The sequence below is a fragment of the Oryctolagus cuniculus genome, chromosome 3 (assembly GCF_964237555.1).
Source record: "Oryctolagus cuniculus chromosome 3, mOryCun1.1, whole genome shotgun sequence".
Classification (NCBI taxonomy): Eukaryota; Metazoa; Chordata; class Mammalia; order Lagomorpha; family Leporidae; genus Oryctolagus; species Oryctolagus cuniculus.
Window position 1 is genome coordinate 47,473,546 of NC_091434.1, and position 60,948 is coordinate 47,534,493.

Sequence of the window (60,948 nt, forward strand, 5' to 3'; positions counted from 1 at the left end):
GATTATCGATAGATTATTACATGTGCTAGAAAATATAATGCTTCCTACAAAAATTATTTTGTTAGCAATTTTGATTGTTTTCACTAGTAGAATCTAGCAGTAGGCCTGAAACACTCCTATGAAGATATTACCACATCCAACACAACTTTTCATTATAATTTTTGTTAATTTTCTTTATCTTATTTTTATTTTCATGTGCTTAGTGAGTTCAATTAGGCTTACCTTACATATATGTTATCTTTTGATAATATAATAAATTCACTTTCTGGAAACACTGTAATTCACATTGCACCAATCAAAATGGCATCTATTAAATTAGATTGTCTGATTTTTCAAACTATTCTTACACATCAATGAAAACTATTTCGTATTTTATTGAGGTGCTAGGAAGAAAGACAACTTAATTTTACCTGAGGATTTTACAAAGTCTTTGTCTCCTATCCATTTGTTTTTTAGTATCACTAAAATTTATATTAGAAATGTTTTTTGACTCTTTATTAAAAGGAAATCTTGGCCAGCGCCGCAGCTCACTAGGCTAATCCTCTGCCTTGCGGCGCTGGCACACCGGGTTCTAGTCCTGATCGGGGCACTGGATTCTGTCCCAGATGCCCCTCTTCCAGGCCAACTCTCTGCTGTGGCCCGGGAGTGTAGTGGAGGATGGCCCACGTGCTTGGGCCCTGCACCCCATGGGAGACCACGATAAGTACCTGGCTCTTGCCATTGGAGAGTGAACCAACGGCAAGGAAGACCTTTCTCTGTCTCTCTCTCTCTCACTGTCCACTCTGCCTGTCAAAAAAAAAAAAAAAAAAGGAAATCTTGCATATTATATAACATGCAATTATTAAATATAATATAAAATTATTATATAATATTCCCATATTAATAAATAGCAAAGAAATTTAGCTATGTTAATCTTACTTGAAAGAAAAACACACAATTAGAGATGGGTAAGACCAATACATGGCCATTCAAGCTCATTAGATAATGGAAAGGAATGCTTCAGGACATCTTTGGGCTATTTTCCTTCCATTTCATTAAAGATTATGTACTTTTTGAAGGCAAGGACAATTGCTTATAACTGCCCTATGGTAGTGTGCACTTATTTAAGAAATAAGATACAATATATACAGTGAAAATGCTTTCAGTGTTCAACGTTAGACACAATAGGAAAGTCGAGGATAAAATTGTATATCATATTGCATGATTACGACAACATTGTTTGACAAAGCCCTTTGCAATCTTGTATTATTTTCTGCCAAACATATTACCTATTTCAGATATTTTCTTATAACCACTGACAACAAGTTTGTGTTGTATTTTCAATACAGTCTTGAATGAGTTTTTACACTAAAAAACGAATCCTTGTAACAGGTTTTCAAGAACCTGCATCACCCATTACCAATGTCTGCTAAAACATAAATCTTGCAATAGAGTGAGATGTAAGTTTTTCCTATATTAGTAGGAAATTAAATATTTTAATGTATTAATAAATATTGATTATTAATGATTTAATGATTCCAATGTGGCAATCTTTTAGCATGGAGAAAAAAGAAAGATTCAAAATGCCAAGGATTTTTATAGGACATCAAGCTGTTTTTCTGAGTATGAAATAAAAGATTAATTGCTTTCAGAGATCTCAGAATTGAAACGAGTTAAAATTTCAATGAGGAACATGTATCATTTCTTAATGCTCTTCAGAGAGGAAATAATATAGTCTTATTCAAGTTTCATTTGGTAAGACATTTAAAAAGGAATCTGTGAAATACTAAGTAGAAAAATATTCATGCTTCAGAAGCGGCTTCTGCATTACTGTTTGAGAAAAGAATGAGTCCTTTACCCCTGAGCAGTGGGTACCTGGGGAACTGCAGAATAAAGAGTTGGCAAAGGTTATCTAGAATGAAATTCTCATGAGGATATGTTTATCAGATTAACTAGAATTCTGTGAAATGAATAAAAATAAAAACATTAAATAAGTAATTTCATTTAATATCCAGAAGGGAAGCAGAAAGATTCAGTTGAGGGAAACAGACATTATATAGAGAATACCAGAACTTTTTGGTGGACATGTGAGCATTCATTGATAAATGGAAAAATAGACGTAAGACTTTGCAAAGTATATTTGCTTTTTTTTAAATAAATCCAACTACATGAATATAATTTTGTATATATTTAAAATGATAAATCTGATATTTATGTGTCATTCACTTTGGATAAACTTCCTAAGTCTAATATAGGTCCACAATCCCTGAAAATTAAATAACTAATAATAATCAGTCAAAATTAAAATTCTAAGGAAGACTATATTTAGCAAATATAGAAATAATATAATTCTGGAGAGGAGAATCTTTAATTTTGACTGTTATCATCATTCAGTTAATCATTGTATATTTAAAGACATTTCAATTTTTTTTTTAATTGCTGCACTAGCTTATCTTTGGAAAGTGCTTTTTTCTTGATCAATGCTTACATACTACTGAGATTGAAATTGCACTTTTAATATTTCTCACTGCATTAATCTTGTGACAGTCAATCACAAACAGTGTACATCCAAAATATCACTTAGAATTAAAGGATAAAATAATTGAGCACAGTAAACCTGATCTTTCAGTAGATATTAAAAAGCTCATAAATCTGTAGATTCTCTATTTCTTCCAAATGTCCATGTTTTATTGTTCATTAGTTGTGGTCTTTGGCATTTATATTAGCAAATTTTCATAGATGTACAAAAAATCGTTACTATCTCTTGTATTTAAGAAATGAGCACTGAAAAGTAAAGTGTCTGTACCCATAATAAACCTTATTAACTATGGGGTTCCCCATGAAGCCTGTAGCTGACATTTGTCATTGCAGATGAAGCAATCTAACAAGTTTTAGGTATTTCTTTTTTGGCTACTCATATTCTGCAAAGAAAATACTCTTCCACTGTGCTACCTAAAGAATAGTAACTCTGGCTGCCCAAATTGCATAAATCTAAGGCGAAAAAGATGAGGAACAGTGACTCTTAAATGTACACTCTCACTCAGCTCCCTGAGTACAATACTGTATCATTTATACACAGTTGCTTGGTTTTTCCTAGACTTGTATTAGGATCCTACCTTTTAACATTTTTTATCAGTGGTTCTCCACTTTCCAAAATATAAATGAGTGAAGAGTCATATCTATCAAGCTATAAAATTTATAATTAAAGGATGCAATAAGCAAAATGTTAACTACAAGAGATATATTCAATTCAAAGACAGTTTGGAAGTTTAAAAAAATGTTGGCAAATAAAAGAGCTGTCTGCACCTCAATGTTTATTGCAGCTCAATTCACAATAACTAAGACCTGGAATCAACCTAAATGCCCATCAGCAGAAGACTGGAGAAAGAAATTATGGGATATGTACTCTATAGAATACTATACAGCAGTAAAAACTAATATCTGGTCATTTGCAAGAAAATTGCACAAAATGGAGGGATCTGGAAAACATCATGCTGACTAAAATAAGCCAGTCCCAAAGGGACAAATATCATAAGTTCTCCCTGATCGGTGACAACTAACTGAGCACCTAAAAGGAAACCTGTTGTGAAATGGACACTATGAGAAACGGTGACTTGATCAGCCCTTGTCCTGACTGTCGAGGAACAACTTACTATTTTATTCCTTTTAGTATTTTTTCTACTTAATACCATTGAATAATTAACACACAATTATTCTTATGCATTTAAAACTACCTGAAAAGCGATCCCTGTTAAATATAAGAGTGGGAATAAGAGAGGGAGGAGATGTACAGTTCAGCACATGCTCAATCGGACTTGCCTCTAATGGTAGAGTTAGAAACGTGCCAGGGGATTCCATTTCAGTTCCATCAAGGTGGCATCTACCAATGCCACCTTACTTGTTAAAGTGGTCAGTTTAAGTTCACAATTGAAAAAAAATAACATTGCAGTTATGTTGAAAAAAAATTTATATTAAGAGTAAATATGGGAGGCACCTCCATTAAAATGAAGAAGAAATAAATGTTCACTATCATACTTACTAGTAAATATTATCACGAGGTGCTAGTCATTACAACAAAATGTAAAATATTTGTTGTCTGTTAAAAAATATGTTGCCTAGTCATAGCAACATAGGAAATAAAGTAAAAAAAAAAAAAAAAAACTAGTGAAATGAACGTATATCCAAGCACTGTTTGGGATAAAGAATGTATTTATGTTTTATGTGAATGTAATTTACTCTTAGTCCATCTTTGAATACTGGTTACCACAGGTGTTGGCAGCAGTTGACCTGTTTGACTTCCAAAAGACCCCAAATCTAGTCAGGATTTCTTTGTATTTCCAAATGCAACTCAGATAACAATCATTACTACAACTGAAAGTATGCTTCCTTATATGTACTTTCTCCTAACATTCCAATATATAAAACTAAAAACTTCACTGACTTCTAATTTCTCACAGAGTCAGAATATTTTCCTCAGAGCGTGACAGCATAATACATTACTTATCACATAATTTATGATATCTTCAAGGAATTATTTCATGTTTAGCGAGTATGTACATATTCACCCTGTGCTGAAGGGTTATAAAAAAACTCATTATAGAAGAGTATCTTTTTCAACAAATGAAAATTATATTAGGAAATATAATTTTATTATATATAAGTCAAATAGAGAGTTGTTATATAATACCACAACACTCACTTTGCTACATATTTGAAATTCACTGTTTTAAAATTGTACTCTTCTTAGCATGTCTCTTGCTTCTCATTTTACATATTTTCTCATTCCCATTTGTTGGCATTATTGTTCATTATCTCAGTTTGATATCCTATTTAATATTTTATACTTGATATTCTACTTAGAGTTTTGAATTTAGTTATTCTTGATATTTCTAGATCTCGTTTGCGACAATATTTTCCTCCATTCCCTATGACTAAGCCAGGCATCTGCAACTCCAATGCCATCCTTTCAGGAAGCCTTCTTCTTCAAATCAGACTCATCAGTAGAGGAATTGTCAAATCAAATTCCCTGAAAAGAGACATCAATTATCTGGATCCAAGTTAATACAGAAATCATCCTAAGAAAGATCATGTCTGTTGAATTCTGAAATATCAGTAGTGAGGTAATTTCAGTGATTATAAATATTTGGGATGGTGTACAGGATAAAAGCTAATCTTTTTAAAAATAGCAATTATGTCATTTAAAAAGAAAGCATAATTTACTCAGGAAAAATTTCTCATAGTAAGTATATATGTTGCCAAACATAACACCCTAAAATAAATTAACTTAGTGAAAAAAGTTTTACTACTCCTTAAGAAGTTCCTGAGGCTCTCAGCCATAAATCCGGAACACAGATGGCTCATCTCCAGGACTGAGTGGAATATGCGTGGTGCTGGACTCGATGCTTCTGAGCTTTCAGGGATAGGCACACTTCGACAGCACACTCGTCATCCGTATCCTTAGTTTTTTAAGAGCAGGTATTATTTCTCTTTTAGAAACAATACTTTTACAATAGAGGCAAATGCTTCCATTAGAAAAACATTTATCAAGTTAACAGACTCATCCCACTTTATTGTATACATTTGTAAAATTGTAATTTCTCCCCATTAGACTGTAATGATATCAATGCTAGTTTACAGTTTCATAGCAGTTTCCATGTGACAAGCACTCTCCTAAATGCTTTATATACATTAAATAAGGTAATAAACAATTTGAAGAAAGTAGATGCTACTATTACTCTTTTCCGGAGGAAAACACTGAGTGAGATTAACCAAGTCCAAAGGCAAACAGTGACTAGTTATTGGAATAGAAATGTCCCCGGCAGTCTGACTTTCAAGTTTCTTAATCAGCATACTAGCATTTGAGTGTCAAGATACATAGGTTTGGTCTCTGCTTAGCACCTAAAACCATGCCTGGCCCAAGCTAAACACCCAGTAAATTTTCACTGAATAAATGTAATAACAAAGAACATAAATCATTTTATTAATCTTTCTGAATCTTCATTATTGATATTATCATTAAATAATAGATTTTTTTAAGTGTAGATAGATAATAGAAAATTATTAAATGGAAAGTTAAGTACATCTAGGAAATTTTTATGCGACTTGGCAGAAATAGTAACTGTTAACGAAGTTTTTTTTTAAGAGATTTTTATTTATTTTATTTGAGTGGCAGAAGCAGAGAGAGAGAGAGAGAGAGAGAGTTCTTTTACCCGCTGGTTCACTCTCCAAATGGCTGCAATGGCCGGAGCTGAACCGATCTGAAGCCAGGAGCCAGGAGCTTCTTTTGGGTCTCCCAAGTAGGTGCATGGGCTCAAGGACCTGGGAAATCCTCTACTGCTTTCCCAGGCAATAGCAGAGAGCTGGATCGAAAGTGAAGCTGCCAGGACTCAAACTGGCACCTATGTGGAATGCCAGTGCAGCAGGCAGCAGCCTTACAGCTCCAGCCCCAGGAATTCATTTTCTTATATATACTTTTGGATTAGTCTCCTTCAATTTAGAGAAAACACTGAAGACTTACTTTTCTTTATCACCTCAAGAATTTACAGAAGTATTATCTGTATTACACTGTATATAATCATCATTATTACCTGTATTAACTGGTATATAATCATCACCTTAAAGAATGTATATTTGTGTGCAAGTGGTATATATAGTTCCCTCTTGTATGGCATCCATAGTTTCCATGTTTGTATTTTCATCCTAATATTGACAGAAGATTTTTACACACCAAGAACAAAGCTGAATCCAATGAATGGAATAATATATAGGCACACAGTAATATAACCATCCATCATTGCATGGAGTTGCAATTTCTCTTCCACTTGTTTGAACATCATTCACTTCACATCGTATTCTTATATTATGCTGTTAGGCCCACAATAGATTAACCTGTATTGAACATACAGACTATTCTTATTATTCCCTAAATAAGATAACTATAAGATAACAGCAATTATATACATAACATTTACATTATACTAGCAGTTGTAAGTAATCTACAGAAGACATAAAGTATATGAGAGGATATATGTAGGTTATATGTGAATATTATGCCATTTTGTGGAATACAAGGTACCTGAACGTTTCAGAGTTCCTAGACCTATCCCCTGTAGATACTGAAAAAAGACCATATGTGCTCATATGTGTGTAAATTAAACATATATTTAGTCTTTACTTAAAATTCCTTTGACTTTATCTTCTAGGCTTTCAGCTTAAATAATTCTTTACTCTTACATATAAATCTAGATGGCGCATAACTTTGACTTCCTATAATATTTTAACTGTTTCCTTTTGCTTAGTAACACTTTCTTTTAATTACCTTCTCAAATGATAATAATGTATGTCATATATATATATATATATATATATATAAAATTTTCAGTTGTATCAACAAGGTCCTGAGATATGATGTGGCATCGGAAAGGAAAGAGAAAATATTTGTATTTTCCTCAGTGTTTAGTATTTAAAAACACTATCTTCCTTTCCAGAATTCTATCTCTCGTTTAGGATAAGAAAATTGGACTCAAAGACATTAACTATGAAACCTGTGGCATCATACATAGATGTTGAGCAATATGTGGCATGACTTGGATCAAAAGTCAATTATACTTTATATTCCATCACAAGCATACATATGAAATAAGGACTGAATTATCTTAATATTTAAATACATGTGACTATCAACATTTGTTTTCAAAGATTAAGGAGACAAAGAAATGTAGCAATGTTACAGTAGCTTGAAGCTGTGCAATGCAGTGAGTATAAACTTTAGAGGTCATTTGCAGTATCTGACTCTGTGATCTATGCATTCAATAAGGAAGAGCATTTAATGTAGTTTCACAAATTAAAGGAAATAAAATAATGGATGTTAACAGCAGGCAATTTGCATACATATAGCAATTATAAACCAAATATGTAGAAAAGAATTGACTCAAGAACAGATTTTTATGCCTGAAGTCTCAAAGAAAAAGAAAACAAAAAATAATAATAATTAAGATTCTAGGAAAATCATCTTTTGGCTGAAGATAGATTCTCAGCCTACTTACAAAAAACAAACTCGATTTCCATTATTGGTAGTTTAAAATATCAGTGCAGGGGGTGGCAGAAAGGAGATTTTCTAATATTACTAAAAATAAAATAGCCATGAAAAATAATTAGCTTTCCAAAGTGTGGTGTGCATACACATTTAATGACACAAAATAAATTTAGAGTTTAAAATACTCAGAACTGAAGAATAAATATATATGTTTTGTATTGAGAGCATGTGAAAGAACGCTGATTCATTTATCCTAAATAAAAAAAGAATGTTTTCTTTTTTTTTTCTTTTTTTTTTTAATTTTTTGACAGGCAGAGTGGACAGTGAGAGAGAGAGACAGAGAGAAAGGTCTTCCTTTTGCCGTTGGTTCACCTTCCAATGGCCACCACGGCCGGCGCATTGCGCTGATCCTAAAGCAGGAGCCAGGTGCTTCTCCTGGTCTCCCATGGGGTGCAGGGCCCAAGGACTTGGGCCATCCTCCACTGCACTCCCTGGCCACAGCAGAGAGCTGGCCTGGAAGAGGGGCAACCGGGACAGAATCCGGCGCCCCGACCGGGACTAGAACCCGGTGTGCTGGCGCTGCAAGGTGGAGGATTAGCCTAGTGACCCGTGGCGCCAGCCAGAATGTTTTCTAATAGTCTCATATTAAACAATCTTGAAGTCACTATAAAGTTGTATTTAATAACATATATTTCACTCATTGTTTGAAGACCATTGTCTCAGCCAATCTGAATTTATATTGCAAGAATACCTAAACTGGGTGACTTACACAACAGAAATATATTTCTCATAGTTATCGATAGAACGTATTTGTACACAGAAACTCAGAATACCTATAATGCATTGCTTCTCCATACGTGGAAGTTCAGACCTCATGGAAACCCACTAAAACTGGAATATTAATTGGATAATGGCTCTGCTCCTTTATCTGAGTTACTTCACTGTCTCCTTAGCATCTAAGTTGTTCAGGACTACTAAAGCACTATGCTTTCAGCAGGACTCAGATAGGACTATAACCTCATTTTTCCTTTTTTTTTTTTTTTTTTTTTTTTTTTTTTTTTTTTTTTTTTTTGACAGGCAGAGTGGACAGTGAGAGAGAGAGAGAGACAGAGAGAAAGGTCTTCCTTTTGCTGTTGGTTCACCCTCCAATGGCCGCCGCAGCTGGCGCGCTGCAGCCGGCGCACCGCGCTGATCCGATGGCAGGAGCCAGGTGCTTTTCCTGGTCTCCCATGGGGTGCAGGGCCCTAGCACCTGGGCCATCCTCCACTGCACTCCCGGGCCACAGCAGAGAACTGGCCTGGAAGAGGGGCAACTGGGACAGAATCCAGAGCCCCGACCGGGACTAGAACCCGGTGTGCCGGCGCCGCAAGGCTGAGGATTAGCCTAGTGAGCCGCGGCGCTGGCCTACCTCATTTTCCTTTGCTTCACTTTCCTTTTCTAACCAGTTGGCCAGTTCTGTGGTTAACTGGTACAAAAGCATAGAAAATCTGAATGGATCAGTAAATTCATAGTATCTTCCTTGATGCACACACTTATGATCGCCTTCATTTGTTTTATGTGATTTTTCCTGGTCCGTTAAGCTGTAGCCAGTATGTCAGAATCCTCCAGCAATAATTTATTGGTGGAAAGTTCCTTAGCATCATAATGAAAAATGAAGAATTAATGGCCTCAGCTTCTCCAGGACCCTGTGAGAAGAGACTACATCTTTCTGAGGTACTGTCTACCCCGTGTTTTTGAGAATTAAATATATCTATGTAAAATGGTTAAACTTACAATTCCTTAGCAATTAACTTTGATTCTTCTATGTCTCCTCAAAGCATAGATCTGTCTTCTTCACATGTATGACAGCCAAAACATATCACTGACGTTTAGAAGATGACTGTTTTACAAGTCAAGTATTCAGTAAGTATTCTAAAAAACTTTCTAGTAATTTTCTTTTTTTTTTTTTTTTTTTTTTGTGGGGGTGCTCAATAAATTTTATTTTATTTTTTTTTTCTTTTATTTAATGAATATAATGAATATAAATTTCCAAAGTACGACTCATGGGTTACAATGGCTTCCCCCCCCATACCGTCCCTCCCACCAACAACCCTCCCCTTTCCCACTCCCTCTCCCCTTCCATTCACATCAAGATTCATTTTCGATTATCTTAATATACAGAAGATCAGCTTAGTATACCTTAAGTAAGTATTTCAACAGTTTGCTCCCACACAGAAACATAAAGTGAAAAATAATAGATGATTTTTTTAAAATGATGATGAAATCAGATCAGACCTATTGTCATGTTTAATCCCAGTGAGAGTCAAGTTGGGAATTGAAAATTTCTTTTTTTTTTTTTTTTTTTTTTTTACAGAAGATCAGTTTAGTGTACATTAAGTAAAGATTTCAGTCGTTTGCACCCCCATAGAAACACAAAGTGAAATATACTGTTTGAGTACTCGTTATAGCATTAAGCCTCAGTGTACAGCACGTTAAGGACTGAGATCCTACATGAGGAGTAAGTGCACAGTGACTCCTGTTGTTGACTTTACCAATTGACACTCCTGTTTATGGCATCAGTAATCTCCCTATGCACCAGTTATGAGTTTCCAAGGCTATGGAAGCCCCTTGAGTTCTCCGACTCTTATCTTGTTTAGACACGGTCATAGTCAAAGTGGAGGTTCTCTCCTCCCTTCAGAGAAAGGCACCTCACTCTTTGAAGACCTGTTCTTTCCACTGGGATCTCACTCACAGAGATCTTTTTGCCAGAGTGTCTTGGCTTTCCATGCCTGAAATACTCTCATGGGCTTTTCAGCCAGATCCGAGTGCCTTTAGGGCTGATTCTGAGGCCAGAGTGCTATTTAGGACATCCGCCATTCTATGAGTCTGCTGAGTATCTCACTTCCCATGTTGGATCACTCTCCCCTTTATTTATTCTATCGGTTGGTGTTAGCAGATACTAGACTTGTTTATGTGCTCCCTTTGACTCTTAGTCCTTTCATTATGATCAATTGTGAACTGAAATTGATCACTTGGAGTAGTGAGATGGCATTGGCACATGCCACCTTGATGGGATTGAATTGGAATCCCCTGGTATGTTTCCAACTCTACCAATTGGGGCAAGTCAGCCCGAGCATGTCCCAAATTATACATCTCTTCCCTCTCTTATTCCCACTCTTATGTTTAACAGGGATCACATTTCGGTTAATTTTCAACACTTAAGAATAACTGTGTGATAATTACAGAATTAAACCAGTCATATTAAGTAGAACAGACAAAAAAAATACTATGAGGGATAATGTATTAAGTTGTCCATTAGCAGTCAGAGCTATGCTGATCAAGTCACCATTTCTCATAGTGTCCATTTCACTTCAGGAGGTTTCCTTTTTGGTGTTGAGTCAGTTGTCACCGATCAGGGAGAACATATGGTATTTGTCCCTTTGGGACTGGCTTACTTCACTCAGCATGATGTGTTCCAGATTCCTCCATTTTGTTGCAAATGACTGGATTTCGTTGTTTCTTACTGCGGTATAGTACTCTAAAGAATACATATCCCATAATTTCTTTATCCAGTCTACCGTTGATGGGCATTTAGGTTGGTTCCAGGTCTTGGCTATTGTGAATTGTGCTGCAATAAACATTAGGGTGCAGACCGCTTTTTTGTTTATCAATTTAAACTCCTTTGGGTAAATTCCAAGGAGTGGGATGGCTGGGTCGAATGGTAGGGTTATATTCAGGTTTCTGAGGAATCTCCAGACTGATTTCCATAGTGGCTTGACCAGTTTGCATTCCCACCAACAGTGGGTTAGTGTCCCTTTTTCCCCACATCCTCGCCAGCATCTGTTGTTGGTAGATTTCTGTATGTGAGCCATTCTAACCGGGGTGAGGTGAAACCTCATTGTGGTTTTGATTTGCATTTCCCTGATTGCTAGTGACCTTGAACATTTTTTCATGTGCCTGTTGGCCATTTGGATTTCCTCTTTTGAAAAATGTCTATTGAAGTCCTTGGCCCATCTCTTAAGTGGGTTGTTGGTTTTGTTTTTGTGGAGTTTCTTGATCTCTTTGTAGATTCTGGTTATTAACCCTTTATCTGTTGCATAGTTTGCAAATATTTTTTCCCATTCTGTCGGTTGTCTCTTCACTCTCCTGACTGTTTCTTTTGCAGTACAGAAACTTCTCAATTTGATGCAATCCCAATAGTTGATTTTGGCTTTGACTGTCTGTGCCTCCCGGGTCTTTTCCAGAAATTCTTTGCCTGTGCCAATATCTTGAAGGGTTTCTCCAATGTTCTCTAATAACTTAATGGTGTCAGGACGAAGATTTAGGTCTTTAATCCACGTTGAGTGGATTTTTGTGTAAGGTGTAAGGTAGGGGTCTTGCTTCATGCTTCTGCACGTGGAAATCCAGTTTTCCCAGCACCATTTATTGAATAGACTGTCCTTGCTCCAGGAATTAGTTTTAGATCCTTGATCAAATATAAGTTGGCTGTAGATGTTTGGGTTGATTTCTGGTGTTTCAATTCTGTTCCATTGGTCTATCCTTCTGTTTCTGTACCAGTACCATGCTGTTTTGATTACAACTGCCCTGTAGTATGTCCTGAAGTCTGGTATTGTGATGCCTCCGGCTTTGTTTTTGTTGTACAAGATTGCTTTAGCTATTCGAGGTCTCTTGTGCCTCCATATGAATTTCAGCATCATTTTTTCTAGATCTGCGAAGAATGTCTTTGGTATCTTGATTGGGATTGCATTGAATCTATAAATTGCTTTTGGGAGAATGGACATTTTGATGATGTTGATTCTTCCAATCCATGAGCATGGAAGATTTTTCCATTTTTTGGTATCCTCTTCTATTTCTTTCTTTAAGGTTTTGTAATTTTCATCGTAGAGATCTTTAACGTCCTTGGTTAAGTTTATTCCAAGGTATTTGATTGTTTTTGTAGCTATTGTGAATGGGATTGACCTTAGCAGCTCTTTCTCAGTCATGGCATTGCTTGTGTATACAAAGGCTGTTGATTTTTGTGCATTGATTTTATATCCTGCCACTTTGCCAAACTCCTCTATGAGTTCCAATAGTCTCTTAGTAGAGTTCTTTGGATCCTCTAAGTACAGAATCATATCGTCTGCAAAGAGGGATAGTTTGACTTCTTCCTTTTTGATTTGTATTCCTTTGATTTCTTTTTCTTGTCTGATGGCTCTGGCTAAAACTTCCAGAACTATGTTAAATAGCAGTGGTGAGAGTGGGCATCCCTGCCTGGTGCCAGATTTCAGTGGAAATGCTTCCAACTTTTCCCCATTCAATAGGATGCTGGCTGTGGGTTTTTTATAAATTGCTTTGATTATATTGAGGAATGTTCCTTCTATACCCAATTTGCTTAGAGTTTTCATCATGAAAGGGTGTTGAATTTTATCAAATGCTTTCTCTGCATCAATTGAGATAATCATATGGTTTTTCTTCTGCAGTCTGTTAATGTGGTGAATCACATTGATTGATTTGCGAATGTTGAACCATCCCTGCATACCAGGGATGAATCCCACTTGGTCTGGGTGGATGATTTTCCTGATGTGTTGTTGTATTCTATTGGCCAGAATTTTATTGAGGATTTTTGCGTCTATGTTCATCAGGGATATTGGTCTGTAATTTTCTTTTAGTGCTGCATCTTTCTCTGGCTTAGGGATTAAGGTGATGCTGGCTTCATAGAAAGAATTTGGGAGGATTCCCTCTTTTTCGATTGTTCTGAATAGTTTGAGAAGAAATGGGATTAGTTCTTCTTTAAATGTCTGGTAGAATTCAGCGGTGAATCCATCTGGTCCTGGGCTTTTCTTTGTTGGGAGGGCCTTTATTACTGTTTCAATTTCTGTTTCAGTTATGGGTCTATTTAGGTTTTCGATGTCTTCATGGTTCAATTTAGGTAGGTTGCATGTGTCCAGGAATCTATCCATTTCTGATAGGTTTTCCTGTTTGCTGGCGTACAGGTCCTTGTAGTAATTTCTGATGATTCTTTTTATTTCTGTGGTGTCTGTTGTTACGTTTCCTTTTTCATCTCTGATTTTATTGATTTGGGTCTTTTCTCTTCTTTTTTTAGTTAGTTGGGCCAATGGGGTGTCAATTTTGTTTATTTTTTCAAAAAACCAGCTTCTCGCTTGGCTGATTTTTTGTAATGTTTTTTTGGATTCAATCCTATTAATTTCTTCTCTGGTTTTAATTATTTCTCTTCTCCTACTAGATTTGGGTTTGGTTTGCTGCAGTTTTTCTAGGTCCTTGAGGTGCGCTGAAAGCTCATTTATTTGGTACCTTTCCAATTTCTTGGTATAGGCACCTATTGCTATAAATTTGCCTCTCAATACTGCTTTTGCTGTATCCCATAAGTTTTGATATGTTGTGTTGTTGTCTTCATTTACTTCCAGAAAGTTTTTGATTTCTCTTTTGATTTCTTGAATGACCCAGTGTTCATTCAGGAGCATGTTGTTCAGTCTCCATGTGTTTGCATACTTTCTGGGGTTTCCTGAGTTGCTAATTTCCAGCTTCATCCCGCTGTGGTCTGAGAAGCTGCATGGTATGATTCTAATTCTTTTAAATTTGCTGAGACTTGCTTTATGGCCTAGTATGTGGTCAATCCTAGAGAAGGTTCCATGCGCTGCTGAGAAGAATGTGAAGTCTGTAGATGTAGGGTTGAAAGTTCTGTATATATCTGTTAGATCCATTTGGGCTATAGTGTCATTTAAATCTGCTGTTTCCTTGTTGATCTTCTGTCCGGATGATCTGTCTATTTCTGAGAGTGGAGTATTGAAGTCCCCCAGTACTATTGTATTGGAATCTAAATCTCCCTTTAAGTCCCTTAACATATCTTTTAAATAGACCGGTGCCCTGTAATTAGGTGCATATACATTTATAATAGTTACATCTTCCTGTTGAATTGAACCCTTAATCATTATATAGTGTCCCTCTTTGTCTCTCTTAACAGTTTTTGTATTAAAGTTTATTTTGTCTGATATTAATATGGCTACACCTGCTTTTTTTTGGTTTCTGTTGGCATGGAATATCTTTTTCCAACCTTTCACTTTCAGTCTGCATGCCTCTTTGTTAGAGAGATGTGTTTCTTGTAGGCAACAAATAGTTGGGTTGTGTTCTGTGAGCCAGTCAGCTAAACAGTGTCTTTTAACTGAAGAATTCAGACCATTAATGTTCAATGTGACTATTGATACGTAGTGACTTTGCCCTGCCATTTTCCCGGAAATATTTTCTAGTATATGCTTTGAGCTTCCCATGCTCTTTTACTGGTAGGTGTTCTTCCCTTCCCTTCTTTCATATTGATGGCCGTGTTTCTGTGTTTCTGAGTGTAGCACATCTTTAAGTATCTTTTGCAGGTCCGGACGAGTGGCCACAAAGTCTTTCAATTTCTGTTTGCTATGAAAGGTCTTTATTTCACCTTCATTCACAAATGAGAGCTTGGCAGGATATAATATTCTGGGCTGGCAATTTTTCTCTCTTAGCACCTGTGCTATGTCTCGCCATTCCCTCCTAGCTTGTAGGGTTTCTGATGAGAAGTCAGCTGTGAGTCTGATTGGAGATCCTCTGAGAGTAATCTGACGTTTCTCTCTTGCACATTTTAGGATCTTTTCTTTATGTTTCACTGTGGTAAGTTTAATTACGACGTGTCGTGGTGAGGATCTCTTTTGGTCATGTTTATTGGGGGTTCTATGAGCTTCCTGTACTAGGATATCTCTGTCCTTCTCCAAACCTGGAAAGTTCTCTGCTAGTATCTCACTAAAAAGGCCTTCCAATCCTTTCTCTCTCTCCATGCCTTCAGGAACTCCTAGAACTCGAATGTTGGTTTTTTTGATAGTATCCTGTAGATTCCCAACAATATTTTTTAGGTTTCTAATTTCCTCTTCTTTTCTTTGGTTTGACTGTATGTTTTCCTGTGCTCTATCTTCTAAGTCCGATATTCTCTCTTCTGCTTCACCCATTCTGTTTTTAAGGCTTTCTAATGTGTTTGTCATTTGATCTATTGAGCTCTTCATTTCATTTTGATTTCTCTTCACTATAACACTTTCCTGTTCTACTAGTTTCTGAGTTTCATTTTGACTCTTCCTTAAAATTTCGTTTTCACGAGAGAGATTTTCAATCTTGTCCATTAAGGATTTCTGTAGTTCAAGGATTTGCTTTTGAAAACTTCTAAATGTTCTTATCATAAATTTTTTGAAATCCGTATCTTGCATTTCTTCTATCTCATCATCTTCATACTCTTGGCTTGGGGTGTTTTGCTTATTTGGAGGCATCATAGTGTCATCGTTGATCTTGCTCCCTCTATTTCTGTGTTTGTTACTCGGCATAGTTAATTCTTCTTGCGTCACTGTGCGTTTTTTTTTTTTCTTTTCTTTTTTTTTTTTTTTTTTTTATTTATACTGTGTCCGTGTTAAGTGGACTGCCTGCTGTTGGAGGAGCCTTGGAGGCTTGAGATGGGTGCGGCCTGAGAGCTCTGCCTGGTTCTTCCAGGTTAAGGGTGTGCAAAGGTGACACCCTCAGGTTATGCGTGGTAAATCTCTCTCTTTTTATTTATTTATTTATTTTATTTATTCAGGGGGTAAGTAACACCGCAGGGCAAGGCTGTGCAGAATTGATGGTATTTAGCTTCCAGTCTTTGGCTCCTCTGGACTCCCACTGGGTTGCCTAGGCTACTGAATTGTAGTGACTCAGTTCCTTAGCTCTCCCCCATTGATATGTAAATCCAGAGCGCAGGCCTGCTCTTTGTCTCTTGGGAATTCTAGCCTTCCAGCCTTGTAACCTTTGCAAGGTTAGGGGGAAGAGAAACCCCGAAGCTTTTTTTTTTCCTTCTTTCAGGTAGTGAGTTTGCTGCACTTTCCGGCCCCCCTCTAGATTCTGACCCCCGTTTCCCCACCAATGTCTCGGGTTATTGAGCTCACCTCCCCTTCCAGCGCCGATGTGTGGAGCGTCCCAAGTCTCCCCGCTGTTGTCTGTGTGGCATGCACTCCCCTTGGAGCACTGGGGCTTCTCACTTTCTAGTAATTTTCATTCATTAGTTTCCACAATACATTTATAAGGTCTTAGAAATGGGGCGACAAGAAAGCAGACTGCAATCTGCCCTACTCACCCAGGATAATCAACTTTGGGTGGCTGCCTTGTGCATCACATTACAAATATTGTGATAGAGATGTAATTGTGTCCTTTGAAAAAGTGTACTCTAAAAAACTTTACTTTAACAAAAAGGAATTGCTTAGTAATTTGTTATTTGAATGTGGGTAGCATTTGTAACACAATCTGTTATGAACTAAAGGACAAACTGGTTACTGTTTTGTTTTTCTGCTTCAAAGTGCAGTTTTTTACTGTTAAATATGTCTAGATTCTTTGGTTAAAAATCCTTTGTCTTATGCCAGAAAGTAGATACAGTGAAAAAGCCACAAAGAAAACCATAATATAATATTCCAATACTAGAATGTATTAAACAAAATTAAGCTATTCAGTGACTGAAACCTTTACCAAGATGCCCAAGAAAACTAAAATATTACAATGCCAGTTGGCATATTTATTTTGTGTCAATTATTATGACATAAATCATTTATGCATAAAATAAAGCATATCAGCAATAATCATGAAGCCACTTTTTTTAGTTTTACAAAATGCTTTAGAGAAAGATTAAATTTGTCCCAGAAAAGATTATGATATATCAGACTTCTCAATTTGATCTCTAATTTGTTGCTGTATCAAAAAATTGTATACGTCTCTGTCAAGAGCTAGTGGTAAATATGTCAACCCAACTACAGGTGTCAGTGCAATCTTAATCTTAAAGGATAATTGATCTGAAGTCAATTAAGTTTGAATATCTTATATCTCAAAATGAAACCATCTTTTATAGATCTCACTTTGAATTTCCACTAAACCTGACAGGATGGTATTGAAATTTAATATTTTTGAAAGTGCATTTCATTAATTCTGTAGACATAAATAGGCATTTTATGATGAACACCCTATTATGTGTTCTAATTTAATACCTTCTTTATTTAACTTCCTTTCAAAATTATACACATAGATTTGTTTGAGATGGTGAAGAAAATGTCAGTCCCTTACCCATCCTTCTGCAGATAAGAAGAAATGCAAATAAGCATGCCCTCTCATGTTTTTACATAAAATTTGGGAGAAGGGATATGTGGTTGGTCATTAAAATAATGGGTCATGGATGCTAGGTTAAACATTTCTGTCCTGGTAATTAATAATTAAAGATATAGCTCTGCAGATCCGAGGGCAAATTGTTTCCTTCATTCTTTTCAATATTCAACACAAACTTACTGTCACTCTAGTGAAGCTTCTAAAGGCAGAAAATCCAACTCAGACTGACTTAAGAAAAAAGATAATGTAGCTGAGAAGTCTGGGAGTAGGGCAGATTTTATACACAGTCAGATACAGGACTTTTAACTTTGATATTAACATCCACTCTCTCTACATCCAAATTTCGTTTTCACAATATAGAATTTAAATTTAAAAACAAATTTTCTCCCCTCTATAAAAACTGGCCTTAGTAACTCCATATGCAATGTATTCTCTGGTAAAAGAGGGAAAATATATTCGCCACAACTTACAGCAACCCTCTATGCACTTCATTGACTGTAACTATACAACCAGTTGTTTCAGCTGTCCTCTGATTTCTCCAAGGATCTGTAGTCATACACATTGCTACATATCTTCAGGATTGGGGACGGAGCCAACTTATGAGGAACAGTAGACACAGTCATGCGTACAACCACAGGTAATCTGGGATATAAATTTCAGAGGGAAAAGGTAAATCAATGTGAAGAGTTAAAACATAAGCAGATGTCTTTATAGCTGTTCTGTTCCATCACTGCCCTATTACAATGAGAACAAATCTCAGACCTGTGGGGAGCAACTCGGACTAGACTAAGTTACTGGAATTAAGACTTATTCTATGCATCTGCTCTCCCACAACATGGCGCTGAGAAGGGAGAAACAGCTTCTACACAGCTGCCTCCAGTTCAACCAATAAACTGTAGGACCTGCTCCTGATTGGAGGAGAGCAGCGTACTCGGCGTGTGGGTAGCAGAGTTGGGATTGGTGGAAGAGGACTATAAAGGAGGAGAGAGACAACATGCATCAGGAACATCTAAGAGGAACATCTATCTGAAGGAACACTTGTGCAGCCCCCGAGAGAGCCGGCTGGCGGTGTGCTGCTCCCCCGCGGAAGTGGGGAAAGTGGCCAGGGGGAACCGCACTTCCACGGAGGTGGAAGGGACGGTAGCCAACCCAGGAAGAACCAGCAGCAAACCTGGGGAGGGCCGAGCAGACCAAAGAACAGCGCAGGGTCCTGTGTCGTTCCTCCACGAAGAGGGGGAGCGACAAGACCCTTTGATGATCTCTGGCTTATGTATTGAGATATTTACAATTCATAAAAAGTACCAAAAACTATTTAGGATACAGGTAAGTTAATTTTCATATCACTACATTCCTTTGTTAATTTTATTTAATGTATACAGGTTCATGTGTTTCATATATACAGATTTAGGAACATAGTGACACTTCTCCCCCTTACCCTCCCTCCTGCCTATGCCCCAACCCTTCCTCCTCTCCTCTCACATTCCCTACTTTTAATTTTTACCAAGATCTATTTTCAGTTTAAATTTCTGAACCTACCCTACTGATGACCTGCATTCCAGCCCAAACTCTCTGTAAACATTATTTGTATTGTCAAATCTTCATTATCAAAGTCAATTCAGTCATACCATTTAAAAATAGAACTGTTTGGGGGCCAAAGTTGAAGCACAGGTGATTCAACCACTGCTTAAATGGGGGCATCCCCTGTTGAAAGGCAGGTTCTAGATGAGGCTGCTCTGCTTCCCATCTAGCTCTCTTCTAATTTGCCTGGGAAAGCAGCCGATGATGGTCCAAATGCTTGATCCCCTATCATCCACCTGGAAGACCTGGATGGAGATATAGGTTCCTGGCTTTGGCCTGGAACCATCTTAGCCATTGTGGCACTTCAGTGAGTAAACCAGTAGATGGAAGACTTTTCTTTGTGTCTGTCCTTCTCTCTATTCATTCTTCTGGTGTTCTGGCTTTAAAATAAACAAATAAGATAAATCTTCTAAAAATAAAAATAAATGTCTTCCAATCCTCATAAACTACTTACATTAGCATATTTTATTGGCAGGGGTGGGGAACCCACTTAAGTCTTTGAGACACTCCCCTCTCCTCTCCTTTTAGTATGAGTAGCTCTATCACAGGTAATCATTCTAAAACTGCCAAGGTGGATCACTGCAGAGGATTCTGTGCTCACATTGAGGACCTCACAGATCATTTATACAGTTCATGCACCTGCATGTTGGGATATGTAGCCACTGTGGGCTCTCCATGGACATTGATCAACTTGGCAGGAAGAAGGCGAGGCAATGATCATACCAATAACATGATCATACTCACCCTATTGGTATATTTATAGGAGATCTATAACACCCAACTTGGTTGTCAACTCTAGACTCTTGTGCCACTGCCAGCACTGACCAGAGCTCCTTGGTCCCACCCAGGACATGCTCCAGGTATTCATTGAAGGAACAGACACTCTACTAAGTCACAAAGGCATATTTCAAAGATAAAAACCATCAGGGGAGAAAACCAACAAGTGGTTACACAAATGCCTAAAATAAACATATAAGTTTGAGAAACATGAGCAAGAAACACCATGTGACTTATCTGAAGGAACACAAATACACTTCAATATTAGAATGTGAATACAAAGACATGGACAAAATGCCCAAAAAGGAATTCAAAACAATGATTATAGATTTCATATATTACCCAAAAACAATAGGAAGAAAATTCATTAGTTAAAGAAATCCATAATGATATCAAAGAAAAATTTTGCTGAGAGAGATATTAAAAAGAACTCAATTTAAATATTAGAAATGAAGAATTAAATATGTCAAATAAAATACAGTAGAAAGTCTTATCAAAGGACTTGCTGAGGCAGAAGAAAGAATATCTGACGTAGAAGACAAATCTTTGGAAATATCACAGACAAAAAAGACCCAAAAGAAGGAAGCTGAGGAGGAGGAGGGGGAGGAGAAGGTGGAGGAGGAGGAGGAGAAGGAAAAGGAGAGGAAGAGAAGAGGAAGAGGAAGAGGAAGGGGGGAAAGAGGAGGAGAAAGAGAAAGAAAAGAAGAAATAATCAGAAAAACTGAAAATATTGTTTGAGATTTATGGGATACTATCAAACAACCTATCACAAGAGTCTGAAGAGTTCCTGAAAGTATGAAAAGAGAGAATGGATTAGAAGGCCTATTCAGTGAAATAATAGCAGAAAACTTGCCCTAATTTGGTGAAAGAAAGGTACATCTAATTACAGGAAGCACATAAAATTCCTAATCAACTTGAACAAAACAGATCTTTACCACAACACATTACAGTCAGACTTTTAACAGTAAAATATAAACAAAAGATTCTAAAATGTGCATGACAGAAAGGCCAGATTAATTCAAAGGATTTCCAATTAGGCTGGCAGCTGATTTTACATCAGAAATCAAACATGCTAGGATAAAATGGAGATACATAGTCCAAGTCCTCAAATAAAAATGAAAAAAATGTCAAAGCAGATTACTTTACCATGCAAAACTCTTATTTATAAATGGAGAAATAAAGACCTTCCAAAACAAACAGAAATTGGAAAAATTTTTCACCATTTGTCCAGCCTTACAATTAAATTTAAAGGATATACTGCACACAAAAACAGAAAAAAAATAGTTATTATTATGAAATAATGTGAAGACAAAAAAAAAAACTCCTAATAAAAGTATGAAGAGCATCCAAAGCAAACAATATTTATGAAAAATGACAAGACCAAGTCATTGCTTATCAATAATAACCTTGACTGGCTGCTGAATGGATTAAAAAACAAGACCCACCATTGTTAAATATAAGAGTGGGAATAAGAGAGGGAAGAGATGTGCAATTCGGGACATGCTCAAGCTGACTTACCTCAAACGGTAGAGTTAGAAACATACCAGGGGATTCCAATTCAATCCCATCAAGGTGGCATGTACCAATGCCATCTCACTAGTCCCAGTGATCAATTTCTGTTCACAATATATCACAATGATAGGACTAAGAACCAAAGGGATCACATAAACAAGAATAGTGTCTGCAAATACTAGCTGATAGAATCAAAAAGGGAGAGAATGATCCAACATGGGAAGTGAGATACACAGCAGACCCATAGAATGGCAGATGTCCTAAACAGCACTCTGGCCTCAGAATCAGCCCTTAAGGCATTCAGATCTGGCTGAAGAGCCCATGGGAGTATTTCAGGCATGGAAAGCCAAGACACTCTGGGGAAAAGAAAAAAAAAAAAAAATGAAAGATCTCCACGAGTGAGATCCCAGTGGAAAAGAATGGGTCATCAAAGAAGGAGGTACCTTTCTCTGAAGAGAGGAGAGAACTTCCACTTTGACCATGGCCTTGTCTAAATATGATCAGAGTCGGTGAACTCAGGGGGCTTCCATAGCCTTGGCAGCTCATGACAAGAGCCTAGGGTGATTACTGATGCCATAAACAAGAGTGTCAATTTGTTAAGTCAACAACAGGAATCACTGTGCACTTACTCCTCATGTAGGATCTTTGCCCTTAGTGTGCTGTACATTGAGATTTAATGCTATGACTAGTATTCAAACAGTATTTTTCACTTTATGTTCCTGTGTGGGAGCAAACTGTTGAAATCTTTACTTAATGTATGCTAAACTGATCTTCTGTATATAAAGAGAATCGAAAATGAATCTTGGCCGGCGCCGCGGCTCACTAGGCTAATCCTCCGCCTAGCGGCGCCGGCACACCGGGTTCTAGTCCCGGTCGGGGCGCCGGATTCTGTCCCGGTTGCCCCTCTTCCAGGCCAGCCCTCTGCTGTGGCCAGGGAGTGCAGTGGAGGATGGCCCAGGTGCTTGGGCCCTGCACCCCATGGGAGACCAGGAAAAGCACCTGGCTCCTGGCTCCTGCCATCGGATCAGCGCGGTGTGCCGGCCGCAGCGCGCCAGCCGCGGCGGCCATTGGAGGGTGAACCAACGGCAAAGGAAGACCTTTCTCTCTGTCTCTCTCTCTCACTGTCCACTCTGCCTGTCAAAAAAAAAAAAAAAAAAAAAAAAAAAATGAATCTTGATGTGAATGGAAGGGGAAAGAGAGTGGGCAAGGGGAGGGTTGCGGGTGGGAGGGACGTTATGGGGGGGAAGCCATTGTAATCCATAAGCTGTACTTTGGAAATTTATATTCATTAAATAAAAGTTAAAAAAAAAGGAAAATGAACTGAAAGTAAGAAAAAAAAAAAAAACAAGACCCACATATTTCCTGCCTGAAAGAAATATACCTCATCATCAAAGATACACACAAACTGAAAGTGAAAGGATGGAAAAAATATATTTAAGTGCTGCAGAAGAAAAAAAAGAGTAGGAGTCCCCATCCAAATATCAGATAAAATGTATTTTAATACAAACAATGTTAAAAGAGAAAAGAGAAATAATAAATAAGGGGTCAATTTGACAGGAAGATACGACTATAAATGCATGCATACCAATGCCAGGGCACGTGGTGATTTAAAACAACGTTAATGGATCTAAAGGGAGACATAGATTTCAATACATTAATAACGGGTGACTTCAACACCCCACTTTCACCAACGCATAGATCAACTAGACCAAAAAAAATCAGTCAAGAAACAATAGAGCTAATCTATACTATGTACCAAATGGATCTAATTGATAACTACAGAATATTTAAACCCACATTTGCAGAACACACTTTGTTTTCATCAGTGCATGAAACTTTCTCTTGGATAGACCATGTGCTAAGCCATAAAGCAAATCTCAACAAATTCAAAAAAATGAAATCATACCATGCATCTTTTCTTCTCTCTCTTCCTTCCTTCCTTCCTTCCTTCCCTCCCTCCCTCCCTCCCTCCCTCCCTCCCTCCCTCCCTCCCTCCCTCCCTCCTTTCTTTCTTTCTTTCTTTCTTTCTTTCTTTCTTTCTTTCTTTCTTTCTTTCTTTCTTTCTGACAGGCAGAGTGGACAGTGAGAGAGAGACAGACAGAAAGGTCTTCCTTTGCTGTTGGTTCACCCTCCAATGGCCGCCGCGGCCGGCACATTGCGCTGATCCAAAGGCCAGGTGCTTCTCCTGGTCTCCCATGGGGTGCAGGGCCCAAGCACTTGGGCCATCCTCCACTGCACTCCCAGGCCACAGCAGAGAACTGGACTGGAAGAGGGGCAACCAGGACAGAATCCAGGGCCCCAACCGGAGCTAGAACCTGGTGTGCCGGCGCCGCAGACGGAGGATCAGCCTATTGAGCCGTGGCGCCGGCCACCATGCATCTTTTCAAACCAGAGTGGTATGAAGCTAGAAATTTTCAAATTAAGAAATTCTAGAAATTATAAAACGCTTGGAGAATGGAAAACACTCTATTAAATGGAAATCAAAAGAGAAATAAAAAAAATTCCCGGAAATGAATGAAGGTGACAACACAGGCCGGCCCTGTGGCTCAATAGGCTAATCCTCTGCCTGTGGCGCCGGCACACTGGGCTCTAGTCCCATTGGGGTGCCGGATTCTGTACCGGTTGCCCCTCTTCCAGGCCAGCTCTCTGCTCTGGCCAGGGAGTGCAGTGGAGGAGTACTTGGGCTCTGCACCCGCATGTGAGACCAGGAGAAGCACCTGGCTCCTGGCTTTCGATCAGCGCGGTGCAATGGCTGCAGCGCGCCGGCCGCGGTGGCCATTGGAAGGGGAACCAATGGCAAAAAGGAAGACCCTTTTCTGTGTCTCTCTCTCTCTCAGTCTACTCTGCCTGTGGGGGAAAAAAAAAATGACAACACAACATATCAAAACTTATGGGATGCAGCAAAAGCAGTTTTAAGAAGGAAGTTTATAGCAATTAGTGTTACATCCTGAAATTGAAAAGCCATCAAATAAATTATCTAACTATGCATCTCAAGGACTTAGAAAACCAAGAACAAACCAAATCCAAAATTAGTAGGAGGGAAGAAACAATTAAATCTAGAGAAGAAATAAAAAAAATTGAAACATTTTAAAATATGCAATTGGTACAATTGTGAAATAATTACTTTATAATTTTTAGCCATGATTGTTTTAAGTTTATTCCAGGATTTCCAGCACCTATCTCTTGCCTAAATCAAAACCTCAAAATCCCCCCCCCCCGATACTTTTCTGCCAAAATAATAGCAAAATTCTTATGGTTCTATAAATGAATCACATCACTACACAAATGTATGTTTTTGAGATGATATTCTTTTTGCTGAGAATGTTCTTGTCACTTGATTGACACTTCCATTTTTCCCTTGAAATAGAAATTAAAATAATGGTTAAGATGCTGCTTGAAACGGCACCCTCTTCCCGTATTGGAAAGTTTAGGTTCCAGTCCCTGCTTTTCTCTGGATTCCAGCTTCTGGCTAATGTGAACCCTTAGAGGCAGCAGGCAATGGCTTTCATACTTGGGTCCCTGCTGCCCACATGGAAAACCTGGATTGTGTTTGAGGCTCCTCTTTGGCCAGCCCTGGTTAACATGGGCATTTGATGAATGAAGCAGCAGATTGAAGTGCTCACTCTCTCTCTGTGTGTATCTATTTTTGTCTCTCTGCTTTTCAAATAAAATGAAAGTAAGTATTTTAAGTTATTAACTTTTTCTTTGCCTTTCTTTTCAAAATAGCTGGAAAACTCCACTTTTGTGCTCATCTTTACCTTAAAAGTGATTCTACTACAGCATACTGCTTCTAAATGTCCTTACCTGTGCTCCTATCAGCAGCACGTATTCTAAATGCCCTCACCATTTTTATGACAGATCTCTTGGTGTTATTGGAGAACTCATCAATAATTTCTGTCCATGGTAGTTTAGCTTCCTAAGCTCCAAATTTCATCTACTCTGCAAAAGGTGCCTTTATAGAAGTCTTCGCTGTTGTGTTATTTCATTTTCTCATTCATATCAACATCATTCCCTTCCAATCTTTAATATAAGTGTTCTTGTCAGAAAAACATATGTTTTAAAATCACAAAACTTTCTGTATTAATTATATGAGAAGCATAACTTCTCTGTTTCTTCATTTCTACAATGAAAAAATCACATTATAACCCACAAAATTTTGATAAGTATAAAAAACTATATGCAAAAGCAACCTATACACATAGCTGCTCAGTAGATACATATTTTATTTTTCTCCTCATTACCATTTGCCTCAACTTCACTTTTTTTATTTCAGTGTCTTGCTCAGCACTTTAGATGTTTTTTTCAATGAACCCTTTTAACATACGTAAGGTCCTTCAGTCAACGTATATTAATAAATCTTGAATTTTCACTTTTCATTTAATGGATTTTTTTGCATTATTTTACTTTCTGAAACATCTGCAATTCATAGCTTAAAACGGACAAATGTGTTTGGACTGTTGGAATAGCACTGTGATATTATTTAGAACTACATAGTTTAAATATTGGGCTTTGTGTTGCCAATCTATCACATGATTTTCTTATTCAAATGCAGTCAGTGAACATGTTTGTGTGAGATTTTTTTTGAACCAAGAAGAAAATGGAAGATGAAAATTACTACAAAGTCAAAGTACATTTTGGAATAAGAGTTTAAATCTACTCAGTGTTGGATTACAGATACTAAGCTCTTTATCACCTGCTATTTATTTCTAAAAATAGCAATCACATTAGGAAGTATCCTTAAAACAAAAGACACATCTTTTGGTGGAGTTTTGTAATGGAGTTCTCATTCATCCTGGAATCCAGATCCTGGATAGGCTCAGGAAATAGGTGAGAGGTGAGTTGGGAAGACACTGAATATATATAGAAAGGTGAGTAGAGCAGAAATGTGCCTTGGGAAAAATTCTTTGATGTTTTATATAAATGTGGTAATTATAACCTATTTTATCTGTCATTTCTCATTTCTATTATATGTAAAAATTCAGTATAAAATACAGACTTTTTTTGATTTTTTACTTGACTGTTGGCTATTGGCTTGCCAATCATAAAACAAATGAAAGAATAGTTCCCCATTCCTTCCAGTGACATCTGAGTGTCATAGTACTTTGTATCTTGCAAATCAGCAATTTTATATGATTCATATAGCACTACCACAAGATGATTGGAGCAAAAATAGCAACAGAAAACATACTGGAAACAAATAGGGATAGTTGAGTAAGTCTTTTTGAAACAAGACACGGGAGACAGTGCTGAGGTGCAGCTGGTTAAAGCCTCAGCCTGCAGCGCCTGCATCCCTCATGGGTGGTGAAGGTAGTTCCTGTTGCTCCACTTCTGCTCCAGCTCCCTACTAATGTTCCTGGGAAAGCAGTGCAAGATGGCCCACATCCTTAGGTCCTTGCACACACGTGGGAGACCCGGAAGAAGCTCCTGACTTCGGATAGGCGCAGCTCTGGCATTTGTGGCCATTTGCGGAGTGAACCAGCAGATGGAAGACCTCTCTCTCTGTGTGTCTCTACTTCTCTCTGTAACTCTGTATTCAAACAAATCAAAAAAAAAAAAAAAAAAAAAAAAAACTCTTAAAAAAAAAGACATGGTTTAATTTACAGAAAGAGAAATAGTAAGGGCTTTTAATTTGGAATTTGATACTTCTTAAGAACCATGACCTATAATCATTAAATCATAACACTTTCTTATGGAGTTCCCAATATAGCAAACAATTTACTGAGGTAATGATCAATTTTACCAAAAGTGCCTGTCATCTCTTTAATGCCAGCATAAATATGTTATCTTTCCTTTTATTCCTCCTTCTTCTTCTTACCAACAGAGTTGTTCAAAGAGGTCTGAAATGCCATCTGCTCCACTCTCTGTACAGGAACATGATTCAGATGCGTCAGCTCTGCTCCCCAGTGTTGATAACCTAATTTTGGTATTAACTTTTCTTTCCTTTCATTCTAACTGTTCATTCTCCCTCCAAATTTGTTAGATATGTCATTTATTTTTAAACTTATACTCTGAATTCTTCCTCCTAATAATTCCTCCAGTCTTTCAATGAGGCTAATTAAACTATTCACATTTATTAGCTATAAAATGACATCTTTGAAAGTGTGCATGTGGACACATGAGCAAATTGCATATTCATAGAAATTTTAGAGTTAAATTTAGCTCCCTTTATATCAAATACTTAGATATTCTAAAAAGATTAGCTTGGTAGGTTATAAAATTCATTCAAAAAGCTAAGTTTTAGTGCAACTTCAAATTTATTTTTGCCAAACTACATAAGGTAGAACATGTTACTCAATATCTCAAAATCAGTTTCCATCTAAAATCTCCATTATCAGATCAGAGATGTCGCTCCCCCTCTTCGTGGAGGAGCGACACTAAACCCTGCGCTGTTCTTTTGTCTGCTCGGCCCTCCCCGGGTTTGCTGCTGGTTCTTCCCGGGTTGTCTACCGTCCCTTCCACCTCTGTGGAAGGGCGGTTCCCCCTGCCACTTTCCCCACTTCCGCGGGGGAGCGGCACACCGCCAGCCGGCTCTCTTGGGGCTGCTCAGGTGTTCCTTCAGATAGATGTTCCTCGTGCATGTTGTCTCTCTCCTCCTTTATAGTCCTCTTCCACCAATCCCAACTCTGCTACCCACACGCCGAGTATGTTGCTCTCCTCCAATCAGGAGCAGGTCCTGCTGTTTATTGGTTGAACTGGAGGCAGCTGAGTAGAAGCTGTTTCCTCCTCTCCCATCGCCATATTGTGGGAGAGCAGATGCATAGAATAAGTCTTAATTCCAGTAACAGTCTAGTCCGAGTTGCTCCCCACAAGAGAGATAACCATTGTTTTAGCTTACAGGGTAGCAGTAACAAAGATGCCTCTTCTGTGTTCTGACTGACAGTTGCTGGTGAAATTTTGTGTCTTGTGGCTTGCATATAACTCCCATCTCTGTCTCTATGTTCACATGATGTTCTCCTCTCTGAATGCCAAATTTCCTTATTATAAAGGCATCAGTCATATTGAATTTAGAACCCACCCTAGGCCGGGGCCGCGGCTCACTAGGCTAATCCTCCGCCTGCAGCACCGGCACCCCAGGTTCGTGTTCCGATTGGGGCACCGGATTCTGTCCTGGTTGCTCCTCTTCCAGTCCAGCTCTCTGCTGTGGCCCGGGAAGGCAGTGGTAGCCATTTTTGGGGTAAACCAACGGAAGGAAGACCTTTCTTTCTGTCTCTCTCTGTCTCTCTCACTAACTCTGCCTGTGAAAAGAAAAAAAAAATACTCTAATCCAATATAAATTCATTTTAATTTGATTACATCCACAAAGAAGGTATGTTCAAATAAGGCCACATCCATAGGGTCTGTGTGGACATGAATTTGTAAGGGGCACTATTTAACCTGATATGGGCAAAGAGAAAAAAGCATTTGTGACATACCAGAGCAAATGCTAAGTTAGTCTGTGTCCTTCTCCTGCCATGAAAAGAAGCAAAGAAAATAAAAATTTGCTTTTGTTCAACATTCTTTGTCATTTAATTTTTTTTATTTAAACCATAACCTTCTAAAAATGTAATAGTAAAAGCAATATTTTGCTAGCACTCTTCAAGGTTAAGCAATAATTTTTATCAAAATTTTTTTAGGAAATTCTTCATAAGTAGAGAGGAAATAACATGACTCCATTTGAGGAATACAGGAAGGTCCCAGGGAAGAAAGGGAGTGGATGCAGAAATAGAATGGAAACATTGAATATCTGCCTGCTTCCTGATTTTCCAGATAGCCATTATTTTTTATTTCTAATGTCATCTGAAATAAATTAGGAATGCATTTTAATTTTGGAATTTTAATTTTTAGCCATAAATATGTTGATAAAGTGGTCATTCTTTCTAAAACAAAAATTATGATCCATCCATGGAGAATATAAAATCTGTTGAAGTATTTTGATAATTGTTGTATCTCTAGTCTTGAATAGTAATTCAAATATTTATCTTACATTTGTGAAGTAATTAGCTTCATAGTGAGGACATTCCAATACACGTGAGAGAAAAATGTAAAGGCACTGACTCTGTATATTTTAGATTTTTATATACACAACTCCAAGAGTTTCTAGACCTATACTGATCTTTTTGTAGAGCTTTTTGTACCATTAAGCATTTCAAATCTACAACACTGATAAGTAAATCACATGTGAATAATACAAAATGTGTTGAAAAAAAAAAACTATTTAGAAGACACTTTGGAAACATCCTGCATTACAGTGCAATGACAGTGATCATTATTTATCAAGCTTTTAGTTAATTTACCAAATTTAAGATATTTTCACTATTGATTCCAGCTAAAGACACTTAGCACAGTTTTAGCTCAAACATGTGAGTTCACATGGCAATAGACAAAGAATCAGTTAGGGGTATAGATTGTTTACATTGCATTATATATTATATATTTCTGTATATAGTATTGAATAGTAAATTATAGACACATGTGAATTCACACTATTATGAACTGAGTGTTTCCTTCCAAAAGGCATATGTTTTACCTCTAAATTCTAGTACCTTAATGAGGTCATCAAGGTGTGTCTTAAGAAAAGGAAATGTGGGCACACACAGTAAGGAGACAAATGCATACGCAGAGAAAACAACATGTGAGGATGCAGTGAACAGAGAGCCATCTGCAAGGAAATAGGCCTTGAGAGAAACCGAAGCTGACAACACCTCGATCTTACTTTTAGGTTTCGTTTTATTTTCCCACAGGTATGACAAAATAAATTTCTATTGTGTAAATTTCTGTTGGAGCAGACTGTGCCACCTTGTTAAAGCAGCTGTATAAATCCAATACACAGGCTAGTACTGACACCCTAACAGCATGTAGTACAGTCGATTTGATTTCTATATTCCTGTTGGAGAAACAGTTGATTCTTTTTCTATAGTGCAGAAAGCACAGTGAATCTGGAACAACTCTTAGGACCAAAGAGTAAAGAAGTTCTCTGAAAAGCAAAAGGATGCAAAAAGTCCAAGGACTCAAAAACCAACCTAGAAGAACTAGTGATGCCCAAAACTGAAAGAATATGAGCACAATAAACATATGATAATATGAGAATATAACAGAAATACACCCAAATTTAAATATATATATGTGTGTGTATCTATTTCTATTTCTATTTCTATCTGAGTCCAGAAAGATATAAATAAATGATTGAATAATTTATAAATTTGGCCAAAAAAAAAAACATTCTTACCAAATAATACCAAATAGCATTTGTATGTATTCTCCCATTTCAGGGTGTGGAGCTTAATTCTCTGAAGAATGAATATGGGTCCAGTGTTGTGGCATAGTGGGTAAAGCCAATACCTGAGACTGCAGCATCCCCTGTGTGTGCTACTCTGAGTCCCAGCTGCTCCACTTCCCATTCAGCTCCCTGCCAATGGCCTGGGGAAAGCACCAGAAGATGGCCCAAGTGCTTGGATCCCTGCACCCACTTGGGAAACTGGGTGAAGCTCTTGGCTCCTGGCTTCAGCCTGGCATAGCCCTGACTATTGCAGCCATTTGTTGGTGAACCAGTGGATCAAAGAAGATTCTCTCTCTCTCTCTCTCTCTGTAACTTTGCCTTTCAAATTAATAAAATAAATCTTAAAAAAAACAATGACTGAGTACAGGAAAGCAATGAAAGTACCTTTACAGTAGATAATCTTGGCTAAAAATTTAACTAAATGAGGAAGATTAACATCACCACTAATATCATGTGATAGTATGGAATGCCCAAAATGCAGTAATGAGGAAGGCAACTTATCTTTCTGGTGCTCTCTCAAAAACCACTAAAACTAATCTAATCAAGAGAATAAATTTACAGAAACCCAAGTTGAACAATATTTGTACAGGACATCTGTAATCTACTGAAGTAAATAAGTCTAATGAAAGACTATGCAACTGTCAGTGATGAGAAAAGTCTAGATAGACATTCACAGCTGATTGCAATGTTGCAACCTGGATTGGGTGCTGAAATGTAAGGAGGACATTCATGAGAAAGAATTGAATTAAAAAAATAATCTAATGTTTAGTCCATAGAAAGGTATCAACATTGATTTATTGGTTTTATAAATTGCCATGAAAATGTAGGATGTCAACAGGGAGGAAAGTGAGTAATGAGTACATGAAAACTCTTCATTATTTGTAGAGCTTTTCTGTAAAAATAAAGCTATATTAACTCAAAATAGAAATTTAAAAATAAAGTACCAGTAATCATGGAAATAATTTCCCAAAGCACAAATTAACAGGTTACCATTGTGGGTCCAACTCATATTTGTCATGATTATCACTTCTGTTTTTCTATTTCAATAAACGAATTGTCCTTCTGTTTCAAAAATAATTGTACACATTTTGGCATTTAGCTTCCCTCTCTTTTTATATCAAACAAAATGATAAAAAATATAATTCAAATAGAGGCAAATCTTTTGTGCATCCTCTCCATCAGTGGAAATTGTAAAAGGTTTTAATTAGCAGTCATGAATTGAGAATTTTCCGCAAAATATAGTGCAAATCCGACCCAGAATAAATATAATGCTGAAAGTGCTGATGTGTATTTTTAAATGAATGAGTAAATAAATGAATGGCCATCCCACCTGCAGTTTAAAGCATGTGAATGAAAGAAGCATTGGGAAATAAACAATGAGATTCCCTAGAAGAATCATTAAAAAATTCTCAGCTCAAAACAGTAATAGCAGTGAATGAAGAAAGGCTATGAGGCAGTAAGGGAAGGTGTTTACAGCATAATCAAAGTACTTCAGGTGCTTACCAGAGATTGCAATGGTAATGATTTCAGTAGAAATGAAGTGGTGAATAGAGCAGAATACATTAATTAATGCATAAAGGAAAATAATTCAGTGTCTATGATAGGCTAAATTAGAGCCTTCCAAGTTGTGCCTGTGTGCTTCATCTCTGGGATCTATAAACACTTCTTCTGTGGTAAAGCCTTCCAGGTGTGATTATATTAATGATCTTGAGATAGCAGGGTTATTCTCGGTTATTGGAGAAATGCAATTACAAGAGCAGGTATAGAGAAGGACACTTAACATACAGAGGAGGAAGCAATCAGAAGGGAAGATGCAGTCACAAGCCAAGGGAATACCAGGAGGAAGCTCAAAGAATAGATGCTGCCCCACAGTCTCGCACAAGTGCAGGCCCGCAAATACCTTGATTTTGAACGACTGATTTTGATTTCAGGCAGTTTCTGGCCTCCAAAACTGTGAAAGCATCAATTTATGTTGTTGTAAGCCATCAGGTTTGAGGAAATTTGTTTCAATAGTCATAGTAAAATCTTTACAGAATGCAAGAGCATCCTGAATTCTCATTGAAACAGGAAAGAAATTATGGGAAAGCAGTGAATTTCCCTGATATGCACAGTATCATCAATTTTTGAAACTAAAAGTGAAAAGAATATCTGACAAAACAATTTTTTTATTTATTTATTTGACAGGTTGAGATATAAATAGTGAGAGAGAGAGAGACAGAGAGAAAGGCCTTCCTTCTGTTGGTTCACCCCAAAAATGGCCTCCACAGCCGGCGCTGCGCCGATCCGGAGCCAGGCGCCTGGTGCTTCTTCCTGGTCTCCCACGCGGGTGCAGGGGCCCAAGCACTTGGGCCATCCTCCACTGCCCTCCCGGGCCACAGCAGAGAGCTGGACTAGAAGAGGAGCAGCCAGAACTAGAACCCGGTACCCACATGGGATGCTGCCGCCGCAGGCGGAGGATTAACCAAGTGAGCCATGGCGCCGGGCCCCAACAAACAAATTTTGATCCCTAATATTGATGTAGACCTCTATCCTTTAAGAAAGAACTAAGTAATTAATATTTTATATACATAAGTACACCCTTCTAAAATATCAGAGCAAAGTAAATCTCATGGAAGAAAATAAAGATGAGACAAAAAGATAATACAATTCCAACATTGTGCTGTCTACACTATTTTTGAAAGTAATGCATTTATAAAAAATGAACCTGAGATGAGTAATTTAGGAAAACGCACTTCCTGATATAGACATGCTCAAACTTTTTGCAGGGACATTAAACATCAGTTTCAACATTGTACAAAACCAAATCAAGGTACTAAAAATTGCCCATAAGTAATTCTCAGGAACTTTAAGAAAAATGGTGAATAGAACTACATTATTTAAAACACAGCAAGGAAAAAAAGGGAGAAGACAGATAAAGAGAGAGAACCAAGCCCCTCAGGTAGGGTAAGGTATCAGGCTTTCAGACATAGAAGAACACAGAGAATACAGCAGCTTTATTATTTTATGTTTTCATCCAGGGTAGCTACAGTTAGTTAATGAGTCTATGATTATTTATTTATTTTCTTCTTTATTTACGGGGGAGCGTGTAAAATAGGGATCATATAGCAAGAATTCCAGAAGTATGATTTCAGGACTAGTGGCTACTGAATGATACTATCAGGGACTAAGTTAATGATCTTTCAAATATTCTTTAAATACCCAAACGGATCTATTTAAAATGATTTATGTAGCATGATTTTATCATCTTCCTGATGGCAGTTATGAGAAAACCTAATAAAATAGATGATCAGTAATTTAAATGTCCTTCTCTCACCAGCTAGCGGAATGACATTGAGGGTCTAAGCCTGAAGCGTCATTTCTTGGAGCAGACATCTTCTAAGACCTGTCCCTCACATTTACACCTTGTATAATCACTACCTAACCCTTGTTGGAGTGAAAGGCTGGCTCTCATACGGAATGCCCCTGAGATGTGTGGTATAACTTCCTCTTTCTTCTAGAGATTTATTCATTTATTTGAAAGGCAGAGTTAGAGAAAGGGAGAGAGAGAGAGAGAGAGAGAGAGAGAGAGAGACTTCTCCATCTACTGGTTCACTCCACAAATGACCACAATGACAGGAATCAGGCTGATCTGAAGCCAAGAACCTAGAGCCTCTTCTGGGTCTCCCACAGGGGTGCAGAAGCCCAAGAACTTGGTCCATCCTCTACTGCTTTCCCAGGCCACAGCATAGAGCTGGATTGGAAGTGGAGCAGCCGAGACTCCAACTGGTGCCCATACGGGATCTGGCACTGCAGGCAGTGGCTTACCCACCATGCTGCAGCACCCCATTTGTGGCATAACTACTGATAGGTAGATTACAAAAACATTGGCTCCTATTTGGAAATTTTGTTTCTTTCTTCCTCTGAGTTAAGGCAGCGACACTGCTGTTTCCCTGTTGAGGGGACTGCCTGCCTGTTCAGGAAGGGCCAGTGAAAAACATAGACCTTCATTCACCGATCAAGGAACTGAATTATTTTAAGAAGCATGAGTAAGATTGGAAATGGATCATCCTCAGCTGAGCCTTCAGATAGGAGCCCAGTCCACAACGCCTTCCTGATTAAAATCTCATGAAAGACTTTAAATGGGCACTCAACTCTGACTGCCCTAGATTCCTGACGGTCTTCAGGGCATCAAGATGCTATTTCCCTTTCAAATAGCACACTCTAAACCTGAGACAGGAAGAATGGACAAAACACCAAGCATGCATTCTTGCCACCTCATTGACCTTTTGTAGATGAAAGAAAGCACATGTGCACATTGGTAAGCAACTAAAAGATCTGCCTTACCACTCAGGCAAGAATTCCATGAGAAAATACTTGAAAAACTAATTACTGAAATCACATTCGAGTGGAAACCATCAAACATATGTGTAATCTTTTTAAGGCAGAAAGCAGGCATGTGATCTTCAGAATGTAGAGTCAAAATCAAAATGGAGTGAGTATGGCTAAAAGCTAATTGCAGGTCTCTTGCTTCTGTACATACTAGCTTTGCTTGCTAATGGCTAAGGGTGTATTTTGTGAAACCAAGTGGGCCCAAGTTCCCAGGAACTAGGCTGACAGAAGTGTGTCCTTCACTGCTATCTTACAACCATATCTTGGATCTGTTATTGGGTTTATTATTGTTAACTATTATCTTATAATCATACACTAGGTTTTTTTTATTGTTCATTGCATAGCAGGGGTTCAGTTTGAAATTGTGAGTCCTAGTGGACAGAATACTATAAAAAGCTGTGTAACTCACTGTTAAGGGCCACACTCTGGTAAGGAGTGTTGCTTCCGATCAGTGGCCAGTCCCGATTGGTTGCCTTGCCTCTCATTTGCTTGTTTTCAATAAAATTCACGTGTGACTGTCACTGGTTTTTGTAATATTCTATTTTAGCTGACAAGATATGCAACAAGAGAGAGGTTATTCAAGAATTAATATGGTTATAACCAACAGATTAAAATATATTTAAAAATTAAATGTATAATCTATATCCTTCAATTAATTAAAGTTCATTAAATTGTGGGCATTGTAAACAGGAAGTTGTTTGTTTTTTGTTTGTTTTTTGTTTGTTTGTTTTTTTGTTTTGTTTTTTGTTTTTTGACAGGCAGAGTGGACAGTGAAAGAGAGAGACAGAGAGAAAGGTCTTCCTTTACCGTTGGTTCACCCTCCAATGGCCGCTGCCGCCGGCGCGCTGCGGCCATTGTACTGCACTGATCCAAAGCCAGGAGCCAGGTGCTTCCTCCTGGTCTCCCATGGGGTGCAGGGCCCAAGCACTTGGGCCATCCTCCACTGCACTCCCTGGCCACAGCAGAGAGCTGGCCTGGAAGAGGGGCACCCAGGACAGAATCTGGCGCCCCGACCGGGACTAGAACCCAGTGTGCCAGCACCTCAGGCAGAGGATTAGCCTACTGAGCCATGGCGCCGGCCTAGGGAAGTCTTTATATTACAGACAGTAAAAATATGTCATATACTGGCAAATCAAAATCTCAATATACTATGAATTGCAGTGAAAATTTTTTCTATAATGTGATAAACTATATATTGAGAATAATATATCTAATGTAAAGTCTTCTTGAAAATACAATTCCTATAATGAAGATAAAGTTAAATTTAGAGTTTTATGTTTAGTTATTTGAAATAAAATAGGATGTGTTATTTAAAATTCTCCCCTAAAATGCTTAAATTCATTAAGAAAAAATGGTAATATATCTGAGTTAATCAGTAATCATAAGAAAAATGAGAAAATTTCAATATTATTATCTCAAGATAGTTTACAACCAATGAAACTTAATTAGTAACTTACATCTAGAAAAATGATTAAGATACTTCTTTGAAAAGTTAAATTTTAAAAATAAACAAAAAATGCTTCAGCCTATTTAAACATTTCCAAAATCTATAATAAGGACACTTTTTAAGCATTTTATGAAGCTAGAATAAAAGTGTCAGCCAAACTATAAAAAAATTTGCACAGAAAAAGAAAATTTCAGAAAAAATAGTTACATTTATTAGTTATTAAAGTAACAATCATAAAATGAGTATCAGTAGATCATCTGAAGTAGTGTATTAAAATATTTATATTCCGGCCAGCACCGCGGCTCAATAGGTTAATCCTCCGCCTTACAGCGCCGGCACACCGGGTTCTAGTCCCCGTCGGGGCGCCAGATTCTGTCCTGGTTGCCCCTCTTCCAGGCCAGCTCTCTGCTGTGGCCCGGGAAGGCAGTGGAGGATGTCCCAAGTCCTTGGGCCCTGCACCCCTTGGGAGACCAGGATAAGTACCTGGCTCCTGCCTTCAGACCAGCGTGGTGCACTGGCCGCAGGGCACCGGCCGCGGCGGCCATTGGAGGGTGAACCAACAGCAAAAGGAAGACCTTTCTCTCTGTCTCTCTCTCTCACTGTCCACTCTGCCTGTCAAAAAAAAAAATAATAATAATAATTATATTCCACAAAAAGGGAAGATTACTTCTGGAGTTACAAAGTCATCATGGTTTTTAGAAATGTCATAATATTAAAAATCGTATATGAAGAAAATAGGGCTATATTATCAAAATGACATTGCATAAAATCTATAAACATTCTTGAGTTTTAAAGTTTGTGATTGCGGTAAGTAGCATATAAATCACAAATCTCAAATCAAAGATTAACATATTTCTTATCATTAAACATTAGAGGAATTCATTTGAAAATCACAAAATGATACTTATAAACCAAATTGATTTAATATATTTTTAAAAGATTTATTTGTTTATTTGAAAGCAGAGTTACAGAGAGTAAGAGGCAGAGAGAGAGAGAGAGATCTGCCTTCCACTGGTTCACTTCCCAGATGGCCCCACGACTGGAGCTGTGGAGACCCAAAGCCAAGAGCCAGGATTCTCCTCCTCTGGGTGTCCCACACGGTTACAGGGGCCCAAGGACTTGGGTCATCTTCCACTGCTCTTCCAGACCAAAGCAGAGAGCTGGATTGGAAGTGGAGCAGCCGGGACTCGAACTGGTGCCCATATGGAATTCCAGCACTGCAGGCGGTGGCTTTAACAGCTATGACACAGTGCTGGCCCCTATTTAATATTTTTATATACTATTTAAAAAAAGGAAAATTAATAAACTCTTCTGTGGGATAGAAACTAGTTATAGAGTAAACTTTTTCACATTATATTTATTAGAATAAAATCATTCTTGTATTATCAACGGAATGCTGCTTACTGTTAAAAATGACAATTGTTTGTTGGGTTTTCAAGGGGAAAAAAAGTACAAAACAAAAAATTAGGACAAGTTCTGTCAACAAATGAATGAGAAAGCTTGATTTTAGTACCACTTTAGTTCCCTTTTGGAAAGGATTTAAGATGGTATTTCATCTTCCTAAGGCATATACCATGCTCAGAAGTTGAATGATTTTTCATTGTTACTAAATCATCAGGCATAATTGTTTTTGATCCCATTTCTAACACTAATGTAGATACTCATTTAAGTAATTCAATTTACCTATTCATGCCTTAAATGTGTTGACATTCCCATAGACGTTTGATTTTTAACAAACACTTTTAATATACACAACCCTCCCTCACTAGCCCCTTATGCACATTTACCTATTCTAAAGTAAAATTATAGAAACAAAATAGGCCAAGGCAGGATTTGAGCACCCAGATTAAACATTAAATACAAACTACAGATACTTTTTCTTTCTCTCTTACAAAATTAGAGGCAAGTAACACAGATTCAAGGACAGCAGCTTTCCCTGACCTGTTCAAGTCTAGAGAAAATCTTCTGGATCTATGCTAGGCAAAGGGTTCTTAGAGTTGACTACAAAATTGTAATCCAAAACAGAAGGATCCTCATATTCTTAGAACTGTATGTATAAGGCCGGCGCCACGGCTCACTAGGTTAATCCTCCACCTTGCGGCACCGGCAAACCGGGTTCTAGTCCCGGTCGGGGCGCCAGATTCTGTCCTGGTTGCCCCTCTTCCAGGCCAGCTCTCTGCTGTGGCCCGGGAGTACAGTGGAGGATGGCCCAAGTCCTTGGGCCCTGCACCCCATGGGAGACCAGGATAAGTACCTGGCTCCTGCCAACGGATCAGCGTGGTGCGCCGGCCGCAGCGCGCTGGCTGTGGCAGCCATTGGAGGGTGAACCAATGGCAAAGGAAGACCTTTCTCTCTGTCTCTCTCTCTCACTGTCCACTCTGCCTGTCAAAAAAAAAAAAAAAAAAAAAGAACTGTATGTATAAACTATACTGAATCTGTTCAGTTTGAATTAATATCACATTAACATGACAATTGATGAGAATTGTGTCACAGTGATTATCATGAATTTGCTGTGACACTAAGAATCTAATGTTAATAAATTTTTAGACCCATATAGGCGCTGGTTCAAGTCCCCGCTGCTCCACTTCCCATCCAGCCTGGGAAAGGAGGGATGGCCCAAGTCCTTGGGCCCCTACACCCACATGGGAGTCCGGGAGGAAGCTTCTGGATCCTGGCTTCGGATTGGTGTAGCTCCTGCCATTGTGGCCACTTAGGGAGTGAACCAGCGGATGGAAGACCTCTCTCTCTCCCACTCTCTGCCTCTCCTCTCTCTCTGTATAACTCTTTCAAGTAAATAAATAAATCTTTTAAAAATATCATTCAGGAAAAAATTAAATAAATGGCAGCCTATAGACTGGAAGAAAATTTTTGTAAGCCATATTATTTGATTAAAATGTTTTTGTGATGAACTTATGAAGAACTTTCAAAATGCCTTAGTAAAAGACAAAATCCAATCAGAATCTAGAAAATAGGTGGTTAAATCAACAAAGAAAGGATGTTCAATATCACTAGTTATTTGGGGAAATTAAATTAAAATCAAATGACCTATCACTATACTACTATCAAAATGTCTAAAATAAAAAAATAAAAAAAAAAATGCTGTGAAGATGTAGAGAAACTGGGACAGCCATATAGAGATGATAGCACTGTAAACTGTAAAGGCCACTCTTGAGATAATTTGGAGGTTTCTTTTAAAACTAAACCTGCAGCAAATTGCATGCTCTGCACTGTTTCAGCGAAATAAAAGTGTATTTTCACACAACGCCTTAGGTATGAATATTCAGAGAAGACTTATTCATAATGAAAAGAAAATGCAATAATAGAGACACCCATGAGAATATTTCAGGCATGGAAAGGCAAGACACTTTGGGGAAAAAAAAAAAGAAAAAACACACCTAAATGAAAGATCTCTGTGAGTGAGATCCCAGTGGAAAGAACGGGTCATCAAAGAAGGAGGTACCTTTCTCTGAAGAGAGGAGAGAACTTCCACTTTGACCATGGCCTTGTCTAAATATGATCAGAGTCCGTGAACTCAGGGGGCTTCCATAGCCTTGGCAGCTCGTGACAAGAGCCTAGGGTGATTACTGATGCCATAAACAAGGGTGTGAATTTGTTAAGTCAACAACAGGAGTCACTGTGCACTTACTCCTCATGTAGGATCTTTGTCCTTAGTGTGCTGTACATTGAGATTTAATGCTATAACTAGTATTCAAACAGTATTTTTCACTTTATGTTTCTGTGTGGGAGCAAACTGTTGAAATCTTTACTTAATGTATGCTAAACTGATCTTCTGTATATAAAGAGAATCAAAAATGAATCTTAATGTGAATGGAAGGGGAGAGGGAGTGGGAAAGGGGAGGGTTACGGGTGGGAGGGACGTTATGGGGGGGAAGCCATTGTAACCCATAAGCTGTACTTTGGAAATTTATATTCATATTCTGTCTTTGCTACTTGTAAATAAAGATGTCAAAAAATCTCAAAAAAATAAACAATTCTTCTTAAGTGCTGAAACTTAACTGAAAAGTGATCGCTGTTAAATATAAGAGTGGGAATAATAGAGGGAAGAGATGTGCAATTCAGGACATGCTCAAGCTGACTTACCTCAAATGGTAGAGTTAGAAACATACCAGGGGATTCCAATTCAATCCCATCAAGGTGGCATGTACCAATGCCATCTCACTACTCTCAGTGATCAATTTCTGTTCACAATTGATCATAATGATAGGACTATAAGAACCAAAGGGATCACATAAACAAGAATAGTGTCTGCAAATACTAGCTGATAGAATAAAAAAGGGAGAGAACAATCCAACATGGGAAGCGAGATACACAGCAGACCCATAGAATGGCAGATGTCCTAAACAGCACTCTGGCCTCAGAATCAGCCCTAAAGGCATTCGGATTCGGCTGAAAAGCCCATGGGAGTATTTCAGGCATGGAAAGCCAAGACACTCTGGGGGGAAAAAAAAAAAAAAAAAAAAAAATGAAGATCTCTGTGAGTGAGATCCCAGTGGAAAGAACGGGTCATCAAAGAAGGAGGTACCTTTCTCTGAAGGGAGGAGAGAACTTCCACTTTGACCATGGCCTTGTCTAAATATGATCAGAGTCCGTGAACTCAGGGGGCTTCCATAGCCTTGGGAGCTCATGACAAGAGCCTAGGGTGATTACTGAGGCCATAAACAAGAGTGTCAATTTGTTAAGTCAACAACGGGAGTCACTGTGCATTGTAATCCATAAGCTGTATTTTGGAAATTTATATTCATTAAATAAAAGTTAAAAGTAAAGAAAAAATATCAATTTACCTTTCCTGGGCATTAACAATGCATATGTGTATCGAAATAACACATGAAATTCCATAAATTCATCTGATTCTTTTTTTAAATTTTTCTGAGAGCATTTTAATTTTAAAAGGATAATAAGATGTACCATTGTGGTGAAGTATTCTTCAACATCTTTACTTTGATCAATGTGAATACGCTGTCGTGGCATTGTGGGGTTTTTTTTGGCACATTTTTTTAAAAGATTTATTTATTTATTGGAAAGTCAGAGTTAGAGAGAGAGGGAAGAGGCAGAGAGAGAGAGAGAGAGAGAGAGAGATCTTCCATCTGCTGGTTCACTCCCCAATTGGCCACTATGGAGAGAGTTGGACTGATCCAAAGCCAGGAGCCAGGAGCTTCTTCCAGGTCTTCCACATGGGTGCAGGGGCCCAAGGACTTGGGCCATTTTGTACTGCATTCCCAGGCGATAGCAGGGAGCTGAATGGGAAGTGGAGCATCCGAGTCTTGAAGCAGCACCCATATGGGATGCTGGCACTATCAGCCCAGGGCGTTAACCTGCTGAGGCACAACGCCAGCCCCTGTGGTATTGGTTTTACTATGCCATTACTGGGAGTAATAGGGCAAGGTATACACAGGATCTCTTATAATAATTATTACATCTGTAACTGCATGCACAAATATGGCAGTTTTTTTAACTTACCACTTGTTGAATTCTTTATGTAGTGGATGGTTAAGCTGTGATTATAAAGTAAACTGAAAATACATCACTGTAAAAAATAAAAGAAAAATAAGAAAAAGTAAGATAGGAGTGAGGGAGAGAGGAAGGGCAGGTTGTGAAGTATCATCATGCTCTTCACATTTTATATATGAAATACATGAAATCTAATCCCTTTATATAAATAAAGAAGTAAAAATTAAAAAAAAAAGATTTGAGTAAATCTTCTGTCTTTTCTAGTATAGTATTAAGGCATTTCTTAAGTAAGTTAATTTACTTAAATTTAGAATTAGCGTTTTCTCTCAGACAAGTTAAAACACAAGCTTTTCAAAAAGAAATTAGCACATTATTTATACTTCATTTATCGTAGGTACTAGTATTTGAAAAATAATTTCCATTTTAACACATATTGCATTTTATCAAAAACAGTTTAATTTATCCATCTTCTCTGACAGGCTGTGTTCAGAAACACTATTTCTGTACCTCAAAACCTGAAACTATAGCTAAAAATTAGTAGAATCACAATGAAATTATAGGAAATGACTGAATGAATTATAGGTTGTCAATCCATTATTATTTCATGCAATGAAGGATTATGTTGATGAATACAGTGGGGGAAAACAAAAGATGATTGTCTAACTAGTAACATGTCCCTGTCCTTTCCACTCTGACCTTTGTTTGGTTGCTTTAAGTCTTCATTAGTTGATTTATTATAACTCCTCTTCTCTATACAGGTGGTATAGCTTTGAGTGATTCTCATCATGTTAATTTGAAGGCAGATATTTATGGATAATTCAGAGGATAGGGCCACAGACTCTCCAATGGCTTAGAAGGAAAAAAATCAGGCCAATATAGTGGTGCAATGGGCTAAGCCGCCACTTTCAATATGAGAATGCAGTATCAGAATACCAGTTTGAGTCCTGGCTACTCTGCTTCTAATTCAGCATCATGATAGAGAGCCTGGGAAAAGCGAATAATGGTCCCAGTGTTTGGGTTCCTGTTACTCATGTGGGAGACCAGGATGGAGTTCCTAGCTTCAGTTGGGCCCGGCTCTGGATATTGTGCCATTTAGGCAGTGAACCATTGAAAAGTGGGTAGAAGACCTCTCTCACCCTCTCTCTGAATTTTAAATAAATAAATAAATCTTTGTTTTTAAAGAATATTCAAAAGAACCTTCCAACTTCATGCTGTTCTATCCAGTATATCACAGAAACTAACTGAAGCTCCATAACTCTCCACGGATGGGGAATGATGATTGTCGCTCCCCGTCTTCGTGGGGGAACGACACTAAGCCCTGCCTAGGCTTCCTATCCGAGTCACGGCACCATCATGTCACTCCCCCTCTTCGTGGAGGAACGACACAGGACCCTGCGCTGTTCTTTCGTCTGCTCGGCCCTCCCCGGGTTTGCTGCTGGTTCTTCCCGGGTTGGCTACTATCCCTTCCACCTCCGTGGAAGGGCAGTTCCCCCTGGCCACATTCCCCACTTCCACAGGGGAGCGGCACACCGCCGGCCGGCTCTTCTCGGGGGCTGCACGGGTGTTCCTTCAGCTAGATGTTCCCCTTAGATGTTCCTGGTGCATGCCGTCTCTCTCCTCCTTTATAGTCCTCCTCCGCCAATCCCAACTCGGCTGCCCACACACCGAGTACGCTGCTCTCCTCCAATCAGTAGCAAGTCCTACAGTTTATTGGTTGAACTGGAGGCAGCTGTGCGGAAGCTGTTTACTTCTCTCCCAGCGCCATATTGTGGGAGAGCAGATGCATAGAATAAGTCTTAATTCCAGTAACTCAGTCTAGTCCGGTTTGCTCCCCACAATGATGATGGTCCACGGATATAACCCTTTTCTTAAATAGTCCAAATTAGTGTCCTTGTATTTTGCCAAAATTCCATAGCAGTAGTTCCGATTCTGAAAGTGTCATAATTGTATCTCTCTGTGTGTAATATGTAATTTTGATTTTAAGCAATTTGCTTAGCCCCAACAACATGTCAGAAAAAAAAAATGTCCCTGCACTACCTGATTGGGTGCCTGACTTTCAAAGGAATATGACCTCATGTGAGAAAGGAGAAAGGCTACTAGAAGTGCTTTCTGATCTCTCTCTCTCTCTCTCTCTCTCTCTTCTCTCTCTCTCATATACACACACAATTATTTATCAAGCATTTATATTTCCTGAAATGGCCAATTGATCATTTTAGGCAGAGTAGAATGTATATGAAAATAATTTATTTTCTCTGAAATAAATTCCCACCAAAGAAAACTGACTACACTCAATATGATACAAGCCTCTAGTTAATAATAGAACAAAAATTCAAAGAAGAGTAACCAGAAAAACATTATTGTAGAAACATCTGGAATAATTAACCAGTAGTAAGCATACATCTTCATCAAATAGTAACAGTGCCATATTGTGGGTGAATCTGGAGAACAGTCCAGAGGATACTTGTAAAATATCCCCCAGTGTGGCAGGGGCCAGGTTGCAAACTGTCAACCACTTTGTGCTCTTCCTCCATCACGATAGGAAAAAGCACTTTAGCGGACATAATCTAAAGAATATGCTTCAGGAAGTTGTTCCCTCATTGCCCCTCCTCAGTGCCTGAATCACAATACAAACAGAAAGGCGGGGTCTGACAGGAAGTCAGCTTTGCAGTTAGGCAACAGCAGGAGTGGTTTGATGAGAATGCAGTTAAGGATCACTTGATGATGGGGCCAGGTTTTGAGAAAGATGTCGGAGACTTTCCTGCTGCGCAGACGTCGTAGTACATTCTTACACAACATACAGCCAGCCGAGACACCACTAGGAGATATGATCGGAAGGGTCAAAGGGACATCAATGTATATGCAGTACATCCTTGACCAAAACTTTGCCAGGGAGTGCATGACTGTATGTGGCAAAGTACAAACTAAACAAGTCACTGTACTGCAGGAAGTCAGCCTTATTCAATTTATCCAAAATGTAGTTGGCTCCTTTGCAAGAAGTGGAAGGAAAGTTAAGAGCTAACCTCCCAAATATGATCATTGGTATTAATATTTGAAAAACTGAGTGAGATATCAAAGAGAAAAATTTTCAGCTAAGTATGCTTAGGATATTATATTCTTCCCTACCCCAAACTTAAATACATGTAGCTTCCTAGTTCAGGTTCTTGAGTAAAATTTTAAGCATTTCTACAAATTGCTAATCAAGAAAAGCATGATAATAGTATTCCAAAAAAAAGCTATCCATTGTTTAAATTTTTTATTCATTTATTTTCATATTATGATAAAGACAAAGACAGACATAGATATTCCATTCACAGGTTTATTCCATAAATGTTCACAAAAGCCAGCACCCAAAACAGGAACCAGGAACTCAGTCTGCATCTTCCACAGGGTAGCAGGGATCCAAGTATTTGGGCCATCATTTGGTGCCTTCCAAGATGCACTTTTACAAAAATCTAGAACCAAAAGTGGAACCAGAATTCAAACGCAGGCATTCTGATATGAGTGGCAGGCATATAAACTGCTGGATCAAATGCCCACCACTAAAATTGAAACTATTTAAATTTAAAAAATGTCATGAGGTCATTGAATTTTAAAGAATCAGGTTACATAGATAGACTTTTCAAAAAAAATCACTTACAACTATCAGGCTTCCATCAAATATTAGAACCAGGGGCTAGCATTGTAGCACAGAGGGTCAGGTTACTGCTTGCTAGAACAGCCCTGTACATTAGCAGGAAGCTGGATCTGAAGCAAAGTAATGTGCCTGGGAAGGCAGTGAATGACGGCCCACGTACTTGTGCCCCTGCTGCCCATGTGAGAGCAGATGCATTTTCTGGATACTAGCTTCAGTACAGCCCTTCACTGGCTGTTGAAGACACTGAGAGAGTGAACCAGCAAATGGAAGTCTTTTCTTTTTTAAAAAACAAAACAAAACCTATTTTAAATTCAAGGGAAAACTAGGAAAATTCTTTCTAGAAGAATTGCAGTGATTAAAGTCTCATTTGAAAAGCCAAATTCAATAATTGATTCAATATTTAATTCAGCCATAGATGTTAAAGTGATTAGGTGTAGGCACACAGGTCTGGTCTGGAAGGCATGAGTAATCAGCTGAGAGCCCACCTCCAGTGAGCCAGAAACACAGCAAGTAGCAGTGGCTCCTCTGTGTCTTCATGTAAATCCTGTCCTGGGCTTATTCTCTGTAATGCATAGGCTCCTTCCTCCCAAATCCTGGCAGCAGACACAAGGACAGACAGGCCCGTAAGGGAGGTAACAGGAGAAATTCAATCAGATTTCCCCAGCATAAACTCCTTCTTTTTTATCGTCATCTGTTACAGCAACATGAGCTACATCTCCTGTTCATGAATTTTCTATCCTGAAAATGACAGCAGAGTTGAATTCAACAGCTACGGGCAGTTAACAAGGGTCATTTAACACAAACCACTTTGCCTCATTACAAGGCCTGTCTTAGGGACTAGTCAATAACACCTATAAAGAAGCCCTCAAATGCAGCAAATTTGTCACATGGGTTTTGCTCCGGAAGTGATAAATAAAAAAGCTTATCAGAAAGAAATATTTGGAATGTTTGGTAATTGAAGCATCTACTAAGCTGAACAAAAGACAGAATCAAATATTCAAGACAAAAAGGGGGGCTCTATATGCAAGGAGTACCTCCACACAAAGCAGGCAGTGTGATTTTAGCTTCAGGTAGAACCACAGCTCCTGATGCAAGTGTGTGTATGTCTGTGTGTGTGTGCACATGGTTGTGTGTTGTTTATTTATTACTCATTTTTAGTTGAATGTTAGAGTGATAGAGAATGAGAAAGAGACATAAAGAGAGTTCTTTCACCCATTGGTTCACTCCTTAAGTAACCCTCAATAGCTGGGGCTAGACCAGGCCAAAGCCAGGAGCCTGGGACTCCATCCAAATCCTCCATGTGTGTGACAAGGACTTAGGTATTTTAGCCCTCATCTGCTGTCTACCTGGTACATTAGTGGGAAGTTTAACAGGAAACAGAGTATCAGGGATTCCACCAGGCACGTTGATATGAGATGTAGGTTCCCACGTGGCAGTTTAACTTGTTGTGTTATAATGTCTGCCCTGTGTGTTCGTTTAAAATACAAGGAGGCAGGCCTATGCTGTGGCACAGTGGGTTAAAGCCCCGGCCTGAAGCGCCAACATCCTTTAAGAGAGCTGTTTTGAGTCCGGACTTCTCTACCTTCAATCCAGCTCCCTGCTAATGTACCTGGGATAGCAGCAGAGGACGGCTCAAGTCTTTGGGCCCCTGCACCCATGTGGGAGACCCAGAAGAAGCTTCTGGCTCCAAGCTTTGGGTCAGCTCACCTCTGGACACTGCAGCCATTTGAGGAGGGAACCAGAGGATGGAAGACTTCTGTGTGTGTGTGTCTCTACTTCTCTCTATAACTCTTTCAAATAAGTAATTTTTTTTAAACTTTTGTTAAATGAATATAAATTTCCAAAGTACAGCTTATGGGTTACAATGGCTTCCCCCCCCATAACGTCCCTCCCACCCGCAACCCTCCCCTTTCCCACTCCCTCTCCCCTTCCATTCACATTAAGATTCATTTTCGATTCTCTTTATATACAGAAGATCAGTTTAGCATACATTAAGTAAAGATTTCAACAGTTTGCTCCCACACAGAAACATAAAGTGAAAAATACTGTTTGAGTACTAGTTAGAGCATTAAATCTCAATGTACAGCACACTAAGGACAAAGATCCTACATGAGGAGTAAGTGCACAGTGACTCCTGTTGTTGACTTAACAAATTGACACTCTTGTTTATGGCATCAGTAATCACCCTAGGCTCTTGTCATGAGCTCCCAAGGCTATGGAAGCCCCCTGAGTTCACTGACTCTGATCATATTTAGACAAGGCCATGGTCAAAGTGGAAGTTCTCTCCTCCCTTCAGAGAAAGGTACCTCCTTCTTTGATGACCCGTTCTTTCCACTGGGATCTCACTCGCAGAGATCTTTCATTTAGGGTTTTTTTTTTTTTTTTTTTTTTTTTTCCCCCCAGAGTGTCTTGGCTTTCCAAGCCTGAAATACTCTCATGGACTTTTCAGCCAGATCCGCATGCCTTAAGGGCTGATTCTGAGGCCAGAGTGCTGTTTAGGACATCTGCCATTCTATGGGTCTGCTGTGTATCTCACTTCCCATGTTGGATCATTCTCAAATAAGTAAATTTTTTTAAAGAGTGGAATTTTAAAAAAAAAAGAATGCAAGGAGTGCTCATTTTACACCCAATCCATAAAATGTTTCATAGAGCTACAGAATACAAGCCTGGCAATTGTGCACTGTTCATATAAGGAATGGACATCTGTCCGTGTTGTTCAAGAATTACCTGACTCCTATTACCACCCACCCCAGTTACCCCTTTTCTTCTTCAAGAGGAGCTTACAAACTCTTGATTCCTGTGGTGAGACTGCCCCTGAATCACAAAGAGGTCTTGGAGGTACATGACTTGTGTTCAAAAGAATAATATATATCCCTTAAACCCATGCTCCTAAGCAGTGGAAAATGATCAAGGCCGGGGGGGGGGGTTATAAAAAACAACTTGAAGAAATGGAATAGCTGTCAGAGAAGGAAACTGGAATTTTGGAGCTCACATGTCAGTGGGGAATACAAGGAAATTAGACAAAAGAGGAGAGTCCTGGATGGGGACTGAATTGCTTTTCAAAGTGTGCAACACTCAATCAACAGCTCGAACAAGCTTGTGCAACCTTGGAGTGGTGACTCAGTTCATAAAGACAGTGGGGGTGTAGAAGCACCGTATGGGCACACGTGTTCAAAATAAGAAGTTGGAGTTAAAATGACAGAGCTTATCAATGTGGCATGATCGTTTGAGACACAAGCTATCTAGATTTGGACAGTCTCCAAAAAGTAAGCTTTGACTTGGAACACTTCTCAAATGGCTATCCAATTGTCTCTGGAAGAACAAGTCAAAGTAGGGGACAACAGTGTGCTGACACAGCCCCTAACCAGGCTGATGGTTCTGATTTGTTTGAAGCAATTTTCTTTTACCCCAACCACATTTGGGTCTCTCTCTCCACCTCTGGAGCAAAGGATCACAAAGTCTTTACCCTTGAAGTCACCTTCACGCATGACAACAGGCCAGGCCATACTGACCTTGGAGATGTTTGTTGAAGTTACTCATCCAAAATGTGGCCAAGCCACAGAAGCACCATCTGGTTCAGGTCCTCTGGCAAGCCAGGAACAGACTGCACAGATTCCTGGTGGGCCGTGGCAAGGAGCTCTTGGCTGAAAAACAGGGGAAGTGACTTAAGCCACTTTTCGGGATTCTGTAGAGAAGGGAGAGGCTTTCCTGTGCAAAACTACAGGTTTTCACCCAATGGGAGAAATCCTAACAGAAGGCATTCAGGTGTGGGACTGCCAGGCCCTTTCTCCTCGTCCAGCCTTGCAGTGGCTGTCACTGAGAACATAATTCTCAGAGATTCATTTTCAGACACTACTTTGAACTCTGAAGGAAAACCTCTGTAACATTGCCTCTTCTCTATATCATGTGCAATTTAAATTATTCAAATGAGAGTTTACGATTTGAAGGTAGACACTCCTTTCCTTCCTTCCTTCCTTCCTAATTTCCACTACTAATATTCAATGATAATAAAATATTAAAATATTTAAAATTAAAACAATGATTTAATTGTATATACTTGCTTTATAAAGGTATTACATTTTGTTGAATATATATATTAATGTTTAATTTCATTTTTAAAGTTTATTTAAGATACAGAGAGACAGACTGACAGATAGACATAGTTGCATGCACTTGTTCACTTCCCAAATACCCATAGAGACTGGGGCAGGGATGGGGCTGGAGTCAGGAGCAGGGAATGCAATGCAGATCCCCCATGTGAGTAGAAGGAACTCAACTGTTGAAACCACCACTGTTGTCTCCCAGTATCTGCATTAACAGGAAGCTGAGATCAAAAGCTAGAGTCATGAAATGGACCCAGTTCTTTGATATGAAACATCGGTATCTTAACATCTTGCTTAAATGCCCACTCATAATATTTAAATTTAAAAACCGCAATCTAGCTCAATAAGCTAATCTTCTGCCTTGCGGTGCCGGCACACGGGGTTCTAGTCCCAGTTGGGGCACCGGATTCTGTCCCAGTTGCCCCTCTTCCAGGCCAGCTCTCCGCTGTGGCCCGGGAGTGCAGTGGAGGATGTCCCAAGTCCTTGGACCCTACACTCCATGGGAGACCAGGAGAAGCACCTGGCTCCTGCCTTGGATCAGTACAGTGCGCCGGCCACCCCTTCCACGGCGACCATTGGAGGGTGAACCAACGCAAAAGGAAGACCTTTCTGTCTCTCTTTCTCTCACTGTCCACTCTGCCTGTCAAAAAATAAAAAAATAAAAAATAAAAAAATACACAGTCTAACATGATCAAGGATTATTTTGTGAATGTGAACCAAAAATAATCTCAAAATCACATCGCTAACGAAGTGTTAATACATGGCGTAGCACCATAGTTTTACCACTTACTGCAAAAAAGGGGGATTTGTTTTCTTTATCATAGGCTGGAATTGAAGAGCTGTGATGTCTATTCGGCACAACAGGACGCCTTCTACTTTCCCTGATCTGAGCACAACAGGAAGCATGTGCTCACACTGTGACACACTGTTATTAGCTGGTGTAGTGGCACTCTTCATACCGAAATGCAGGAACCCTGTCAGAATTCCCATTATAAATTATCAACTGAGAGCTCGATAAGTAGGTGAAATCATTATTATGACTTACTAAATGTTACATTAATCTTCGAATTATTGCAAACATAAAATATGATATCTATATTTATTATTACATACGTGTATAGTGAATATGCAAATACATAGAATATGCATATTAAAAATAAACATAATTCTCAATTATATTTGACCAACCTTAACTATAATTTTTAATCAAGTAAAATATATCTATTTGCCTCATTTTTCATCGGTTTCAAGGTACATTATTAGTAAATTATATATGGTATTTAAAACTAAAATCTTATCTAGAAATACGGATATCACTGAATCACCTAGTTCTTGAAAATAATTAAAATTGTGTTGAATTCCTTGTTCAATTTCTATGAGGAAGCAACTATTTATTCAAATAAATCAATGCCTGTGGTTACCTTCTTCTCAGTTATATTTCATTTAAACTCTTATTTTTTTTTAATATTTACTTATTTATTTAAATTGCAAACAATGTGACAAAGAGATAAACACATATCTCCGCAATGTGTTTTTTTGTGTGTTCTGATATTGGTTTATTATGCAATGCTGCAACCCAGCTTTTACTCTGTTTTTAAACTTTCTTTAAACTTCTGTCTACCAGGAGCTATCTGTGGAGTAACTTGCTCTTTAGCTTCAGGTCATTCTCTATTACTGCCTCTTTCTAACTATCACCTTAGTCTTTCTGTGCACATACTTACACTGAATTCACAGAGGTATTCATTCTCCGGAAAACCAGAAGCAATGGGCAATAGATGATAGATGAAAGATGATAGATGAAAGAAAGAGAGAGAGAGGGAGATAAAAGGAGGTTCATTAGGGCCATTAACCTGTGCTTTGGAGACTGAGAAGTCCCATAGTAGACCATCTACTAAATGAAGAACCAAGAAACCTGAGTACTGCGTAACCTGATTTTGGAAGCTGAGGGCCTGAAACCCCACTGGTACAAGTACCGGTATACAGACCTGACGTTCTGACGTTCTGACGTTCTGATGCCGAAGGGCAAGTGAAAGGGGTTTCACATCTCTATAAGGCTAAGAGTGTAATTATTATCCCTCTGCCTTTTTGTTCTATCTGGGCCCTCAGCTGGAAAGAAGGCTCCCACCTACAATGAAGAGCTAATTGAAATGCCAATCTCTTCCAGAAGCACAGCAACAGACCCACCCAAAAATAATGCTTCACTAGCTGTCTGGGCAGCCCTTAATCCAGCCAAGTAGACATCTAAATTTAACCATTGCAATGGGTAATTATCTTGTGTAACATTTTCTTCATTGTTATTTCAGTGTTTTTCACTCAAGACTTCTCTTGTCTAAATATATAGCTAGATAGAAATATGGAGAGTTGTAGAAGTTATTTTTTAAGACATGACAATTTTTATACTGGATTTGGGACTAGATTGTTAAACTGTTATTGTTATCCCTGTCACATTGCTACCAAACTAAGAGTAAATGATGTAAATATAGTTTCTCTTATATTTTACTTAATAGTCAAACAAATCTGAAGACAGGAAGTAAAGAAAACAATTTTAAATAAACAATGCTCAATTTAAGCATTTGAAAAATGTTTTCAAATAAAGCACAATAAATTCATGACTGCGTCCTCTCTTCAGTAAGTTTTGTAATTTTCAAAATATAAGAATGAATTTATTTTCGTATAACCCAGGATTGTACTAAAGGGATGCAATTTTTACTTGAGTGTGTGCCTGCTTTATTAATAAACCTTCTCAATTCAGAAAGAAAAAAATGGAGATTTGCATTATGAAGTGTATATAATCATTATATTTTTAGAAATTATCTTTGGATATTCTCAACAGGTGTAGTTTTATGTTCTAGACCTGGCATCCAGGATATTTCAGGCATAATTTGAATATTTTAGGTAAACAAAAGGACTATTTTACTGTTTCATATGCTAAATTTTCCATCAGTGTAATTACTGTGTAGACTGTTAAAGGAATTATGCTTTATTTCATTCATCATTTTGGAAAATTGTATAAAAATAGAAAAAGTTCATATCAGTCTGCAGTAGGATAGGGTTGACTCATTCAAGTTGACCAGATACATGCAGGGAAAAGATTTACTCATTTTGTTATTTATATGTATTTAATTTAAAACATTTAAAGTTTAAAATAAATGATATATTTTTATAAATTCATTTGATTTTATCTTTATTTCCATCAAAGTAATAAAACATATTTTACTTAAATTATATATACAGGTAACTTATGCTATTGATAAATAATTTAACAAGATACCATAAAGGATGCTACAACAAATATGCTACACACAGTGGCAATAAATCAATGGCATGATAGTACTAATAAAGACTATAATCAGCTTTTTTAGAGATCATTCAACCATAGGCTTTTAGTAAATGAATTTAGACATTTTTTCCAACGTTGCCCTTGCTGTATCATTCAGAAATCACTTGATCGCTTATTGTGACTCACTTTCCCTATAAATTATTATGACGACAGAAGATTCTTCTGTGGACTTAATATAACTGTGAATGAGTTATTGTATGTAACAAAGTTAGAATTAAAAGTAGTAAAAAACATTCTGGTGCAGCCACTGTAGAGCAGGGGGTTAAAGCCATGGCTTGAAGAGCCAGTATCCCATATGGGCACCAGTTTAAGTCCCAGCTGCTCAACATCTGATCCATCTCCCTGCTGATGTGCCTGGGAAAGCAGCAGAGGATGGCCCAAGTGCTTAGGCCCATGCAGCCATGTGCGAGACCAAGAAGAGGCTCCTGGCTCCTGGCTTTAGCCTGGGCAAGCCCCAGCTGTTGTGAAACTGTGAATGGAAGACCTCTTTCTCTGACCATCCTGCTCTTACTCTCTTTTTCTCTGTAGCTCTGTCTTTCAAATTAATTTTCAAAATTAAAAAATTGCAACTATTCTAATTATTGTTATCTTCATCATTTATTCATCATTATCTTCATCATAAATTGCAAGTATATACATATATATGTGTGTATATATATATATATATATATATATATATAATACTGATTGTGATGACAGCTTGTTTCAAGGAGTACTGAAAGGGATTTTCCAAGGCAACCATTATGGTAACATAGTTAGAAACTATGAAGAAATTGCTGACAGTGATAATGGAAATATTCTCAAAAGAGAAGAGGCAAGTTTCAATTTTCAGAATATCATAATAGACAGGAAATACATACAGAGATGTCACATAATTGGGTAGCAACTTGGACTTATAGGAATTATTCTATCTGAGGTATAGGTAGACTGAGGTTATGCCTAGAGATATGAACAAGGAGGGATATGTATGTCCTCATCTCACATACCTCCTTTATCCAAATGAAAAAATTAATAAGGTAAAAATATCTTCCATGAGAAATTATTTTTAAAAATATGCTGAAGGCATATGTTAAAATGAGAACATATGCCATCATATGGGAAAGGAAAATCCTAGCTAATACTGGTATGTGTATGAGAATATTTCAAAAGTTTCTTGAAAAATAGGAATAAAAGATGATGTTATTTTGGTATAAAACTTCTGAAATACATAAATATTTTTTCTTATTATGAACTTATTGAAGAGCCTCAAATGTATCATTAACCATAAGAAATCACCCCTTTTGAAGGCCAGTCATCTCTTTGTTTCTAAGCAGAAGTTTACTTGAATCAGTCTTCTAAAATCTCTGAAATCATTACAGTAATGATGATAATAATATAGTAATAATAATAATAAACATAAAGTGACATCTTATCTAATAATGTTATTTTCAATAGGCATTTCTGGAATTATGTAATCCTTATAATTACCTTATAAAAAGTATTCATATCACTATGTTAATAAAGAATGAAAGAGACAAGGACTTCATAATTTAGAACAATTGTGCAGGAAAAATCTTAAAAGAATGAGTTAATATATACTCAAAATTGTTCAACCATATTTTAGGAAATAACATTCTTCAGTTTCCAAAATTTGTTCATTCTATGCTTAGCTCATTGTAGCATCCTCCTTGCCATTAATAAACTACGGTAGAGAGAATGAAATAACTTGGAATGTACAAGAGACAAATACATATGACATGATAGTCTATCCTGTTTAAAAGGTTCTTTAACTCAATTAACTTTCAACCTTGAAAATACTTTGTTATAAACATTTCATAGTGGGATGCTTTCTGAAATGTAGTATGATTACCAATGTCTACTAAACAAAGAAATAGGCTATCATATTATAGCTTCTAACAGCATATTTACTCTAATCTTGTTTATTATATTAGTTGTATATTTCATAATATATAAAGTATATTTTATGAATTACTATATAATTTATAGAATTACAGATGAAGTAATCAGAATAGCTTAAAAATACCAAATGTACAAATACAGTTAGTGTGATAAACCAACGTTGTTTTTGTTTATCCACTATGTTTATGATAATGTAATAGAATTATCAATAGCAATATGATTATCTTTAAATAATGATCCTATATTAAAATGATTAGTATGTGTTACAACATGTCTGTGTATTTGTGCTCAAGATGTTAGTAATTCACATATATTTAAACCCTAGCCACAAAATGAATCACTTTTTAAGAATCAGAAACAGAATTTGTATCTAACTTTCTAGTTATTCAGCTAATAGTTCCCTAGCAATAATCTACAGAAAAATTTTTATCCCATTTGTATAAAAAGAATATATTATTTTTTTGTTCCTGTTTTGTTCAGTTGTGTTATTTCTAATACTGTGTATGAATTAACAACAATTGTTTCCAGCTTTCATAAAACGAAAGTGATCTCAACATTGTTTTAAAGACTTCTAGGGGCCGGCGCTGTGGCAAAGTGGGTTAAAGCCCTGGCCTGAAGCGCCAACATCCCATATGGGCGCTGGTTCCAGACCCAGCTGCTCCACTTCCCATCCAGCTCTCTGCTCTGGCCTGGGAAAGCAGTAGAAGATGGCCAAGTGCTTGGGCACCTGCACCCGCATGGGAGACCTGGAAGAAGCTCCTGGCTCTTGGTTTCATATCAACATAGCTCTGGTCATCATGGCCAATTGGGGATTGAACCATTAGATGGAAGACCTCTCTCTCTCTCTGTCTCTCTGCCTCTCCTCTTTCTGTGTAACTCTGACTCTCAAATAAATAAATCTTTTAAAAAATAAAAAATATATAAAGTCTTCTAAAAATTTAACTTAAAATGCAACCAGGAGTATAATTGTATATAGAATGATCTCAACTATTGCACTGTTACGAGGATTTTAAATTTCTTAGTTTGACTAACTTGAAAATTTATTTAATTTTTATAATGTAAATGCTTCAAAAGGTTAATGTATATCTCTCCTTCTAACACAGAATTTCTGAGACAAAAAGGGCATAAAGAATCTTGTTTACTCTTGTCCTAGAGTCTAAATGGAACGTGTCAGGAAAAACAAATAAATTAATGAGTAAATTTAAACTTTTACCAGCAAAAGGCATGCATTTTTATGCCATAATACTCTGAAATGGTATTTTGCTGTGGAAAACTCACTAACAGAGACTCACACAGAATAGTTATTTTAGTTAAGTCCTTTTCCCTCCTCTTCAATCCCATTTTTACTTGATTTAATCCAGTTTTATCACACAATGATATTTACATTAAATCAAGTTGCTGTGGAAATAATGGTGGGATCAAGCATTTATAAGACCTGACATTACCTGACTTATTTCCCTTTGATTTAATAGGGCTCAAATTGAGTTTGCATGTAAGATGTCTAAAGAAATCTATCACTGAATTTTGTGGTTGGGTTTCTGTATATGGCTCTTTTACTTGATGACAATAATAAATCACTGTTCTAGTTTAAAACAATTTAACATTCATTCTGTTATTCATTGTCTTTAGCGAAGGAAGCACATATCAATATGGCTAGTTATATTTAACTGCTTTGCAATTGTGCTATAATCATAATATTATAGAAAGATGTATTCCTTTTTTTATAAAATTAATCCATATAGGAAGGTAAGTAAATGATAGAAAAATATAACAAGGGATAAAAGAATTCAGAATAATAATAAAGTGGGTTATATCATATTGGTATAGGGCATCTACCTGTTTGTGAATAGTTTAAAATATTCATACTTCATGATAGCCAAGTTTAAGTATGAAATTAAGAATGTCAACATTATATTTAGATATCAGGATATATCTGAAACATGTAATACCTAAAACAACAAAAGTTAATACAACATTTGGTAATTATGAGTACTTTTAAATATCACCGAATCACAGGTAGTTATTATATGGAAACATTCTAGAAAACTATCACTTCGGAATACAAGAAAGAAAACCGAAGACCAGAAAATTCTGAGTTCCCCCAAATGATTGTTAGTTAGCAGCAAAACTAAGAGTGCAATTCAAGTTACTGACTTTAAGATGAATCTTTCTATTAGTCAGCTTTATCTAAGTGTAGCAAATACCCCACACAGCTAACTTTATAATCAGAAACGGTTTATTGAGCTCACAGTTTCAGAGATTTAAGGGTGTGGTGCCTGCATCAGCTCAGTGCTGGTGAATACCCCAGGGAGATCTGGGGGATCGCAGTGGTGGGTACACGTGTCAGATGTCAGGAGTACATCCCCAGTCAGGGGCAGAGTGAAATTGGTGAAAGTCAGGCTTTATGCAGCATCTCTGTTGTGAGAAGTAGTCTCCAAAAGCACATGTTGAAGGACAGAAGGACCTCACACTAAGCAGCACCTGCTAGAGATTCCACAACTCCTGAAATCAACATTGTGGAGACCAAGTCTCTAATCATGGTCTTTGAGGCCATTCAAACCAAGCCAAACCAACTCAGTCTTCCTTCCTCAAAACTTAATCTCTCCCTACAGTGTCATAATATATACCTTAAAACAGAATTTGGAAAGTACACAGAAAGCTATAGAGATTTTAGAAAAATAAAACTGTAAGAGTTATTTGCATGTGCCTAGTTTCTATAGAGTGGAAAAAAATGTGATTCATTTGTAATCACAGAATCAATGTGATTCCAATCAAAATACTACAGCATTCTTCTCAGATCTAGAAGAAACTATGCTAAAATTCATGTAGAAACACAGATACCTGAATAGCTAAAGCAATCTTAAACAACAAAAACAAAGCCAGAGGTATCACGATACCAGATTTCAAGACACACTACAGAGCATTAATAATCAAAAAAGCCTGGGGCCGGCACCTTGGCACACTTAGGTTAATCTTCCGCCTGCATCACCGGTGTCCCCTATGGGCACCGGTTCTAGTCCCGGTTGCTCCTCTTCCAGTCCAGCTCTCTGCTGTGGCCTGGGAAAGCAGTGGAGGATGGCCCAGATGCTTGGGCCCCTGCATCCACATGGGAGACCAGGAGGAGGCACATGGCTCCTGGCTTCGGATCAGCACAGCACCAGCCCTAGCAGCCATTTGGGGAGTGAACCAATGGAAAGAATACCTTTCTCTCTGTCTCTCTCTCACACTTTCTGTAATTCTACCTGTCAAAAAATTAATAAAAATCTAAAAAACAAAATCCTGGTACTGGCACAAAAATAAAAATGTGGGCCCATGGAACAGAATAGAAACTCCAGAAATCAATAGATGCATCTACAATCAACTAATCTTTGACAAAGGGGCTAAAATAAATCGCTGGAGCATGAACAGTCTCTTCAACAAATGGTGCTGGGAAAACTGGATTTCCAGGTGCAGAAGTATGAAACAAGACCCCTACCTAATACCATATGCAAAATCCAACTCACAATGGATCAAGGATATAAAATTACCACCTGAAGTTACTAGAGGAGAACATTGGGGAGACTCTGTAAGACATTGGCATAGGCAAAGACTTCTTGGAAAAGACCCCAGAATCATAGGCAATCAAAGTAAATATAGATGAAATTGCATCAAGCTAAGAGTCTCTGCACTGCAAAGGAACTATCCAATGAAGTGAACAGGCAAATGACAGGATGAGGCAAAATGCTTGCAAACTGTGCTACTGATCAACAATTAGTATCCAGAATCAATAAGAAGCTCAAGAAACTCAACGACAACAAAAAAATAATCCAGTTAAGAAATGGGCAAAGGACTTGAACAAGGCATTTTTCTAAAGATAACATTCAAATGGTCAAGAGACACTTGAGAAAATGGTCAGGAACACTAGCCTTCAGGGAAAAGCAAATAAAAACCACAGTGAGACTTCACCTTATTCCAGTTATAGTGGCTTTCATACAGAATTCAAAAAACAGAGGTTGGCACTGTGGCATAGCAGAGAAAGCTGCCATCTGCACTGTTGGCATCCCATATCAGCTCCAGTTCAGGTTCTGGTTACTCCATTTCTCATCTAGCTCTCTGCTATGGCCTGGGAAAGCAGTAGAGGCTGGTCCAAGTCCATGTGCCCCTGCACTGGTATGGGAGACCTGGAAGAATCTCCTAGCTCCTGGTTTTGGATCTGTTCAGCTACCATTTGGGGAGTGAACCAGAGAGTGGAAGATCGATCTCTCTCTCTCTCTCTCTCTCTCTCTGCCCCTCTCTGCTTCTACTTCTCTGTAACTCTGCCTTTCAAATAAATTAACAAATCTTAAATAAATAAATAAATAAATAAGTGCTGGAGAGGACATAGGGAAAAAAGTACCCTAATCCACTCTTTATGAGAATGCAAATTAGGACAGCCATTGTGAAAGACAGTATGGAGATGCTTCAAAAATCTTAAAATAGACTTACCATATGACCCAACCATCCCACTCCTGGGAAATGAAAGGAAATGAAATAAACATATGAAAGAGTTATATCTACCCCCATTTTTATTATAGCTCAATTCACAATAAGTTACAGAATCAACCCAGATTTCCATCAACCTATGACTGAATAAAAAATGTGGTATATATACACTATGGAATACTACTCAGCTGTAAATGAAGAATGAAATCCTGTCTTTTGCAACTAAATGGATGCAACTGTAACTCATTATATTTAGTGAAAAAAAAAAAACAATTCCCAAAAGACAAATACAATGTTTCCCTGATCTGCAGGAGCTAATAGAGTACAGAAAAATGTAATGCGTATGAGCAAAATTGACATTCTGAGAATTGATTGTTGTTTATAACCCTTGTCTCTACTGTTGAGGAATAGGTTTCTTTCTTATTGTTTGTTGAATTTTTTATTTAGTGGATGATTAATCTTATTAATAAAATAATTATTATTAATCTTATTAATAAAGTAAACTGAAAGTCTGTCACTGTAAACATTAAGAGAAAAAAAATAAGAAAGGGGGGGCTGGTACCGTGGCGCACTAAGTTAATCCTCCGCCTGCAGTGTCAGCATCCAATATGGGCGCTGGTTCTAGTCCCGGTTGCTCCTCTTCCAGTCCAGCTTCTTCCAGCTTGGGATAGCAGTGGAGGATAGCCCAAATGCTTGGGCCCCTGCACCCTCATGGGAGACCAGGAAGGAGGCACCTGGCTCCTGGCTTCAGATGTGCATAGCTCCAGCCGTTGCAACCATTTGGGGGGTGAACCAAAGGAAGGAAGACTTTCTGTCTCTCTCTCTCTCTCTCTCACTGTCTGTAATTCTATCTGTCAAATAAAAAAATCCTTAAAAAAAAAAAAAAAGAATATAAGGAAAGAGGAGGGAGGGTGGGAGTATGGGCGGGTAGGAGTGTAGGCAGGACTGAGTGCAGGGTGGGAAGTATCATTATGCTCCTAAATCTG

The 60,948-nt window shown here is 38.0% G+C and overlaps 1 long non-coding RNA gene across 1 annotated transcript; it reads right to left on the reverse strand.

Moving 5' to 3' along the window:
• Positions 1–35,482: 35,482 nt before the first annotated feature.
• LOC127491583 (uncharacterized) lies at positions 35,483–44,410 on the reverse strand. Its single transcript, XR_007920330.2, has 3 exons — positions 43,222–44,410; positions 42,535–42,601; positions 35,483–36,156 (listed from the first exon to the last, which is right to left on the reverse strand). It is a non-coding gene; the product is annotated as an uncharacterized lncRNA (long non-coding RNA).
• Between the last annotated feature and the right edge of the window lie 16,538 nt (positions 44,411–60,948).